Below are 72,089 nucleotides of genomic sequence, written 5' to 3'. Positions count from 1 at the left end.
AGACTATATATGGGTCATCCAATACTACTTATTAATGGAAGTTAGTATCAAACATTTTCCTGTGAGTTTATTGTCCAATTTCCTAAATAAAATATATATTTACCTGCTGGTAGAAGGTTATCAGAGTTGGGTCTAGCTGAGTCTCCTTCATTCTATTTCTTTTCCTACATCTGAATAAGGCAGATCCAACAAAAATATAGGATATGGGGAACGTGGAGATTGTCCTCTTCCTATTTATGGCTAGACTGTGGACAGAATGAATTTCCACATGTTGTATGACTCTCATGGTGCATTAATAAGCAGGTACCACATTGTAAATAGTCACAGCAATCCATCTATGAACTTGTCCAGTGACCAGTGTTACCTAACTGATATATATTTATCTATTTAAAATGCAATTATTATTGTTGTTGTTTCCTAAAGACAACGTTCTAGAAACAGCCTCAACCTCAAATATATTTTCTCATAATTAGTCCCAGTGAAACAGTTTTCCAGCCTTCATTCTTAAATGTAAAAGAAACATATTTTATATTAGGGAATATTGACAGTGAAAGTACAGAAACCCACAAGAGGCAAGGAAGGGAAAAAAAGCAAGAGGAACAGAACAAATGTCTGGTTTCCCACATAACATACATAAAAAGAGAGTGGGAGAGAGAGCTGTGCGGGGCAAATATATGAGAGAATTTTTTTTCCTTCAACATATTTCACGTTGCTCAGATTGGGAGGAGAAAGGAATATTCCAGAGAGAGAGAGAGAGAGACCTCTGAGACACAAAGAAAAAAGACAACAATTTCTCTCCAACAAAGTCAATCCTTTAAGACAATAATATTTTAAACACTACAATGGCAAAGAATATTCTCAGAAAAGTGACACTAGAGTATTTGTGGAGCCTGAGGGCAGAAAGCTAAACTGATGTGTCAGGGAGGCTGAAGGTGTTCGAGCTGCTTTTCTTCTGATTCACTTTATTTTGTTTTGGCATAGATAGTCTTTATTGTATTAAGATGCTAGATCAGGAGTAGCAAGCACAGATTTAATTTACTGATGGAAGAGGCAGACGGATCTTCATCTTTTTTTATTCGCAGTGCCAAAAGCTGATGAAGGTGCAGCTGCAGGGAAAAACTAATTTGCATATTTGTGGAGTGGGTAGGACTGTGGCTGCATTTGCACTGCAGAAGTAATCTGTTTTGACACCACTTTAACTGCCATGGCTCGATTCTATGGAATTCTGGGAGCTGTAGTTTATTGCTGCACCATAGTAGAGGTCTGCTGCCACACCAAATCTAAGGCGGGTTATAGACCGCCGCTTTGAGGCGGTCTGCCGCCGCTGCCGTTTGCTCCATGCAGGAGCCGCAGCAGCCACACCGCACGGCTCCCGCGCGGAGCAAAAATTGCGGCGCCTCTGTGATGTCGCAAGGCGCCGCTGGCACATTCGTGACGTCATAGGCGCCGCGACACGTCTGGACGCTATGCGTCCGATACGTAAACATGGCGGCCCCCATGTGGAAGGGGCGCCGCCATGTTGTACGTATGGAATACGTACTAGGATAGGGGGTGCGGAAGCACCGCCCCTTCCTAATCCTAATACGTATTCCATACGTATTTTTTGGCGGTCTGTAACCCACCAAAGTTCCAAGAATACTATAGCACTGAGCCATGTCAATTAAAGTGGTGTCAAATTGCTGCAGTGTGGATGCAGCCTGTCTCCCTGAGTCCATACCACTTTTAACTGTGGATAGAGGAAACTGCAGGTTTCAGTTCTTCAATTGTTTACAAGGGTTCTTGTTAACTTCTATTCGGGGAGAAGAATTTTTGGCAAATAATGGGGGGTCTTGCAAACTTTGAAAAATAGTGGGGGAAAGTGTTGCTAATGCATCTTTACTGGACTTCTCACATGCTGCTTGCAAGTGTAGCCCCTATGAACAAACTGATTTAAACTAATGGAGTTGCTGTCATCCCCCAGCCTGGAGCAGGAATTTAGGCTCCTCTTTTCTTGATAAGATAATGAAATTCCATTTCTTAGGTAATAGAATTTCAGTATATATGTGCAAGTTGAATGGAAGGACAAGCTCTTTGTTGTGGTCTTATGTGCTATGTTTGCATTGCATCTCATGGATTTATGATTTTACCAGTTGCAGCAACTGAACTTGAATGTATTTAAGCAAAGACCATCAGAACAATTTTGTATCACTTTAACAGAGAGCGACCGTGGCATAGTGGCTTTGAATGTTGGTTTAGGACTCTGGAGACCAGGTTCAATTCCCCACTCAGCCATGTAAACTCACTGGGTGACCTTGGGCAAGTCACATCTTCTCAGCCTCAAAGAACAGCAATAACAAAACTCCTCTGAACAAATGTTGCAAACACACACACACACACATCTTGATAGGTTCTCCTTAGGGTTGCCAGAAGATGGAGATGACTTGAAGGCACACAATAAAAACAACAATCACTTTAACTGCTATGTCCTAAGAAATTATGAGACTTGTAGTTTGGTTAGAGATATAACATTCTTATAGCTCCCTACTGGAACATTTTAAGGATTCTATAGGATGTGAGCTTAACAATAAAAGAGGTATGAAACTGTTGTGAAGATGTGGTGTTATGTGTGTTAGACTTTCTAAGGTACTGGTAGACAATATTCTTTTGATTTTTGAATTCTGTGTGGAAAGATAATTTGTGGGAGATTTCTAGAATCAGGTTCTGCAAAGTTGCTTTGCATGTGCACATATGCCAAGGAAGGCACACATAAACAGTAGTTTGAGATATTGTTGAGTTGTAAATACTTTCAAAGTGTTTGTAATATTCACTTAAAAGTTGACCAGACAAAACTCAAGAAAGTATTCTTGTTTCCGGTTTCCCTACATGTCTAGCAAAGTGATTCCACCCAACTAAAGATTGCATATTCACATGGGCGGGTCTATATTGGATGCCCCCAAAGTATTCCAACCCCAAATTCACCATCCCCCATTCACTTCTTACCTACTTTCTTTTTCTGTGAGTTTTTGGCCTTCAGATGATGGGTGACTGCCTTCAAAACAAATGCACCTTAGGAAGTTGACTGAAATCTATGAAAGCTCGTGCTGCCAACTTCTTTCTTTCAGTTACTCTCAAAGGTGCTACAAGATCTCTCTACGTACTGATTCCACACACTAACATGGCTATATCTTTGAATTCTGCCTTCCCACACTGTGACTATTCATCACATGATGCCACTGCTGAACTCAAACTGAGGTGGCCAGCCATGCTTTTAATGTTGGACAACTGATTCTGACCTCAGGGCAACACACACCTACCGTGTCAGTGACAGGTGGCTCAAAGAGACTGCCAGAGAAGGCAGCCACTGTTGTCACTGTGAAGAGAGCCTAAAACCCACAGCAAAAAGTGATTTAGTTAAATGTGGGCTTCAGAGAGGAAGCCCTATATTGGATATGGGAGTTATGAAGACAAGCCACACCTGATTTGGGGTTTTGGCTTCATGACATAGCAAATCCAAGGAAAATGCAGGGAAAATTGTCCAGTTAGAAAAGCCCCAAGAGAATAAAGGGAATGGTTCTGGATTGTCTCTACGAGGAGGTTATGAAGCTTTATAGCAGTTACAAAGAGTAACTAGATCATAAAGCAGCTTAGAATAAAAAGTAATGCTTACTCTCATGGCTTTGAATTGGCTCATATGTTGTCATGAAATATGATCACCTCAATCTGAGATCCTTCTGTCATTCTGATTTCTGTATGCTCCCAGGTGACCCAGTGGCCTAGTTTAAGTGTGTTTTAGAGTATATGGAATGCCATGTAGATAAGATTGTTTGGAGGTTTGTTTGTTTGGCAAGTGTTGAAGTGAAAAGAGAACTCATGTCATTTCTCAATGCCCTCTCCCCCTCTGCCCCTTCCCCTTCAAACCCCCCCCCCCCCAATGTTTGGAGTTCTTTGTTCCATTATTATCTGTATTCTCAATTTGTGGCTCCTCCAGACTACCCAGTAATTTAAGTCAATACTGAACTTTCTGTTTTAGGATTTCATGCTTTATAATGGTTGTTTCTGCTTCTTCATCCAATCATCTCCCAACTATATTGCAATATGGGGCCTGGTTTCTTGCTGGTTGTAGTGGAATTTAGTGTAATCTCAGATCTATACATTTATTTTCAGCTATTGTTTTCTCTTACTTAAGATATGGTTAAGCTGTGGTTTGGGTGTGGTTTCCTACTATCCTCCTGTCATATGCCCTCATATAGCCCTGTTCAGATTTTTCTTTTAAAAAAATGTTGCTGTAGTCATAGTGCTAAAGTGCTATACCATTTTAGCACTGTAAAAGAAAGCAAGGGAAGAAATGTTTAATTTTGCAGTTGGAAATGTAAGTAGTAGAAAAACACTGAGGTAAAAGTCACATCACCTGGACATACAGCAGGAGAAACCACTACAATGGATACAGATGTGTGACATCTACCCCAGCCTGTATCAGAAACTACCAAGATTTTTCTTTTTTTTGGGGGGGGACACCCTGGGTGGGTTATAAAAGTTGTGGCTAATACTGGACATGCACAAGAAAATACAGGGATAGGAAGAATGTCTTAAGTGTATTAACCCTTCCCCCTAATAACTACAGATGTAGTCTCCTTAAAATCCCTTGGGGCAATCTGGAGATGCCCTGGATTTATACTTTGTCCACCAACTACTCCTCTCATGCCATATTGTGGGAAACAACCTCATTGCTCTTCCATAGTCAAATTAAGAGTAATTTTGGAAGCCAGGAGAAGAGGTACTGTATCTTTGAAGCATGTTGTTTACTTGTCCTTTTCATCAGTTCAGGACATTCCATTCTTGATCCTTCTCAGTATCAAACAAATAGAACATTGAGAGAATGTAGAGAGAGAATAGAGAGAAATACCTGTCACTAGGAGAAAACAGAAACTGATTCTAACTTATGCTTAATGGCATGTAAATTTCCTCTGAAGATCTAAATTTCTGAAAAAAGTATTCTATTTTAAAGGTAAAACAATACAGAGAAATGCTTTCCTCTAGCTCTGTCTTTAAACTGTAATCTAACTCTGGGGAAACAATTAAGGCACTGAGAAGTCTCAAGGCATTTGTCTATCATTTTTATTGGGACATGAGAATTAAGAGAACATAATGAAAAACTTAATTACACTCACCTAATTATGAAAATTTAATAGAAATAGAAAGCACAGAAATAGGCAACTGCATAAGGCTAATAATGCTGCTGATAAACCATCAGAAACAAAGTCGAGGATGTTGGCAAGGGCCTCAGTAGGAGACCGGCTATCTTTAATCTCCTATCTACAAAAGGCAGCTAATAGGATGGACAATTTAACATGAACTAGAATTTACTTGAATATAAAATGTCTTTATATATTAACTAAAAATCAAAGAAATTAGAGAAATAGATAACGCAAGGAAGGCAATGATAAGGTAGCAAATTACTGTATTGCCAGAAAGGTTAAATGAGAATTCTGTCTTGCCTGTAATCATAAATGTAAGAGTTCAGTATGGTTTCGAAACTGTAATTTGCATATCTGTTTCATGACAGAGTCTGTCTTATCAAAAATGCAAATTTAGACACAGAAGAATTAAAACTCAAGAACATGAAGCTCTGGTCTGGTTATGAGTCAACACTGCTTTGATTTCTTATTGGTACCAGTATATTGAACTATGAGGAAAATATTTGATTGAACCACAGAAGGTAATTTATTAATTCATGCCAAAGTCATGCACTGTTAAGAACCCTTGATTGCAAGTACTGAAATGTTAGTCTAATATGGTTGCTGAAATCAACAGGCCTTTTGCATAAGTTGCTAGATCACACTTATACTGTAGCTTTCCCTAGTTCAGGGGTAGTGAACCCTTGAGATATTTTGGGGTTATGGCTGAAGAATCTCTGACTATCGCCCTTGAGAGGTGGAGTTCAAAAACTTCTGGAAGGCCACAGACAGAAAAAAAAATTCTCCTGAGATTACACACAGAAAATTTGCTCCTTTAATATTATACATGAAACTGCTACTCCTAAGATGCTGGTTGTCATTTGCAGTTTATATTACTTTTAAAGATGTGACTGGTTAATTGGGGTGTCATCTTAGTCAATAAAAAGTTAAATGAACCATTTGAGAAATTAATCAGATATGTGTTGCAGCCCTAATAATAGTACACATTATTTACATACTATTTTTTTTTTCAGTTGAAGCATTTCTTCATGAGAATAATAAGCCTGTAAAACTGTGATGGGCAAAATTCAGCCACATGCAGCCCTTCAGCCCTAGCTGCAGTCCCCCAGACCTGCACACTTTTTTTAGGGTGATTTTCAGGGGCTGAAAATCAGCAAAAGACCCCTCCCCCCAACCCACAGAAGCATCTGGGAAGTTGGTTTTGGGAGTACCTTTTGCCTGAAAACCATCCACAAAATATAATGGTATGCTATCCTCAACCCTTCAGAGTCCCCCAGTCCTCCCATCACCCAAAAAAAGCCCAGAAAAGAAATCAATAATCAACCCAAATTGTAGCTGGAGGTGATGTTATGTTGGTTTGGGGTGCATCTCAATGTCCAGGTCTGTCTTGCCAGACTGGTATGCATAACGCACATACACCTGCACATACAACTGCCATTGCCTACCCCTGCTATAAAAAAAACCCAGCAACATTTTACCCTTATTTCAGATAGAAGAATTGTAGTGGTTTTGCTTGAGAAATATTTAGTAAATGAGCTAAGGTTTGCATTTAGTACTAACTCATATTCTTTACCAGCACATGGATGCCAACATTACTGGTTCTGCAGCCACTGGAATGTCTGTTTCTAGATGTGTAGCTGCATACAGTGCAATCCTGATTCAAAGATGTGTTGGTCAGAGAAGGATTAGCTGCCTTGGACAGAAAAAAAAGTTTATCTTGTGCAAGCTGATGTTAGAGATCTTCTGACACAGCAGTGTGCTGGCAGAAGTGGTAGTTAGACTAAGGCCTGATACAGACAGCCAAAATAAAGCTGCTTCGAGTCACAGTGGAGGTATGGTATTTCAATGATGCATGCGTCCTAGGAGTCCAGAAGCCACACCAAAGCCACACTCCAGTCCTGAAGGGCTGGAGCATGGCTTTGGCGCAACTTCTGGACTCTTAGGACGCATGCATCATTAAAACACCATACCTCCACTGTGACTCGAAGCAGCTTTATTTTGGCTGTCTGTAACAGGCCTAAGATTTCCTGAGAGGAAGGAGACTCCGCCCTCCATAACTGCCATACGCCGGCCTGAGAGGGAGTTCACCAGGCAGGTCCTGTCAGGAAAAAGCAACATGGGATATATAGTCACAAGAAATATAATATGTATATGAATGTATCTGAAAGTAACATGACACAGCAAAAGCAATTGAAATGGCACATAGGTGTTGCATATAATGTAATTAGAAGTTCCTAAAAGCCAAGGACACATGTGGCAAGGACAAAGTGAAAAGGTGCAAATTGATATCACCTGAAAGTCATTGAGTGGACAGTAATGTATGATGCAATGTGAGGTAAAGATTGAGCCAAGTATGAAATGTCAATCATAATGTATGTACACGCCCAGGAGGTGGCAACTGTATAATGAATAGAGAGACAAATGTCTATATAAGCAATAATGTATGGCAATACTTTTTGTGGGTATTGAGGAGTATAGTAGTGTGGGTATTGAGGAGTATAGTAGTGTGGGTATTAAGGAGTATAGTAGTGTGAGTTTTGTGAGTAGTGAATTGTTTTGTGCATAGTGTATATATTAGAATAAAAGTAGATCTTTTTATAGAAGACTACTGTGTTGACTGGTGTCTTGAGAGCTGCACAAGAACCAGCAGACTCCAGAGAAGATTGGAAGACATCTTCAGCCAATTCTCAGAGCTGCTGGTCAAACTGGTTGTTCTTCCGCTGACCAAGGGGGTGAGAGTGAAAGCCAGGAGAAGAGCTGCAACTCCCAACATCCCTAACAGGTCCAGCTCCATCAGGGCCAGCCTGAAGGAAGGAGACTCCGCCCTCCATAACTGCCATCCGCCGGCCCGAGAGGGAGTTCACCAGGCAGGGCCAGCTCCATCAGGGCCAGCCTGAAGGAAGGAGACTCCGCCCTCCATAACTGCCATCTGCCGGCCCAAGAGGGAGTTCACCAGGCAGGTCCAGCTCCATCAGGGCCAGCCTGAAGGAAGGAGACTCCGCCCTCCATAACTGCCATCTGCCGGCCCGAGAGAGAGTTCACCAGGCAGGGCCAGCTCCATCAGGGCCAGCCTGAAGGAAGGAAACTCCGCCCTCCATAACTGCCATCCGCCAGCCCGAGAGGGAGTTCATCAGGCAGGTCCAGCTCCATCAGGGCTAGCCTGGAAGAAGGAAGACCCCTCCCTCCAATCCATGTGCCTTGGTCCAGACCTCAGAGGGAGAGAAGAACCACTGGACTTCATCTCCTTTCCCTCCATCATTCCCTTCTCCTTTTGTGTCGTGTCTTTTAGATTGTAAGCCTGAGGGCAGGGAACTGTCGGATTAAAAGTAATAGTTGTAAGCCGTCCTGAGAGCCATTAGGGCTGAAGGGCGGGATATAAATATCTTAATTAATTAATTAATTTGCCAGTAGAAGGACAAAAGGTGGGTGGGGAAAGAGACTGTAAGGGTGTAACGGCGGAGGATCTTCACTGAACAGTATACTCTGCGCAACTCCCAGACTATTCTTTCCCCAGAGCTACCTTGAATTCGTCCCATTATCTCTGCACTCTGAATCAGTGCTGGACAGCAGTCTACACACACATCTTGCTGCTCTACCTGCAACAGCTGGCGCAAGTCACTCCCAAGGTCAAAGGGAAGACACCTCATTGTGACATCAGAGAACTGATTTGTGCTAGCAGCAGCAGCATTAAACAGCACAGCAGGATGTGTGTGTAGCTCTAGAGTAGCTCCTGGAAAATCCAGAGCAAAGAGTAAATCTTTTTAATCTGATTTAAAGGGGAAATGGGCCAAATTCAGTTCAAAACTGGCCTCATGTCATGAAGACAGTCTATACTTGAGTTAGGGCTTTGGCCCTGTGTTAGGAAGACAGGGTGCTGTGAGGGTTGGGGAAACTGGTTCATTTGACCTGTGTAGACATGACCTGACTTACTCCAGATCCAAAATGTTCTCCATTCTAGGGAAACAGCTGGCACATGGGTCATGGGGAGGATGAAAATGGGAAAATAAACAAAAATATTTTTAATATTGTCAAAATACATGTTTCTGAAGTGTTTGAAACCTAGCAAGAATAATCCTGGAGGGAAGGACTTATTCAACCCAACATTTGCATGTGGCTTTTTGGGCAGAAAGCAACATTTTCTCTGTGTGTGTGTGAGGGGGATTATGCACAGAAAATACAGATTATGGGCAGAAAATGCTGTAAGGGCCTTATTCTGCACAAAATTTCACACATGATCATTTTGTACAGAAAACAACATTTTTGTGCAGGAAAGGGCATATTATTTTCTGAACAGAAAATGCTGAGGGGGGGTTATACAAAAGAAAATCTGCTTTCTGTGCAAAATAACCACATCCAAATTTAACAGAGGGTAAATCTGGTACTGCAAATAGTTAATGAAAACTATATAATTTACTAAGACTTCTCATAACAAGATGAAAATTGCTGCTTCTTTCTAGAAAAAAAATGGCAAAGAATTGCATTCCCAAGTGATGGTTATATAAAGTAATGTTCGGGCCAAAACAGACAGCCATAAAGGGGTTGCTCTACACCTCCCCTTTGAGCACAGGATCAGGGCTGTAGCAGCTGTATGCTGTCGTCCCAATCCGGTGTTCTTCTGGACTAAAAAGAAGTGGGAAAATGCCACTTTGTTGGGGGGCATAAAAAGGGCACCCTTGCCACCACGGTGCAGCTTTTTGTCATTTTGGCAGTGTGGCACATGTAAACATTGCACCACAAAAATGCCAAGAAACCGCCACAAATGTGGTCAGCCATGCAGTTTACCGGTAGCATGGGAGCAGAGTCAGAGTGTATGGCATCTAAATGCTACACTCAGACACCACCCCTAACCTGATGCTTACTGCCGGTCTGTTTTGCCCCTTCCTCTCCTAGGCTGGGACAAGTTTGAATTGAGCTGTTCTATTATTGGATCATTTGGCCCATAATGAATCAATGGGTATAATCTAGCTGGGACTAGCAGTTGGAGCCAACCTGGTGGAATGTCTATTGCATCTTATGTAGGTAAGGGACTGTGCAAACAGTTCTGAAGGGGCTGTTTCCAGCTGCCCCTTTTTCAGGCAGATCGAGGTCATGGCAACCACATGCCATGGTCTTTAGCTGGTCTTTCCAGGGCACAAAATAGAGCTGCAAAAGGTGGCTCCTCTTTGTGTCCTAGAAAGGGCACGATAGCTGCAGCACCACAGCTGTATGGCACTCCTTCGGTGCTGTGCTGTGCAGACACAGTGCTGGAGGAGTGCTGTGATGCTGCACGCCATCTGGTGTGACAAATGCCAGGGCATAGGTTGTGTAGATGCTACACCCTGACTTCGCCCCAAGGCTGGCCTAAGATGTTAGTCTGCACAGGGTCTATGTCATTCTATGCATAGCTGAGCCACTTTGCTACTTCAAGTAGAGCTGTGAAATGTAAAAGACATTTAGCCTTCTCTACCAGAAAGTTCTGGAGCCCCACCAAACTAGAATTCCCAGAATTCCATAGCATTGAGCCATGGTAGCTAAAGTGTATTGAACTGGATTATTTCTGCATGTGATGCAGTCTATGTGTTGTAAGATGAGCTGCTGATTTGGATTTGACGATCACAGCTTTGCCAGTGCATTTGTGTAACTGTTATGGAATTAATTCTCTGAAGTTATGAGCTGACTTGGATCACATATTGGTAGAAAAGTGAGATATAATGAAATCATTTAAAAAAATATGTTAACACAACCAGTATTGGACATCAACATCAACAGATTTAACAGTTGTCCCATCTCAGTAATACTTTATGTGTTTAGTACCTCATAGTATGGAGCTATACATTGTCTAAGTCTGATCCATTTAAAGGGGGAAATGACTGAATCTCTTGGGATTTAAATAGTATTGAAATGTAAAATATAAAGCAAAAATCTTAGAATACAAAATCTTTTTCTAGATGAACTTTAATGCAGGTGAGATCAGAATAAATGACCTTAAAATAGAAAAGAGTTTGAAGAAACAAAATTAATAAATGTCCAGGAAAGAATTGTATAAACAGTTATCATGACTAAGATGGTCTTTGCTGTGAACCCTTATCGCATAAAACAGTAATGAAGTATGACATTTAAATCCTTAGCCATTCTAAATGGTGACTCAGAAAATGGAACATTACTGATATCTTTGACAAGGCAAATGCATGAGATAAAAGGAGATGCTGAGTTCAGATAAAGCTATTTATTTTTACTGACCCCAGTCAATCTTGCTCTTGTTTTTAAAATATTTTATCCGACCAACAGGCTACAAGATATGACATTCATTAGATCTGTCAGAAGAAGCTGGTGGATAAATAGACAGCAAGGATTAGCAACAGTATATGAAAGGGAGACATGGTGATAGGGCTGCAACAAAATGAAGCACATTCTCTGAAAAACTGTCTTCCCCTCAAGTGGTTGAAATGAAAAGGAGACATGACATTTCTTTGCTGGGTTCCACCTTTCCAGGTGGTGCTTCAAATAAATGAATGGGATATAAAATAGTGATTATAAAGAAGTCCCCTGCTGACAATTGTTATTCCCAAGAACACAAGTTTAAAAATTACCATTCTTACCCACATTTACTTATTTTTTTCTTTTCTTTTTTAAAAAGAAATTCTTTTATGACTCCCCCCAACACTACTCTCAAAGTAGTAGCAGCTAAATAAGGTGGTTTTTTTCTTCTTCTAAGACTACTAAGTAAGCTTGAAAAATCTACTCATACCTAGAGGTAATTTTGGTGGGGGCAGAGCCAGACAGGTAAGATTAATGAAGTCTGGAATATTATCATTGTTAGGGATCACCAGTCACCACTATGCTATTTCCTAAACCAGCAATGTTCCTTTTTTAAAAGCAAGCTTTTATTCTTACTGCATGCAAATGAGTTCTTAGGAATCAGAGGTCACATACATAGGTCAATTCGCAGGAAGATGCCTCTGGCAGAATAGCAAGACTGAGATGCTTCATCAGGTAATAATTGATCAAGACAAGATGGAGCATTTCCATCAGTCCCAGGTGCTCCATCGTTCCCATGTGAATTTGGGCAAGGAAGATGAAGGAAAATAATGGGTACACAGAGGGTAAGTTGTAATGAAGCAAAATTGGTAAGATTGCACAATAGCATTAATGATCAGAGGGCACATATCTTAAGGTCCAACCTTAGTTCTGTCTTAGCTTTGCCTTAGCTCTCAGATGGAGTAGGAGCCAACATGATGTAGTCTGGTCTTAAACTGATAAGATTCTTTATTGTTGCGTTTCCTCAAAAAGAGCACTTTTTAAAGGGAAATATATTATTACACTACATAAAGACTGAGCCTCTCCTATCTGAAATTCTGAAATTTGAAATGCTCCATAATTGCTTGTGTCTTTGAGTCGGCACCATCTCCAATGGTGGCAGCACTCCTGGTCAGTCATTGAAGATTTTCACATGGGGACAAGATAGGGACGTAATCGCTCCCCCATCTTTATCCCATCCTTAACTCATCTGTGACTACGATGGCGCAAAAGGCTTTCAAATAGTAGTGCTGATCCTACCATTAACCTGTCATTAAAGTAGCACTGCATTAACGTGAACTTCCGTTAATGCAAAATGCCAGCCGATGCCACTTTAATTCTAGGTTAATGGTGGGATAATGATGGGATCTGCATGATGGAATCTACGTGGCTTCATCTGAATTACCTCATTACTCTCTCAGTGGAAAGTTTCCTCCACCTCCTCCCCCTTTGCCTGTGTATTGAGAGAGGAACTGTACTGGGCATGCTTTACTTAAGTGATAAGATGTTTTCCATTGGCTTGAATGGACATAGCCCTCATTAAATTAAATTTTGTCTGCTCAACAGCAAAATCCAACTTAACCAATAATTCCCAGCTCTTTAATTTTCCTGTCCCCAGCTTTCTGTTAGCAGACATAGGTCCAAATTATTCCATTGATGTGTCTTTTCTTCTTCTTTTTCCTTTGGACATTACATTCTTTACCTCTCTTGGGCAAAGACCAAAGGCTCTGAAAACCTACATGTTATCATCCTGTGTCCCCACATATTGCCCATTTAGTGGCTTGTTGAGAGCAGGGGGTGGCTGAGAAGACTGGTTATGTGACTGTAGACAAACAACACACAAGGAAGACATCCTTTGGGAATTCTTGAGTATTCTCTAGAAGTTCTGGCAAATGATATTATTATTATTATTATTATTATTATTATTATTATTATTATGCTCCTGGGTACATTGCCAGATGCTTCTCAGCCATCCCTCCTGCTCTACTGGCCACTAAATGCCCATGTGTGGGAGCATGTGGAGATGATAGTTCCACCATTGTGCAAATTCTTGGCCTAATATTTACAATGAAAATATTTTGCTAGTCATATTAGTTGTTTGAAATACTGAAATTGGAAGCTACAAATATTTCTTAAAATGCGGTTTACTGTCTCTCTTGCTCTGATCAGAGATTGTGGGGGAAGTGTGTGTGTGTGTGTGTGTGTGTGTGTAAGAGAGAGAGAGAGAAAGTGTGTGTGTGTGTGTGTGTGTGCATAAATACAATAAATACAATAAATATAAAACAAAACCTCTAAGGGACATAATAACAGGATACAACATACATTTTATTTTCACACTGGGGAAAAAATTAGAGTCACTTGACTGTGACTGAGTCCATATGGCAATGAGTCATGATATGGCAATGACTCATGTGGAGTCAATGTTGTTGCTTCTCCTTTACTCCTTGCACAGTTTAAAATATGGCTGCTGTTAAATATTAGTTGCTAACCAGGAGCATGGTGTTTTATCACTGTTGGACAATCTGCAGTTAATTAGAAGTGTCAGCAAGGACTGCATATAATGTGAGTTCTACCACCCTGCATTGTTTGGTTTGTTGTGGGACAATCACAGCAGTCTTTAAAAACTCACAACCTGTTCAAAATTTCTTATGTGGCACTTCACGCTCCCATCCTTCTTTTGATCTTGACCATGTGGAAAAGGCATCTTTTGTTTATTCAGCAAAAGAGAAGAGTCCAACTCCTTCTCTTCCCATGGCATCCTGGGAAAGTTCCTTATTCTATGAAGTTATGAAGGGAATGATTCGTGGTGTTCCATCCCCCCCCCCCCATCCCAAAAATACATGTAGACCAGGTGGTGTATTAATGAAGAGTAACCATGTATTAGACCAAGATTATGTGAAAGGAGACAAAACCATTCATGGATATTGTAACTTTCCATGTTTGCAAATTGGTCAGCTGAGCATAGCTGGGAGCTGGGATGCCACAGCGATGCAGTCACCCAGCGGCATCAACAACATTTTTAATGTGATAATTCCTGATTTCATTCCATAAGTGACTGTATCCTGGAAGGGATAAGTCATGCTTTTTTGGCCATGCAATAATCTCCTAAGACAGTTATCCCTATCCTCCTATTACTTTCCAGGTAGTATTATGAAAATGTGCATGCATAAAGAGTTATGGAGTAAAATAGAGTCTTGTGGAAAAGAGCAAAACATGTTTGACTAGTCACAAGGGTGACTAGAATATATATCTAATTAATAGATGTAGAAAGAAATGACTGTGCATGTATGATGAAAATAAACAATAGCTGTGGAACTTAATCAGAACTGTTCACTTCATTCCTTTTAAGAATGGTTTTGAACTGATCCTCAGTAGAACTGGAATTACTTAGTTATGAAATCAGAAATGACGTCCCTGTGTGTATATGTGAAACTTCAAAAAGGAGATCTGTTGACACACTAATACAGCTAGTATGTGAAAAATCATTTCTTTCATAAGCACTTCAAGCCTATCTCTATTTTTTTAAAGAAACGAAAATTGCATTTCCCATTTCTTCCCCCATTTTTTCAAATGTCCTTTGTTATGATTACTGTTATCTCACTGTTCTCTAACACTGACTGTTCTAGTTAATGTCTTCCTTTGTTGCATTTGTATTAATGTAGTGCTTTTTGAGGGAGGGGGTTATCCTATGGGAAACAGGGAGGAAAAACTGATTTGTCTTGCCCTCAATCAGCTAATCAGTACTCCTACACACAAAAGGCTTTGAGTAGACTTTATTTCCACAAATTTCCTTCAGCATTAATGTCAAGTGTAGCTGTTGGTGAATGGGTTCTTTCTTCCTTCCTTTTTCTCTTTCTTTCTTTCTTTCTTTTTCTGACAGTATGAAATCCCTAGTATTACCCTGGATAAAAACAACTATGAAACACACAAGAGGTACTGCAGTGTGCTTACAGCTTACTGTTTGAGCTATTCATTAGTTCAAATGCTGGAAGAAATCCTCCTCCTTGCCTTTATTTTTTTCAAGTGGCATTGTTTTCACATCAGTTTAGTGGTAGAAGATTTAGCTCCAAGTGGAATTGGTTTTGAATGAGTTGAGTAGCAAATGAAAGCAAATTAGAGATGATTCAGTCAAAGCCATTTTTAAGTGATTCAGAAAATCCCACAAAGCAATCTCCTCAAATATTTTACAGCATTAACCACAAATGAAATCATATTAATCAATAGATATTATTTCAAGAAATCTTATGCACTTAACCTTCACCCTCATATTTTTTTTAAAAAAATACATGCAATTAATGACTTCTATTGTTACTTCTGTATTTTAGCAGATAAAATGACCCATGTCTACAGAAGTGTATAATGAAAGGTATTCAACAATTCTCAAACTCTCAGAGCCAGAGAACACATATTCACAGGAGACAGAACATTTGTGATAAGTAACTGACAAACCTCATTTTGTGAACTATTAAAATATTACCATTGCTATTTCTACTGGGGGGAAATGACCTCATTGTGATCCCCCCATTAAGAAATGAGCATAAACCCTAAATAATACCAGCTAATTATATTTATTTGCAGGAATTCCTAACATTAAATATATTTTGAGGATGGGAATGAAAGGCCACACTTCATGCCTGTCTATCTGCATACAATCAGAGTATGTCACTTGGATGCTGCAGTGGTCCTTGGGAGCAAAGTTCTCACATGTGGTACATTATCTGCTGCTTTACTTACTTACTTATCTCCACCAGGAGAAGCGGGAAATATAAATAAAATGTATTATTATTATTATTATTATTATTATTATTATTATTATTATTTATTTACTGCAAAAATAAGGACAGGGCATGGCTTATTCTAATGTATGGTACTGGTGATCATTGGGTCTTTGGTTAAAAAAAGTCTGCTAGTTTTAAGCTCATCAAAAACTTGTCTCCCATTATATTTCATGTGGAAGTATAGTTGGACTACCACTGTCACCATATTGTAAACAAACTGGACTTTCTGTGATGTATCATACTGCCTGGACACTAAAATGTCTTTTTTCATCAGTGTTCATCATTGTTTAGATTATCAATGCTATGTATCACATACAAAGATGCTCAGCAATTATATTCCACATGTCCTAACAGGCAGCCAGCTTACCTGTGATTCTGTACAGTACTCTTATTCCCCTCTTCTTGAATCTCAAGTAATTTATGAGTGCACAAAATTTCTCATTGTTTGGATCTGGCAGAAGCTTGAGCTGAATACCAAGGCTTCTTGTTGTCCATGATATGCCTATGTCATGAGGAACAGACCAATGTATGTCTTCAGTACACGGATGCCAAGGCCTTCTATGCTTTATCTTTGTCAGGGTTCCTCTCATTCTATACCCTGAATACATATTATGCCTCTCTATTTATATCACAGATTTTACCATCAATAATGTTTTATGTCAGGACACAACTTTTGTATTTTTCTTTGGCCTGAAAGATCCCAAATGATGTCCCTGTCTGCTCTACAATGAACTGTTGAAAATAGTTTTTAAAAAAATCCCTGTACTTGGCAGGTGTAGGAACATGACAGTAATTCTTCACTACGTTTTATACATCCTTGGGGAAATTACCTTGTGCAAAGTCATCATATGTATTCAGGAGTTCTTCCCCAAAATAAGTACTTCTTAAGAATAATCCACTCTTTCATGTGTCAAAGGTATGAGCTTCAAGTATGCAAATGTATTGTACTTGTGGCTGTAGCACAGTGGTTTGTTCCTTGACATCTTCAGGCATGCATAGGAAATAATCAAGCTTGTCACTGCCAGTAAGGATCAGTACTAGGTTAAATGGACCGATTTGGTTTAGTATTAGACATTGCCCCTTCACATTGGGCATTTTTCTTCATATGTCTTATTATTATTATTATTTTGTTGTATAATTTTAAATGACACAGGTTTCTCATATAACTGGTGATAAACTGTCATACTTCAAGAAGGGTGATATCAAGAAGTATTTTATTCTCTTGGCTTGTTTTGTATAATATCAGTTCCAGTCTGATTAAGAGTTTGGAACAAATTGAAATCTTGCTTACTGTTTTATTTCTAATAAAATTTTTGTCCAATGCTGGGATTTGGATTTAATTTTAACTGTATTAACGCAACTTCCTTCTCTCTCTTTTTCTTCTCTTTCACTGACATTCTGTTTCCAATGCCTGTGAGCTTATTTATTTATTTTTTTATTTTAAGCAAATCCCATCCATGTGTTTCCATTATACTACAGGCTTTCCTCTCATAAGTCTCTTCTGACATTTTGTTTATGATGTTGCTGTTCATGAACATGCAACCTCTAGTCATGAATCTGGGAGTGCATATACTACATTATTTTTTATTTTATTTTATTTTTTGTATTCTGCAGAAGAGAGTCAAGATTGACTAGAAATCTATATTTCAAAATATTCTATCCTATTTATTTAAACGCCTTTGCACTAATAACAAAGAATGACACAGTAATAAACAGTTTACAAACAGTTTTTTGTGGGGGTTTTGTGGGGCTATGTGGCCATGTTCTAAAAGAGTTTATTCCTGATGTTTCACCTGCATCTGTGGCTGGCATCTTTCCTACCTTTCTCCTTACATAGGACCCAAAGTTGTTTATGAAATCCCTGTATTGAATACTAACATAGTGCAATGTATGTGGATCAGTGGTCTAGGCATATGGCTGACAATTTGTTCTGAGATTGCATTGCACAAAGTGCAAAAGCAATGATAGAGGCAATGTACATTTACATGTTGTGCCATGAAATTTAATTCTCTACTACATGCACAATGATCCTGCAGTTGCACCCAAACCAGCATCAACTACATACAAATATTGTGCATTGTCTAATCATCATTATCATCACCATCACCACCACAACCATCATTATCATTTCAACACCTGCATATGATGCCAGCCTTTCTCTATAGGACAGCTAATAGTAAAGTCAGCAGGCCTTATCCCACTCTTTGTGGGATTATATATTTGATGAAGATTTGATTCCTGCTGAAGGGTTTATGTAACATAGGTTCAGTTCCAGTGCTGATGAGCTATAGTCATGCTATCTTTAATGTGCCATTAACACATCCCAACATAGAATGACAAACTCAGTATGTACTGTTCTCTGTATCTGTCTGACAGAATATATTTTCTGTCTTGCTTCCAGTATACATAAAATTTCTTTTGCTGAATTATTTAAAACAGTGATTCCAGCTTGATACTTGACATGCATGAGAAAATACTGATTACTAACTACTGTAATTTCTTTCTAAAGAATCCTAACTAGACTGTCCTCACACCACTGTCCTCCGTGTGTCCGGGAAAGCAGCCAAAGGCTGATAAGGCAGCTAGTTCCCAAACAAACAACCCTCTCCCAGCACAGCAAAGTCAGTCCTAGAGAGATGCAGTAGCTTTACCAAAAGGGATTACCAAGAGAATTGTCAGACAGTCCGAAGTTCAGGGCAACAGATAGGCAGGTCGATGAAGCAGTCCAAGGTCAAGGTTTCCGGGTATTCAAGACAAGAAGCCAAGGAGCCAGAGACAGAGTCTTTCCTCTAAAAGAGTCAGATATCCACTGGCAAAGAACCACACATGCTCCAGGTGTTTATAAAGGCAAGGAGCTGGCCTTCAGCTGTGCCTGATTGCGAAGACGCTTCTGATAAAGCCTCCGAGATCTTTGAAGGCCCTCTCTTTCTGCTCGACGCTCATTGAAGGTAGGCACACTGCCCAGATCCTCCTCCATGTCCACAGCCTCGGCACCAGGCAAACTTGACTGCTGAACCTCTGGAGGGGCCACAGACTCTGCTCCAGCAGAACTAGGGCCAGCCTCTGGCTCCTCCATTACAGGTTCAAGCCCCTGGGGCTCTGGCTCCTCCGTTATAGGTTCAGATCCCAGAGGCTCTAGCTCATCCTCTGAGTCCTCCAAGCCATCTTCCAGGCTGGGCATGACACCGTGTGATATGAGAGTAGGTCTAAATTATTTAGAACATTTGGAGGGTTTTCCAGACAAGAAATACAACTCTTTATTCTGTACACCTTATAATACTTTACTTTTTAGGAACCTTTGTTCTAAGGAAAAGGATAAGAAGCATCCCTTTATGTATGTACCATATGTATAGGCTCTCTATATACAAAGAAGGGAAGAAAGAGAAAGTCACAAATCATTTTTGCATCACAGAGTTCCACAAGGTGGCTAATATCAAGTAAAAAACAACATGCTTATTAAAAGCTATTTTAGGAATTGCAAGAAACAAAGTTCCATGATCTGAAAGGAAGATCAGTCATGTTTTGTTTTTAATGTTGTATTGTGTTAGAGTTAGTATTTGCTTCTATTTGTTTACATTTGTTTGGCATTCTGTGCTGTGCTTCTTTTTGTATTGCTTTTGAGCTATTTTTGTGTATGTTTTAATATTTAATAAACTTTATTTTAAAAAAAACCCAAAAGCTATTTTAAAAGAACAAACAGCAGCAAAAACATTAGAATGTGGAATGGCACCTAGCAAGTGATGTTTGACACTGTCTGTAGTACCTGGTGATGCTTGGGTGAATCATTAACTGTTGTAAATGGTCATTCATTTTCAAGTGCTCTGGAAAACAACTGCCCAATTCATTGGGTCCTGAAATATTCTTCACATTACACATCAGTCCCACTTGTTCTTTAGAGACATGCTTCTTCCAATTGACTGGCTATTATATATGCTTTTTTTTAAAGAAGAGAGATGCCCCAAAACCTTCTCCCAATGGATTTTTTGTAAGACAAAATGATTGTCAAATCATCCCAAATATGCATGTCACATTTGATGAATAACCATCCAGCCATTTATGTATAATGTACACAGAGACAAAAACTTAGTTTTATTTATTTAGTTGAAGTAAAGAAAATTTAAAATAAATTTGGCTTTGGAAGTGTCCTATTGTCTTTTCTTACAGGACATCTCCCTTTCGTGTGGTAACAGATGTGTAATGGGAAGGTCACAGCAGCACAAATTGAAGACCCCCCCCACCACAATCTTCATTACCAGAGTAGGGGGTGGTTTTGGCATATCTGTGAGAAAGGGGAAAAGAGTTAAGAGTTCAGGATTTCTTCTCACTTTGGCTGCATCTGCCCTGCAGAAAAAATGCAGATTAACACTGCTTTAACTGCCATGGCTCAATGCTATGAATTATGGAATGTATAGTTTTGTGAAATATTTAGCCTTTTCTGCCCGAGAGCTCTGGTGCCATAAAAACTACAAATCCCAGGATTCCATAGTATTGAACCATGGCAGTTAAAGCAATTATTTCTGTAGTGCAGATACAGTTTCTGTCAGACTCATTCCACCTTTGAGTCTGGCCTGCCCAGCCCTGAGAGGTTACCTGAGGGATATGTGGAAGTATCTCTACCCCTGCTTTAGGAACTTGTGTCTAAATGCAAGCAGAATTTTTGCATTGAAAAAAATGTTAGAAGTCTGTACTGTCAAGTTCTCTGTGTGACTTTTAAAGACAAGCCTTGCATGCATTACAATGGGAGTAAAATTGTCAACATAGCCTACATAATTATAAAAATGAAAAAAAAACCAATTATATAAATATCAGATTAAATCACATTTCAGGTTGTATGAAACAATCTAACAGTTATGAAAAAAAATGTGCTGCTCCTTGATACTGCAAGGTGCTGAGGTACACTTTCCAGGAAATCATCTTGGCCATCTCCTCTCCAACCCACATCATAACAAGTAGCATGGCTCAGCAAACAGGAATAGTCAAAGCAGGGAAATACTGAAATGACTGATGCCTCAGCATTTGATGGATAGCTTCACAACAGGACTACTCCTTTGTAACTTTTCCTATCATACTGTTAGGTTCTGTTCAGTTTCTACCTGTCCTCCTTGTATTAGGCAGTTGGATTTATAATCCTGTTAACCAAGAAAAAACAAAGAAAAAAGCAAAACATCTGGTACAAATGTCTTTTTCAGCTCTGCTTAAGTAATTACTTTCTTTCTCTTTTAATTCTTGATTGCAGTTCTCTCTCATTCATTCTCTTTCACACTCTCTTTCTCCCTTTCCCTATTTGTAAATGTCCCTTTCCTGCTCAGTCTCTTTTTCTTATCCTTTTTCTTTCTCCTCTCCACAGTTCATACCTATACTTTTTCCTTGTCTTCATCTTACCTCACATTACTCCTGGCTAAACATCTTCCCCTTTCCTTTCTCTCCCTTGCTCTCTCTTTTTCTTCCCACTCTCGGCATCTAGTTTCTTCCCCCCTCTCTAGTTCTGTACACCTGAATTGTTTACTTTCTCTTATACTTGCCTTATATTTTTTCTTCCTATATTTTCTTCTCCCTCCTTCTTCCCTCTTATTGTCTTTTATTCTGTTTCTCCTTCTTTCCCATTTCTCCTAGCTACAGTCATTATTTATTTCTGTTTTTGTACCCATCTCTCCAACTTATCACAAAATTTGAGATTTATTTCTTAATATTAAATCGTTAATACTCAAGGAAACTTTAACTGAGACCAGAAGATTCTCTTTGTCTAACAAAGAGGTAGCAAGTGTTAAGTTCAGAATACTCCATATAATGCTATGTCTGTGAGAGACAGCTGGTTGAAATATTTCTGTCTATATAGGAGATATTACTTTTTGCCTTTTTTGCCATACCTGGTTTGGTATCATATATATAATGTATGTTGGACTCTAAATATAGGAATGAAGTACAGTGGTTCTATCCATGGATATAAAAGAAGCTGGGAGGCTGTCATTTCTTTGCTGGGATAATGTGAATAGCACACTTTAGCCTACTCTTGTTGCTTTGCAAACCAACAATAAAAACTTGTTCTTGTTTTAATCCTCTAACTCTTGTTTAGACATTCGGTATTTACTGAAAAAGAGGGAATATTTGCCTTTGCAAACCTTGAAACCATGTTATATATGTTATATTCTTATTAGATTCTTATTTTTAAAGTTGTAAGCCTCATTAAGTTCACTAGGTCTTGTTTTTGAGTAGACATATGTAGATAGAATTGTCCTGATAGTCTGTATTGCCCTCTATCATCTCCCTTCTCCTCCACCACTTGTGATTACTAGTGTATTATTATGACTGTCATGATTATTATATTGGTAGTGAGAGGAGTCCACAAGTGGGAAGGGAAGGGGAAAAAGGTGGCCAGTAAGGATCATTTGTAAATGGGATTGAATAATTTAAAATAAAATCTGGAAAAAATTACTTGCTGGGTTCATCCAAATACAATACTTGAAAAACATTTCAAGCTGGTAAACTCTGGGAATTTGTGAACAAAATAGAGTATAGAAAACATACTTTGGCTGGATCACAACACCTATATGTTGTTAAAATCTTCGCTTGGTTGGAATGGATTCAAGATCATGACTTAGGCGCGTTATAGACGGGCCTTTAATACGCCCCCATCACGTGCTAGGGGTTGGCCGAGGACCTAGTGTCCATACCAGCCTCATCCGTAGCACGTGACGGAGGCGTAAAGATGGCGGCGCCCTATACACATGGGCGCTGCCATCTTTATGTGCTGGACGAGTTGCGTCCGTGCGTGTCGCCCCAGAAATGGCGCTGCAAATGCGCCCCTTGCACTTTGCGGTGCCTCTTCTGGGGCCTGAGAAGGAGCGTGATTTCCGCGCTCCTTCTCAGCAGCGTCCGGGAGCCGCGCCGTTTAAAGGCTGCGGCTCCTGGATGGTGCAAGCAGCGGCGGCAGCAGACCTCTGCAATCCGGCAGTCTGTAACACGCCTTAGTCACAATTTTGACACTATTGCCATGATTACAATTGACCAGATACTTTAATAGATATCAGCTGCATGGAGGAGGAGGAGGGCCATTAGGTTGACAATCAGAGCACAATTGAATAACATTTCCATCAGAGTGGGAGTCAGGTCAGGAGAAGTTATGCTTGTTAAGTACTTAGGGGCTTGACAGACTGGCAGTTTATGCCAGCCTGCATGTGCTTTAGGGCTGCATTAGGGCTGAACGTTCACATGCTCCAAGCCCTTGTTCCACCGCCTGTGGGCATGATGACATAAGGGTGGCACCGTGCCCAGTGGGTTCTTTTTGGTTCTTCCGGAGGCTGCGGTATCTGGCTCCCACAGCCTCCATCCGGGCCTCAAAGAACGGTGTTGAGCCACCCGTCTGTAGAGTCTCTTAGTTAATTATAAGTGATACAAGATTCCAGTTTGTATATCCCTGTACAAACAATGTGATGAAGGTTTTGTCACTGCAGCAGCTTGGGATGATGGCATAAGTAACAGAAAATCAGAGAAAGAGATATAGGGAGAGATGATGTGAGTGATTTTAAATGTTTACACTCTCACACGCCTTGATCTGGAATTGTCAGAGGAAGGAGAAGACACACAATTGAGATTTTCAGGCCAGCGCTTAAGCACTGGTAAAAGACAACTAAATCGTTTAGGAAGTGTATGTGTGTGTGTGTGAAAGCCTGATGGGCTTCCTAAATGTCAGGGAATCGTCAGCTCCCCTTCAGAATCCCTGAATCGTTCGGGGAGAGACAATTTCCTCTGAACAGAAACTTTGCATTCAGAGGAAATTACCTCTCCCCGAATGACTCAGGGATGCCGGAGGGGAGCCAATGATTTCCCTGATGTTTAGGAAGTGTATCAGGCTTTCACACACATGTGCTTCCTAAACATTTTAGCTGTGTTTTACCTGCGCTTATATGCTGGCCTGAAAATCTTCAGTGTTACCAAGCAGAAGAAGAAACTGTGGCAAATGAAGTTACAGCCTTTAGTGGTCTGAATGTTGCACAGGGTTTCCTTTATGTGCTGAAAGTTACACAGTTTCCAGAAAAGACTGTACAGTTCCCAGAAGAAGCTCCATAATCTCAGAAAACAGTTTTCTAGGCAAGCTGCACAGCTTTTGTAGGAAAGCTTCCCCGTCATTATTGGGCAGGGGGAATTCTCAAATGTTCTGAAGCTACTGGATTTCTTGTTCTCAGCATCCATCAGGACTTGTATAAATCAGGATTTCCTAAGGAATACCAAGACTAATGTTCTGCTATGGAACTGCAGCCAAGATTGGATGGTATATGCTTGTGTTTGTATGTGAATGCCAACATGAGGAAGAGTGATATGAAGCAGTATCAATGGTCATTTAACATAATTGTTAAACTTTATTCCGTAATTCTTCATAGAAAAATTAGAAGTATGTTTTATAAAAGGCAAAAAAAAAAAAGTTGATTGGAGCTTAAACATCATCTTTGCTGTACTATTTAGGACTACATTGCTATGATATGTATATGCTGCATATCTTGGAAAGAGCAAGAAAGATTTTTTTTTTTGTAACAAGTAATGCAGAACATTGTTATACCAAACACTTTAAGGTGTTCTAAAGATTCTTGTATGCTAATAGGCCATGCTAAATTGCTGTCACATTAAAAAAACAACAGTGGATTCCCCACTGTGTGGCTGGATGAACACTGTGGGGTGACTGTGGAATCTCTAGCAATACATTCTATACAATTACTATATGGCATGCTGCTACAGGGAATTGTGATATAACAGATAGTAATTTGTATTAATAAATTTACTATTTGTGATGCTCCACTATTGTGCTTTTTACAGGCCTCCTGTTGTGAATTCTAGCAATTGTCACACATTATTTTCCATATATCTTCCTACAGCACCATACATTCATATTACGGCCAACAGCTGAAGCAATATTCTGCTTACTGAATATAATATATGTGTTTGTATTTAAATCAGGGCTTAGAAAAATTGGGCCACATCTCTGAGAAATTCCCAGGCATGACACTGGCCATATTGGTTAGGACGCTCTGGGAGTTCTTCAAAAATACATAATAATTGGCATTCTTTTCAGTAGTTATGAGATCACAGTCTGGATTTATGATCTCATAATTGCTGAGAATTCCCTTTTATTGTCATTAACAACCAAACATCTTCTCAAAAACCTGCCCTTTCAATCTGACGGTACTCCTACCAAAAGATCAAGGCACTGCTGCTTGGACTCCTGGGAAATGACACATGCAAGGCTCTCCCAGGCTGCCTCTGCATGCCAGAAACCATCCAGTTTGACCATGCTTTAATAGCCATGGCTCAATGCAATGGAATTATGGGAGTTGTAGTTTTGCGAGCCATTTCGCCTTCTCTGTCATAGAGCTCTGGTGCCACAGCAAACTACAATTCCCAGAATTCTATAGCACTGAGCCACAACAGTTAAAATGATATCAAACTGTATTATATCTGCAATGGGGATGCAGCACAAATCACAGGATGCACTGAGAGAATCAACTGCAACAGGGCCCTGATGTTTCCACATGTTTCTGCAAATGTGATGAAATCTACTGAAGTACAACATTAATTTTAACCATAACATAAATTAATTCAGCCCAGATATGTAGTTATAGTAGGGGCAAAGTGAGAGGCTCCTGCTGCAATAATAATTCTGGCCACTCCTAATGAAATTTTTCTTCATTCCCATATTTCTAGGATTGCAATAAAAAGTTCAATAGAGCATTTAGAAATACAATTAGGCTCAAAGAAGAGGAACAGTCAAAGTAACCAAGGGAATGGGAACACAAAAAGAAGAGTTCTAGGTATGAATAATTTTCCATTTCTCACTCTGTTATGCTAGGAATGTGGAGAATGGATGGAAATTTCATGTCAGTGGCCAGAATTTTTATTTGGAGGACCAATGCCCTCATTTTCCCACCCTATAGCTATATCTCTGACCAAGCCAATGTTAGCATTTGACAGTAGATGAAATCAAATAAGACTAGATCATTCTAATCCAAGGAAGCTCTCTTTGACATATAAACCATTGTGCCTTACAACATTCACTACAGAATCACATACACACACAAACTTCCACCAGAAAATAACAAAAAGCCAAACATTCCTACTTAGCCAAAAGTAACCAGCAAAGCCTCTACAGAATAAAGCGAGCTGAGTAAGTGCTGGTGAGCAACAGGTTCAAGGAGAGAGACAAGATTTAAAACTTACTCCACTCTACCCTGCCCGCCCCAAAAAAGGACTCTGCATGCAAGCAGTAATTTGGCCCACATTATGACTCTTTCCTCCCTGCCAGAAACATTTTGCACATTTTAGCTCAGGTCCAGACTATTCGGCAGATGATATCTCCTGTATGAACCACCCAGGCTCTGAAATCTTCAGGAGAGGCTCTTCTCTCAGTCTCACCACCATCACAAGCCTGGTTGGTGGGGACATGAGATAGAAGCTTCTTGGTGACTACCTCTGCACTCTCAGACTCCTTTCCCAGGCAGATCAGAATCCCCCCCCCCCCACGTTGTTGTTCTTCTGCTGGCAGGTTACGATCTTCCTATTCAGACACGTGTTCAAAACAGAAAGGTTTCAAAGAACATCTGGGAGGTGTTGTATTATTTTAAAGTGTGTGGTTTTTAAGTGCTTTTATCTTTTTTAATTGTATTCTGTTTTTAAACAAATAATCTGTTTTAATATTGTGATAGTTTAATTACATTTTAATTGAAACATTTGAAGGTTTTTAACTGTATTGTTTTAGACTGTAAGCCTCTTTGAATCTCAGTTTTGGGGGGAAAGCAGGGTACAATTTATTTATTTATTTATTTATTTATTTATTTATTTATTTATTTATTTATTTTGGCAGTTCAAGCAGGCAAATGGTTGTTTTTATAGACCCAGTAGAAGTTGTCCTGCACTCTGAAATCACCAGAACAGGCTCTTCTCTCTGTCTCACCACCATTGCAAGCATGGCTAGTGGAGACATGAGAAAAGGCATTCTCAGTGTCTGCCTCTAGACCAGTGGTTCCCAACCTGTGGGTCGGGACCCCTTTGGGGGTCGAATGACCCTTTCATGGGGGTCGCCTAAGACCATTGGAAAACACCTATTTAATTACAGTTATAAAGTAGCAACTAAAATAATTTCATAGGTTTGGGTCACCACAACATGAGGAACTGTATTAAAGGGTCGCGGCATTAGGAACATTGGGAACCACTGCTCTAGACTCTGGAACTCCTTATCCAGGGAGGTCAAAATGGCCTCTTCCTTGCTGGCCTTCTGGCAGCAGGCTAAAGCCTATTTATTCAGACATGGTTTTAAACAGATTTTTTTAAAAGAACCAAAAAGTGGGGTGCATGTGGGTGTAATGTTTTAACAACTATTTTAACGAGCTTTTAATATTGCATTTATTATTTTATTGTGTGATTTGCTTTAAATGTAATAGTTTAATTCTATAGTGCACCCTTTCCTTACACGGGGATCCGTTCCGGATCCCGCCCCCCATGTAAGGGAAAAACGCATATGCTTGAGCCCCATTTAAAGTAATGGGACTCGTGCATGCAGTGTGCTGTGGGTGCACACCCCATTACTTCTTCTGGGGTGCAAGAGCAGTTTTTCCGACGCACCTTCCAGCGTATTCTGGAAGCCACATATGGTGTGCCCACCTATAACACGGGCGAGCTGTATTTTAATGTTTACTTTTTGTATATTTTAATTGCATTGTCCTTTTAAATTGTGAATTACTTTGAGTACCAATTTTGGGAGGGAAGTGGGATGATGATGATGACGACGACGACGATGATGATGATGATGATGATGATGTTTTACTTTAACTCTTTGTTTAAAATTTAATCTATGTCCACCCTCCAATAATGTACTTATTGCTACAACTTTCATCTGGGCATCAAACAGGATAGGAAAATAGCAGCAAAGTTAGCAGATTTAAGATTTAACTTGTTTACATTATGCATGCTGTCCTTTATTTTAGAAATGCCATACTAGAAACCTTTCTTATCTACCTAGAGGTGTAATTATAACTGTTGCTCCACATGACAATAATATTTGTAACGCCAATCCCTATAACAGAAACTAAGGTGTGTTGTTTAAGCCTTGTTGAGAAATATAACCATCAGAAATCAATCTTATTCAGTAAAGTGTGATTATAGGTCTGTTCCCTCTGACATCATTCTATTTGGACAATGCAGTTCACTTCTCCTGGCTGGGATTAGGCAGCCTGGATGCCAATCCAGTGTTCACAGTCCAATCCATGTGCAAAAGGGCCTTAGCAAAACAACAACAACAACAACAACAACAACAAACATAACCATCTGCAGTAACCCCCAGCAGACAGGATGGTCGAACACAACTCTACATTCTTTTCCCATTGCCACTACTGAGAGGATTCCTGTTGTCATGTTCGATGTAGAAATGGGGTGCCTGGCCATATGAGTGCAACCAGGCATCCTGTTTCCATGTTGGTAGTGGCAATGGTGGAGCAAGGTAAGGGGCATGGGGTGGTAGTGAATCGATAGTGCAGCAGCAGGTGAGCATGCAAACACATGCCTGTCCCTGCACCAGCCCAGGGGCCAACTCAGGTTAGGACCCAAGTGAGGATAGCACAGGATTGGCCCATGATAGCCTGGCCCATCTCCTCAGCCTCTTATTCCTCAGAATGTGTGCACGGGATTGTTGCATTTTGAAAACTGCAGGGTTATTCTTAATCATTAGCACAGTACTCATAGGAGATTATCGCATATCGTTCTCAGAACGTTCTGTGTCGTAACGTGATGAGAACGTTCCTGGAACGGATATTACCGCATTAGCAAACTAGAACGTGATCAGAACGCATTTTACCGCACAGCGCTTGCTTTTTCTTGAAACCGTTCCCAGAACATATTCCACCGAGGTCCATTCAAGCCGAGAGAAATCCATTTTCTCATTCCTCCGTCTCCTGATTGGCTGAAAGAATGACAGGCAGGGAGGCAGGCAGGCAGGCAGGCGAGCGACTGCAGTGAGGGAAGGTGTGTGTGTGAGAGAGAGGGGGGGAAAGAAGGAGGGAGGGAAGCGAGGGAAGAAGGAGGAGCTCCATGCTGGTCTCTTCAAGCCGAAGGAAAGCAAGTTGCCAGGGAGGGGACTGGGCCAAGGGCAGAGCCCCGGCAGCCATAGCAGCTCTTTAAACCGGTTAGAAAAGAAGAGTCCTCTGCTGTCATCCCAATTCCCCTTTTTGGCATCTTGTCACCCTTTTGCCTCCTGTGTGTGTGCGAATGTAATGTGTACCTTCATAGAATCATAGAATCATAGAGTTGGAAGAGACCACAAGGGCCATCCAGTCCAACCCCCTGCCATGCAGGAAATCACAATCAAAGCATCCCCGACAGATGGCCATCCAGCCTCCGTTTGAAGACCTCCAAGGAAGGAGACTCCACTACAGTCTGGGTGAGTTTGTTCCACTGTCGAACAGCCTTTACTGTCAGGAAGTTCCTCCTAATGTTGAGGTGGAACCTCTTTTCCTGGAGCTTGCATCCATTGCTCCGGGTCCTAGTCTCTGGAGCAGCAGAAAACAAGCTTGCTCCCTCCTCAATATGACATCCCTTCAAATATTTAAACAGGGCTATCATATCACCTCTTAATCTTCTCTTCTCCAGGCTAAACATCCCCAGCTCCCTAAGTCATTCCTTGTAGGGCATGGTTTCCAGACCTTTCACCATTTTAGTCGCCCTCCTTTGGACACATGGCTCCAGTTTCTCAATGTCCTTTTTGAATTGTGGTGCCCAGAACTGGACACAATATTCCAGGTGGGGCCTGTGAGCTTCCCTCCCCGCTTTAATTCTTGTCTGGCTCTTTGCTATGGAATTCTGGGAGTTGTTTGCTTGCTTTTTGTGGTGCTCCAAACAGAGGAGCTTTTGTGGGTTCCTTCCTGGAGGGAAGGAAGAGAAGGTCCTGGGCATCCCTGCCATCCCTGCCTCCTGCAGGCTGCCAGCACAGGAGCCCCGCTGGACATGACACCAGAGCCCCCCCCCCCCAGAAGCAGCCAGACCCTCTCCCTCTTACTCTCTGCCCTGGCCCCGTTTCCCTCTCTCTTTCTCTCTCTTTCCCTCCTTTCCTCTTCTCTCCCTGTCCCAACTTTCCTCCCTTCCCTCCCTCCTTCTTCCCCCCCGCCACACCTTCCCTCACTGCAGTCGCTCGCCTGCCTGCCTGCCTGCCTCCCTGCCTGTCATTCTTTCAGTCAATCAGGAGACGGAGGAATGAGAGAACGGATTTGAGAACGGATAAGAATACCACACAGACCTCTGTTGGAACGTTCTCATCACGTTACAGCTCCCTGGGAACACATTCAATCCGTCCCCTCCTGGAACACATGTAGAACACATTTAGAACATTCTCAGAACCCGATTGGAACACATACGTGCGGTATTCTTAAATGTGTTCCGTTCTCATCACATTCTGAGCATGTTCTCAGAACGCAGTGTGGTATTCTTCATAGTGTTGTAGAACAGTGGCGATGAAGAATGTTGTGATTGTCCAACTGCCTTGTCTTAATTTTTAAACTTAAGGAGAGGATTGTGTGATACACACAGATCCAAACAGTTCTTACTGAGGTTGCTTATATTTAGTTGTGGTTACATTCGGCAAGAGAGAATTCTGAAATCTTGGCAAGTCTAGTGTTTTAAAGTAGTCCCCTCCCGTATACTCCAGCATGCAGGCTTCTCCTGCATCATAATCTGGATTCCAAGAACATATAGCCTTTTTAATGTTCTCTGTATAAGCAACATAATTCATCAGGCCAACAGAATTTATAAAACTATAACCTGATAATCAATGATCCAAAATGACACTCCTACATCATACTGAAGGGAAGTCAATATAGAAACATCTGCACAGAGTAACTCTGCTACTCAGTTCCAGTCACTTTTTATTACTGGGACAATGTTTGAATCTTTGCATTGTATAAAGCAGTTTTTGATCTTTGCAACTTCCCTGTGATAAACCTTATCCCTCTATCTGCCCCAGCACTACACATTCACCATAAATCACAAACAGCAAAACAACAGAGACTGGCACTTTAAAGATCAATATACCAAGGTTTAAGTGTTGTTACAGAACTGTTTAAGCTTGGCTCCTGTGGTTAATGATATCATCTGAATCCCTCAATTGATTAAGAACATGGTAATTCATTCCTCCCTTCTCATTACCCTACAGATAATGACCATAGATTTGATTATTGTGGATTACAAACAATATGCTCAAACTTTTCATGTGTACATAAAAAGGGCAGTTGAAAAAAGCATTCTGAATATAAATAAGGTGTGAAAGGATGCTCTGTATAACAGAAAATATTTTATTTATAAGTTTTGGCATTTTCAGTAAAAACAACAACAACCACCGCTTCACGAATGAAGCATGGAAAATAATGGAAAAAACAGATGGTTCTCTTTACTATTTATATAATTCATTTTCATTGGAGCAAAATGCAAAACTTTGACATGTTTCCTGTGGGAAAATGTCTCTTATTTAATAGCAAGCAGGAGTTCTACTTATCCTTTTCCCCATATCCTTACCTCCCACAATGGTGACTTCTTTTATCTCACATATCTCTTCCCAGCTATACATGTGGGAGTCTTTATTCCATGGTTTACTACCTGTTATGAAAACTTATAACAGACCTCCCAGTAGAAATGAGAAGAACCCTTGAGAGCTTTATTGAATAGCTTATTTAAAAAACAAAAACAAAATCAATAGCCACATTCCTCATAAATTTAGTGCATCACAATATTAATAATAGTAATAGTAATAATAATTGTTATTGATTTCATTCACGCTTTGCCTTTTTCTCATTAACTATTTCAGGAAGAATGGATTATTACACCATGTTATTTTATGTATAGAACAATAAAGGCTCTGAATTATCTCAAGGGGCTGTAATAGAGAAGGAGGGTTCAAGTTGCTTCAGAGGGTAGGAGCAGGTCTTGTAGTTTTAAATTACAGGAGTATTGATTTTGATTAAACATTAGAAGGAACGTCTTGGCAGTAAGAGCAGTTTGGTAGTGGAAACAGTTGCTTAGAGAGTGGTGGGGTCTGCTTCTCTGGACATTGTCCCAAGGAGGCTGGCTTGCTACCTGACTGGAATGCTTTAGCTGGAAATCCAGCTAAAAGAGGAGGTGGGATTCAGTGGCCCATGAGGCCCCTCCAACTCTGTTTCTATTATTCTATTGCTCTTCACTGGTTTGTAGGAAGTTCACCAATAGAAATATTTTTTAAAAAATCTCAAAATTGCCTAGACTAATTGAGACTTTCTGTCTTTGCGTGGTGAGACATACTCTGAGGTTCCTTCAGCCCCTTCAGAAGACCTCACTTACAATGAGATACTCAAGTTTGCTCGTTTTTCATTGTGACATCTGAGCCAAAAACATTTGCTTATAGCTAAGTGCAAAAAAATGTTTTCTTGTTCACTACGTGTGGATGAATCAAATAAATATTTACATCTCTACACACCAAACTGAAAAGATTTTCCATCCATCGGTGATGGCATTCTATTCCTCACATAATATTTTAGTATCACAGTGCTCCTGTTATTTTGTTAAAGCTTCAATGACAGGTATTGCCAGTCACTAATAATACATTTTCAGAACAGAAAACTCAGAAGAAAGCATTATTCTTATATGATACCAATTCTTGGCCTCACATTCTGGCATCTGTCAATCATTTGTCTATATGGCATTCATATGTTACTTATCACGGTAGTATCTAAGTACTGTACAAAGATTAAAAACATGGTAAGAACTGACAGAGGCAGTGAGTTCTACATCCAGCTCAGCATGAATAGGACCCTTACTGGGAGACTGATACCAGACATCACACAGAACCCTCATTTTAATCCTACTCTTCTGAGCATCCCGTCATGCTTTTTCCAGCTCTAGTACTTAGACAATACTGTCATCAAAAATTGTCTTTTTCAGCACAATAATGACAAATGAATGTTTACCCATGATTGGAATGTCTTTGGGATATGGGTTCTACATTTTTACAGAAAGGGGTGTGTTTCTTGCTCCCTCTTTTTAAAGAAATTATCTGTTTGGCAATTACATTGCATACATCTGTATGTAGAATAATTTGAAATTTACTTATTTTTCTGCCCAGAAACAAAACTAAAGATTGACAAAGCCTGTAATCTAGGTAATGGTTCTCTCTGGTTATGTGGGGGAGGGAATGAGTCACAAAAACAGAGCAACCTTTGGTTCACACTACTTGATTTGATAGGACATTCTGGAAAACTAATGAATATTCAAATTTTGAAAGAAAAAAGGACAGTGTCTCCTCTGAGGCAAAAGTGATTAGGCAGAGTGATAAAAGATTCAAGGAGACTGAAAAGTTAAGAGAGAAAGAGGCCAAAAATAAGAGGGGATAAAGAAACTCAACCTGAAAAGAGACCTGGCACTGGAAGAATATGCCCATTCTGTTACCTCACTGATTTGAGCGAGATTCTTCTTCCAAGATGACTTAGATGAATCCCCTGTGACTCTCTGATACTGTTATGGGATCAGGCTAGGACAAATCACAAGGTCAACAGCCTGGGTTTAAGGTCTCCTACTGGGATGCCTAGCTTGCCTACATTCCTATATACAAGGGACACTCAAACTGTAGTAGCCTCATCCTCCATAATTTGTCTAATCTTCTTTAGAAGCTATCCAAGTTGCAGTCATTAACAATATTACATGTATTACTGAATCCATTATGTTAACTATATGAAGACATAGCACATTTTCTCTCTCCTGGATATCCTGCTGTTTATCTTCTTTGGGTGGCCCAGGTTTCTTTTCATGGCCAATCACTGTCTGCTCACACACCACCACCATATAGCAGAAGGTCTCAGTGTGCATTACTTGACTCTTATTCAGAACCACATTTGACATTATATTGCCTAGTTCCCCAGATTGTCCAGATCATTAAACTCTTAACTCCAGATAATTTATAAACATTTTAAACACATTGGTCCCATACATCTTCACATTGTGAGAGCAACACATTTTTTAAAAGAAAACTCTCCTTCCTTCATCCCTGAATCATATGTTTATTGACACTCTTAATAATCCATAAAAGGTTAATGAAACAGGACTTTGCAGAAGCCACATCCATTCTTTCTAGCAAGAATTGTCCTTCTATATGCTTGATCATTTTATTTGTAACAACATGTTTTGCTAATTTACACAGACATGAATTTAACTGCCTTGTATGTTAGTGAATTCCATACGGATTCCTTTTAAAATATTAAAAAAGCAACACTTTGTTTAAGTATGGTGTGGATCCAGTGACTTTTAGGGAATTACTATTTCTCAGCCTATGGGGTTGTTGTGCCTTCAGCTCCTTGGAAGAAGGTTGAGATACAAGCTTAATTGTAATATGCAACATTTACACCAAGGGCCACTTTGAACTTAACTTTTATCAGGGTCGCAAGAAAGAGCCAGTTTTCCTTTATAAACACTATGTCTTTCCCCTCTCCTCTGTTTCATCTTTGGTAACAGTGAGAACTGGCAAAACATTTCAGAAAAATGTTACATGACAGTGGAAATTATCCTAGTTCTATCTTTCTAATGTTCCCAATTTTTTAAAAGACAAAGTATAGGGGAATGACACTGGGGAATTGGGAAGAGAAGGTTGAATGCATGATATATCTTATCTTTATCATGCTGGTGAATATACTGGGCTCGTAGCCATCAATTCCTCTTTTCTTTTCTTTTCTTTTTTTTATCTAGGCCCGTATACAACCTTGGCTACTGTTCTGAAACATCCACCATTACCTCGCATTGTGACTTAATCCTTCTCTTGAGACATCAGTGCTAAAGGTCAAATTTCTCCTCTGTTGCTGCACTGCTGAATAGAGTAACAAACTAAATGGAAAATATTAAGTGAAAGGTTGACATAATGTGAAATATTTCAGGGTCAGTACAGAATAGATGAACTTATTCCTTAAAATGAGCCACTTTGAAATGCATCTGTCAGAGTGATATGTAACACTATAGCTCTCATATGCTTATTGAGACAGTTAGGGGTGTAAAATGAACCTTGATTAACATTTACCAAATATAGTGTTCTCCAATTAAACTGCTATTATGTTATATAAAGAGTGGATTAACAATGTAATAGATAAAATCATGTGCTTTAGGAATGTATTCTGAATAAAAGCTTTTAAAAAAGAGCAGCATATATTTTACAAATAGCACTTTTTATCTCAGGTTGGGGGCTAACATGAGGTTAAACAGACTTCTAAGCATTTTCTGTTTCTGTCCAAATCAACATTTTGCCACCTGCCCACCAAAAAATATTCAGGTGGAGGAAAATGTGAAAATATCTAGGCCAATGTTGCCATCCAAATTTTCCCCATATAAGCTTTGGATGTATTTTCTAAGGATTTTCTTTTGCAATCTCCCTATGCAGCAAGTATTGAACCTTCAGAACACATTACAATATCCTGTCTTCTGCTCTTCACTGACCATACACAGGGTAGAAAATTTAAAGACCATTTGCCACATAAAGAACATATTGGTGGCTTCAGGCTGCAGGATTGATCACTGGTTTGTGGAAACTATTCCTTGACAGCCATTTGCCTGATCAAAATTATACTCTCCTAGGATGGTATTCTCCTCCACAAGATATTTTAAAAAAACAGGTTCTAGTCCTGTTGCTGATACATATTGCAGTCACACTCCTCTGCCTGTGATGAAAACACTTCTCTGATATCCAAGCATTCACTTGATAGGAAAGGGTTCGCCATATGTATAATTCTTTCAGGATAGAAGACAAGAAGTCCCAACAGGCCTCTGATTCACACGTAGTGTGCATCAACACTGTAGAAATAATGGAGTTTGACACTGCTTTAACTTCCAAGGCTCCACCCTACAGAATCTTGTGATCTGACGTTTTTGTGAGGCACCAGCATTCTTTGACAGAAAAGGAGAAATACCTTGTAAAACTACAGATCCCAGGATTCCATAGGATGATGCTATAGCACTTTAAGCAGTGTCAAACTGCATTATTTCTAGAGTGTGAATGCACCAGTAACTTGCATGACCACATGACCACATCTAAACAGCCCTTTCCCATGATTGTCATGCATGGACATAAAGGAAGCAGTTCCATATCAGGAAAAATCTGTGGAGAAAACAATCCCTCTATTTCCCTTTCTCCCCTCCATTCCCTCTCTCACTTGGGACCATCATTCAGCTGGAAGCTCACACTACCCAAATATGTTACTATGATTCTTCTTTAATTTGAATGGAAACATCCTATAGAATCCTGGAATTTTCAGTTTAAGGATGGGTATTTGGTGTTGCCAGCTACAGAGTTCCAGTGCCTCACCAAACTACACAACCCAGATTTCCATGCGATTTCCCTGCAATTTAAGTGGAATCATAGCAATATAATTGTGTAGTATGAAAGAGTCCCTCCTCTTGTCCTACATTAAAAGATTTTAAAAAGTTGCAAAAAAGTATCCTAGAAATTAAGATACTATATAGCCCTGCCCTAAAAATAAATTTAATTGATATTTCTCAGAATGTTGACACTTGACTTCTGGATACACTCCAGTGACCTTGTCCTACAAAACTTTTCTTCAGCTTGTCCAACAAAAGCGCCTCCCCCCACTCACCACATAATTCTATTAATCAGTTTACTTCAGAAAAACAGTTTGTTTCCACAGGCCAGCTTATTGCAAAAAGGTACCTCTTTCATACACACAAAACATCAACATTAAATGTAGAAAAGGGAACATTTGTTTAGAGAAATAATATCATGCACTTTGCATTTTGGCATTATGAATTCTTCAAGGCAACACGATTTTTCTACATATATATTGTTACACAAGTAAATACCATAAATAAAGATTACAGTAGTTTATTAAAAACATATACTTTAAAATACCAAAACAGGGGGGGGGGGGGACCTTCCCCATATGGCAAAATGAGGAATAGTGTCGACCATAACAAGTTCCTCAATATATTTTCCCATTGCTACCCTCAATTTTATATATACTAGTGCTGTTTGTCATTTTGTAAACATACATATGTATATGATTAAAGTTATACAACCATTACACGTACACTTAAGAGAGATGAAGAACATATAAAAAGTATGTAAGCAGAACTTAGCAGAACCCAGAGGTTCATTACTAGAACAGCTAAGGCAGTCAGATAATGCCGTTCCCATTCATTCTACTTCAGTGTCCACTTTTATAAAATGAGAGTCTCACTTAGAGCTTTATCTGGATTTCCTAGCCAAACACTTCAGAAACACCTGAAACATTGAGCAACCCCTAAAGAAGCACATGTCTACTCTTGAACAGAGACCTTTTGATTTTCTTTCTCCATCAGCTCTCAGCAATGGCAGCTCTTGTCTAATATCATTTTAAGTACACCCTCCTTCTGATGTACCAGATCAAAAGTAGTAGAGAAATGAATACAATACATAAATTATCCAATATAATATAAAGGCAGCAGTGATGTCTCTGCATACTGGGTCATTCGTACTACAAGAAACAGCCATGAAATTAGCAATAATGAGCATGAATAGCAGGCTTGTTAGGTGTTGCTGCTGCTGCTGCATTACTTCATGCAATGAAGCGTTTCCTGCCTTCATTGTAAATCTCAAAGGATTTTATTGTGTTCTCTGTGATTAGTGGATATAGGTATGAGTCTACATCCTCAGCTGCTTTAATACTGAGCACTTCTTCATTTGTTACATGGGTGTTAATTCATAGCCCTGAGTCCAGCGGAGGAATCTGTCTTCACTTTTCAAAAAATAATCTGCATTTTGGAGGAATTCCAAAAAATTCCAGAAAATAGCATAAGCCTGTAGCAATGAATGATAAAAAGTGATGTGCCAGCATAAGAATTAATTGATTTATTATGGTGCAATTGTATGTAGGTCACAACATACATTATCAGATTTAAGAAGATGACTGGCAATGTGGTGAATTAATCTTTATTTATTTACTCATGTTCAGATGTTAGGCGTGGGAGGAACTAAAACTAGGCAGCAAAAAAGCAAACCCCAAACAATTTCCTAGATAAAGTGAAATATTAAATATGAATGCTACCTATACATATTATGGAATACTGAATATGGATTTTAAGTATGAATACCATTTCAAAGTAAATGGGAGGCTGTTACCATGTGTGTGTGGCTTCGTGTGTGTATGTTGTGAAATAAACATTTACAGTCTTTATTCAAAACCAAAGAAGTGAATTCAGCTTTATAAATGAATCTGCATTTGACAGACTCTCTAACCAAGCAGTGTCCTTTCACCATGTGTTTCAATGCAGAAGTGCCCAGAACTGGACTTTCCTGTATGTGCATCTGTAATATATGCTTGCAAAGGAGATCTTGCATTTCCCCACATAGGGAGGTGGATTGCCGGAGAAGGGGGCAGCATTTGTCCCCACATCCTAGGCAGGCAATGTGTGTGTGAGAATGTGTGTGTGCCTTCATGTCACCTATTGACCTATGGTAACCACATGAACTTCATAGGGTTTTTCTTACACAAGGAATACTCACAGGTGGTTTTGCCAATTCTTGCTTCTGAAATATAGCCTACAGCACCCAGTATTTGTTGGCAGTCTGCCATCCAAGTACCAACCAGAGTTAACCCACCTTAGTTGCCCAAATGAGATGAGATCTGGTGCCTTTAGGCTATTTAGGCAGGATATACTGTAGCATACCAAAACTGCAATTGAAATGACTAGTTTTCTTGCAGGGGCTGGGGGCTGTAAATAAGGCTAAACTGGCACTCCATTAATGTTATTTCAAAAATTTGTAGATTTAAAAAAGCCTTTCCAAAACAGTATAGTACTTGCGGGGACTTTGGGGAAGGTGAGGGGTCAAAAATTCCTCCAAGAAGATCATGAGCTGCAGATCATAAGCCAGTTATTCCATACTTGGCATAGATCATGTGTTCCTCAGATATCCCCCTTTGTAAATGTGTGAATACTGATGTGTACATCAGTCAAAGACAGAAATTGACCATTTGTCTTTTCTATAATGATGTTGAGTAGGAATACAAAATCATTCAGACTGATGACAAACACATCTGGAGTTATTATATTGGAAAAAGACTTACATATACGAATAGCTGTAGTAGATGAAATTTCATTTTACTGTCCATTCTAGCATAAAACAGATAACAGAGCACCCTTCTTTTACGCAGGGATCGGTTCCAGACCCAACCCACCCCCCACGTATGAGAAAAAACGTGTATACTCGAGCCCCATTCACCTGTGAATTAAGAGGTTGCAGGGCAAGTAACAAAGAGAAACTGGTCAGCAGCAGATTATACTTCTTTGGTCCAAGTGTCTTTGTTCCCCATGATTCTAAAATCATAAAGCTGATAGCAGAAAAAATAACTTTCCATTTGGTCAACATGTATTAAAAATACAGGATATTTTGGTGGGGGGGGACTACGAGAAAGAAAGAAAATATGCACACACACAAAATGTAATAATTAATAATAATAATAATAATAATAATAATACATTTATTTATTTATTTATAGCCCACGTTTTCATGGGGAATCAAGGCAGGTTACAACATATAAAAACAATGTGTTACATATCAAATCCAATTAAAATTTATTCCCTTCCCAATCTTCCATCCCAAATTATAAAACAAAATTAAATAAGTTACAATATAAAATGTTATAATGATAAAATCAACAGAGTTGGGGAAAAGAGGAATGGACTCTATAGTAGGAGGGAGAAGATGCTATTGTGCTCAGAGAGGGGAGGCTAATTTGGAAAGATCTGTCTTCTACCGTGTCTTGCCTATAAACAAGGACACCTTAGATTTGGAAATGCTTAGAATATGCCTTTCCAAGCCAGTCTGCTGCCCTCACTTTTTTGACTCATCACTCCTATTTGTAACTATTTGTAAGGTGTCAGGTCTCAATATTGGCAGAAAGATTATATACTTTTCCTACCTGCAGGTACTTGAAAGAGGAAGGCCAATTTATTTTTAACATATATTATTACTGAAACATCCTAAGAGATGGTCCGCATGGGGTTATCTGTGTTTCCTCTGGCCTGACATCAACTAGATTAGATGATACAGGCCAAAACCCCTGAGACAGGATTAGGCCTGAACCTGGAAAACCACATGTAGATCCAGAGGATCCAGCCTGACCCCAAAGTAGATAGCCTTTACTCTGGAGTAAAATACCTCTGATTTTGCATGGCTTTTTCAAGAAACTCCTTGGCAAAACCTGGGTGTTTGCAACCCCCTCCTCCAGGCTCCTTAACTTGCCAGCTGTCACCATTCCTCTGGAGTTTCCCATCACCGTATCTAATGTGGAAATGGAGCACCTGGCTATGTGGGTGCAACCAGGAACCCAATTTCTACATCAGATAAAGCAATGCTGGGGTCTCTGAGTGAAGGCAACACAGGCCAAGGTAAGGATCATGTACCTGTCCTGGTCCTGGCTTGATGTGGTGATGGGTATATGACACTGCCCATCTGCTCAGACCCTTAAATGTGAAAATTCTTAGAAGCACAATGCCTACATAGAGCTGCTTATTCTCAAGTTCATAGTATATATTGCAGGCATTCTTTATTATTCCTGAGAAGACTCAATGACAATGGCTGTCTTAATACAGTTGGCCCTTCCTATTCACAGATTCTTTATCCACAGATTCAACCATCCATGGCTTGAAAATATATATTTTTTAAAACAAATGATATAAATTCCAGAAAGTAAACCTTGATTTTGCCATTTTATATAATGGACACCATTTCACTATGCCATTATATTTAATGTGACTTGACCATCCACAGATTGTGGTGTCCAAGAGTGGTCCTGGAATCAAACCCCAGTGGATACCAAGGGCCCACTGTATATCTTGGTGCTTGATCATCTAGTGCACTTCTGGTTCATAATTCCTGAGGGTTCTTAAGTATAACTTGGTGAGTCAATCTTGCCAGATCACCTTGGAGCAGAGGATCAGCTGCCTCAGCCAAGTCTTAGGGAGTTCAATCCCCCCATTATCCCTGTTCCAGGGTCTATGTCTATATCTCATACTTCCATGAATATTACAGTGGAAATTTCTGCTGAGTTCTGGAATTAATCTTGTCTGTTTGGAACCAATGTACAATATTGTTCCTGAACTGTAGTATCATAATTTTACAATTTTAAAATGTATTTTTGCTGGCTATTCTACAAATTAATAACTGGATGCTCTTAGAAAGGCAGATATCATTACAATTTTCTACTGAGGCATCATGGGGATACAATTCATTAGCTGAATTAGCTAGAATTTCTAGAGAATTTAACCTTGGAACAGGTAAAAATTAAAATGGTTGGTAATTAAAGTCTAATTATTATTAACTACCACTTTGACTACCAGATGCTTTGAGCCAGGTTGAAAGTATGACATTGCCAAAGAAATGGAAGAACTTAAATACAACTTTTTCCAGTGAAGGTAGGTACCAAGACACATTATTACTTGATGTGCTTTCCACAACACCTTAAAAAAACAGATAGATAGATAGATAGATAGATAGATAGATAGATAGATAGAGATAGACACTGCCAAAGTACTAATTTTATCTCTTCCACTTCTTTTCTCCAACTACTGCTTAAAACCCTTTGGCAAATTTTAAATAACTCTGGGCTTGATATCTTATCTATCCTTGTAAAATGATGACCTAATGCTTTGTTAAACTCACTTTACACATTTTAAAAAGATAGGTAGCTCCTTCTCTAATATCTTATGTATATTTGTATAGCTTATGACACCTTTCTCCCAGCACGAGACAAGGCATTTTAGAAATGGCTAAAACAAGATAAGCTATAAACCTTATAATAAAAAGGGTAAAACACATTAAATAAATTATCATGGTAAGTCACAATTAGATTTTTTTTTAAATTAAATAAAATCATTTAACAACACAATAATAAAATTAAAAGTACAGCTCCCCATCCCCAATCAATCAATCAATCAATCAATCAATCAATCAATCATTAAACACCTGTTGGAATAAAAAGGACTCAAGAGACAAACAGCCTCTAAAGGCTAGGAGCCACCATTGAGGATGTATCCACACTGTAGGATTAAACCAGTTTGAAACCACTGTAACTGTAATGGCTCAATCTTGTGGAATCCTGGGATTTGTAGTTTGGTGAGATATTCAACCTGGTTTATCAGACAGTTCAGGTGCCTCACCAAACTGCAAATCCCAGGGTTCTGTAGGACAGTCATGGCATCTAAGGTGGTGCCAAACTGCTTTAATTCTACAGTTTGGATATACCCCGAGAGGACTTTCTTCCATATCCCCATCAGATAGGCCTGTGTGGTGATGATGCATCTGAAGCATTTACCTGAAGTGGATTTGAACCTTTTATGACATAAAAATCTTATAATTTCATTGCTATAAATCCAACAGACACATCAGCATAGATTCTGAAGTATTTTTATAAGTAAAGTAATGTAAACTTACTCTGTAAAGTCATGTATTTTATAGAAACTTTTTGAGAACACTCATATAATTCTCAATCTTTGTTTAATATGCAAGCTACATGGGCTCATTAACAGAGCTCCAAAAACTATCAAATTACACCTTTACTAAACAATCCCCTTGTCCGTTTCTCCCTTTCAGTATTTGAAGGAACAGCGGAGAAAAGAGGAGTACTGGGTCTCCAAAGCTTTACTTTTAATTAGTCAAAAGAGCATCTTTTCTGTTGCAATGTTATGGGCTATCATCATGGCAATTTTATTAAATAAATTACATCTTGGTTATTTCCCATGATAAATCTGTGGTATTTTAGAATGTTGCAGCATTTGTTATCCACTTCACCATATTTCACTATGGAGAAAAACTTTACAATTCCTTATAGAATTAGCCAACTTTTAACAAATACTTTGCATAATTCATTGATACAGTCTTCCAACTTTATTTTGTACTGCATATTTTTCTCTCCATGATAATACTTAAACTATTTAAACCATGGATGGGTAACCTTAGCTATTCTAAGGGCTACTTTCCATATTGTGGGCCTGGTAGCTGTACTTTTTGGCATATTTCTAATTTTTAAATTTTAGAAAACCCTCAAAATGCAGAAAAAATAACCCCATGTAGTTAAAATTTACAAAAATATTAAAAACGGATGTAATATAACCTGTATTAGTAGTGAGAATAATATTCAAAAATATTCAAAGAAAATGTCAAAAATGTGTTTCTTGACTGTCAAAAAATACTCATGAGAAACATCCTGGACTGATCAGGAACTTCACAGTTGGTATTTATTCTGTGCAAAAATTCCCCATGGTTGTTTAGTACACATATCAGCATTTTCTGTGCAAAATACTGCACAAAACAGTCTGTTTTCTGTACAAAATGATCACTAACTTGAAATGATGAGACCAGACACAAATGTGGGTTGAAATAGGGCCACTTTATTTAAGGTATTAACTATTTATAACTGTTTTTGAATACTTGCAAACTTGAGGGGAGCAATCTGATGTTGGAGCAGCTGTGGCAGGTGGTCTATCCCTCAGGCCACCTCCTCAGCTTCCCCTGGGAGAAACACCTAAGCTCCGAGGATAACCCAATGACTGGGTTGCTCCCCAGCCAGCTCGCATCTCGAATGCCAGCCTGAGATTTCCACAGTCAACTCGCCAGACTTGACTGAGGATTATATCCCAGGTCAGCCCCAAGGAAGGTCTCTTTTCCTCTCTCCTTACTCACAAGACCAAAGAAGAAAGTCTAAGAGGCCTAACCTTCACCCCACATGGGTACCATAGGTGTTCACCAGACTATTGCATTTCCCCCCATAACTGCCAGTGACCGCCTATTTAAGTCCACACCTGAGCCAATTTTCTATGCCAAGAACAACAGTGTGAGGTAGGCAAAAATCCCGCGGAAAAAGGGGGAAATTCCTACCTGGCCCATAAAGCGACCACCAAAGCCACACTGAAGTCGAGGCAGGAGGGCGGGACAACAATTCTTGGAAGAGGGAGAAGGGAGGGTAAAGCAGGCTTAAATAGCCTTAGCCCCACCCCTAACTATTTATCCGATCTGGTGCCATGCGCCATGTCCAATCAAGTTACTGGTCTCTATTCAAATAGACCAGTAAACTCCCATCCCAGGCATATAGCCTGGGAAGGTGGAATATGTTTAAGTATTGTACAAAAGAAGTCCTGAATTGTAACTAGCCTTTTTTTTTAAAAGCAGTTTTTGAAGACATTTGAAGACATAATTTTGTAAAGACCCTGAAAGAAAAATTACTAAGGCCTCATCTGCACTGCAGAAATAATGCAGTTTGATACCACTTTAACAGCCATGGCTCCATGCTATGGAATTCTCAGGTCTGTGGTTTGTTATGGTACCAGAGATCTCTGCAAAAGAAGACTAAATATCTCACAAAATTACAAATCCAAGGATTCTGTAGCATGGAACAATGGCAGTTAAAGTGGTGTCAAACTGTATTATTTTGGCAGTGCAGTTAAGACCCAAGACTATTGTTTCTTTTCTTTAGGGGAAAATTAGTGAAGCATGACATCCTTGTTATGTAAATATGTAAATAAATACAGGTTTGTTTTTTTAAAAAAAAAGCAATATAACTTGTTTAAAATAGGTCAATACATTAGAATACTTGCTTAACATCATGGCTCATTAACTTCTGCAAAGCTTTCTTGAATGCACAGATTTGTTGTGGTTGTGTTCCTTCAAGCCATTTCTGATTTATGGTGACCCTAAGGCAAATCTATCACTGGGTTTCTTGGCAAAATTTGTTCAGAGGTGAGTTGCCTTTGTTTTCTTCTGAGGTTGAGAGAATGTGACTTGTCCAAGATCACCCAGTGGGTTCCCATGGCTGAGGATGATTCAAACCCTGGTTTCCCAGAGTATTAGTCCAACAATGAAACCACTACCCTATGTTGGTTCTCATGTATAATCTTGGGTAGCATAACATCCCACATTCAACTGTTGTTTTGTTTTTCCAGTTCATATTTGCATCCACTCAATTGCTAATGTTATATTTTTAGTTTCATTTTATGGCTTTCTATGTGGAAGATTTTTACTTTCCTGACTTGCTGAGTTCTTTCTTACAAGTGTTCTTCAGAAGAATTCTAGCCCCCGACAAAATGCACCCCCTGAAACACTCTGGTCTGACTATTTTCTTGAGAAGTTTCTGAGCTCCATTGCCAAGGAAGCTTCTTTCAGCCCAGCTACATGAAATAATGAAAAGAAGGCATTTGAAATGTTCTTACCCAGAAGTATGGAAAAAAGCTTTGTGAAGGTACTAAAACATAAGTTATAGGTTTACATACATGTGGCCATTCATGTAAGAAAGGTTAGGTGAGAAATCTCCTTTTTGGACAAGGCAGTCAAATATTCAAATATGAAAAGAGTTGTTTGCACAACAAGAAGAGAATCTATACTATATTGTACTATACTATACTATACTATACTATACTAAATTTAATGTGTCTGTCTGTCTGCCTGCCTACTATGCTGCATTATGCTATGCTATGCTATGCTATGCTATGCTATGCTATGCTATGCTATGCTATGCTATGCTACGCTCTAGTGGCTGGGTGGTAGTCTGCCTCCAAGACATTTTTTACTTATGGCAACCCTAAGGTGAACCTATCATAGGGTTTTCTGGGCAAGTTTTATCAGAGGGACTTTGCCATTGCCATCCTCTGAGGCTAAGAGAGTGTGACTTGCCCAAGCTCACTGAGTGACTTTTTATACTCAAGTGGGAAATTGAAGCCTGACCTCCAGAATCATATTCTAGCACTCAGACCACTGGCTCTCACTCTAGTGGCTACTGTTGAGCAACACTGGAATGTAGGCATTTGCCACAGGACTCATCTTGGATGTTTTAATGTTTAATGTTCAACTACAACCCAGAGTAGATTCACCACCCTACTGCTTCTACTTTTGTTGTTGTTACTTCAACCTATGGCAACTCTATGAATGAGAAACCACCAAGTCACCCTATCATTACACACATGTTAAAACTGATAGCATTGTCACAAGGATTCACATCAACAGAATCCTGCTCTCAAAAATTTCTCCTGCCACCACTGTAAAAATTGTTTGATGATTAAAAAAAAAATAGTCGACAAACTTCTTTCTGCTCCATATCATTCCAGTTGTAGTATATGTGCTGCCAAAGGCAGCACGACAAACATGTTTCTCAAGCATGAAGAAACTCTGACAAGGAAAATCCTGGATTGATGAGCACCTCCATAGTTTAAGACTTATTCTGTGCAAAATTTGCACTTTTCGTATAGAAAACAGCATTTTCTGGGTATAAAATATTTTTGTATTTTGTTGTTTTTGTTGTTTTGTATAAAATAGGGATCCCTGGTGGTTAAATGTTGGTACTGCAGCCATTCACAGCCACAAGAGTGTGAGTTCAATTCCAAGGGCTTCAAAGTCCACTCAGCCTTGCATTCTTCTGTAGGTTGGTAAAGCTAGCTTGGCGGCAATTAACTTACACATTGTAAACCACTTAGGGAGTGCTTAAGCAGTACAGAAATGTATTTGCTATTGCTATTGTGCAGACAGAAAATGATTACTTATAAAATTGTGTTTCTTATGAACAGAATGCCAATAGTCTTTAAAAGTGGCACAGTTTTTGAAGACTTTATCAAAATGAAGAAAATTACTAGAATTGTTAATTGTTCAGTTCAAGAATATAATTAGTGAAGAAGTATTAGTTATAGAGTTACATCTCCCTATGGCCATCTTGAGTCTATCCCTCTGAAACATGGTCTTTCTCTTTGCCTTTTGCCTTCTAGCTTGTCAAGTATTATTGCCTTTTCTAGTTATTCATGCCTACTCATGATGAGTCCAAAGTATGACAGCTGCACATTAGTCATCTTGGCTTCTAAGGAGAGGTCAGGCTTGATTTGCTCTAGGACACTTTTTTTAGGAGTCTGTAGTAAAAACTCTTCTCCAGCATCACAACAACAACAACAATAAACAACTATCCTGCCTTCCTTCCAGTATAGCAACTCAAGGTGGCAAATGAGTTGATTTTATCCCCACCCTATAGCAATGTACAATTAGACCAACAGTTGTTTTATACATCTTGAAACTCTGTTCTATTCCTTTTAAAAAAAAATACCTACCTTTAACTGACTCTGTGTCCTTCACTCTCACTTCATTTTTAAAGAAAAATGAATAAGTAAATCCCTATATTTTTCTTCACCCATTTGCTTGACTGCCTTTAGTTCTTCTTCTGAAAATAATAATGTAGAGATGAGAAAAGGAAAAAGAGAGAGAAAACTTAAATTGGGGTTTCCTGCTGATGCAAAGAGTACAACACAAAGGTTGCATTCCTGTAAACAGGACCTTAGATCATGCAGATCAAACACAGAGTTGAAGAGGAGATGTTAAACCATTTAATTCAACATTGTACACTTCTGATCTGTTAAAAGAGACATATTTGAGTTAGATCTGAAAAGGAGAGGTTTTGTGGTCTTTTTCTCTGACTGATGTAGCCATTTGAGGCTGAATGCATATTAGTTGTTTCATGCATTTGATTTTTCTTTAAAAAAAGTTTGAACAACTAAAACATGTAACTTTTTTGTTCAGGGCAGGCAGTACAGGTAGAATTTGTTTTTGTAGAATTACCAATATTTTGTTTTAATTTACATCTTAAAAATATAGTAGAAGAGTTGTTTACAAGCATTTTGATCCTGCCACTTTGATGAAAATTAAAATCACTCCAGCAAAAAGCCTCCCATATTTGTTATGAAAATTTGGGAAGTCTAATATTAAACTTTATAAGTTGGATCTAAGGTAAACTAATTGAATTTAGATACAGTTGCTTTGAGTGTAATCAAAGTCAAGTCATAGTTAACTGGTCCCATTGATTACAATGGAACTTCAATTCAGCTAACCCAATCTGGATTGTTACTGTCTGCCTTTGAACATTTTTATACATTTTTGCATTTATAAAACATTTCTATACATGTTTAGCAAGTGGACATGGCAAAGGCATGTTCATGTGTGTACACACACACACAAATACTACACGTAGCTTAATGGGGAGAGCACCAAGCACACCGACAAAGGTTTAGCTTAATCCATATGCATATTTATTTATTTTCTACAGCATTACAAGAAAATAGCATCATCTCCTCAGATGCCAAGATTGATAAAGAGATCAATCACAGATTAGCAAAGGCATATAGTTACATGAGGGAATGCTTCTCCCTTCACAATCCGCCCCACACTCTCAGAATAACTGGGAAGAAATCACTAGACTACGTAAATACCAGGCTAGTGACCACTTCCCACTGAGCATTTTCCACCATGGCCCCCAAGTTGTGGAATGATTTGCCGGAAGAGATCCGTCTCATTACTACCTTGGATGCTTTCAAGAAGGCACTGAAGACAGATCTCTTCTGGCGAGCCTACCCACCAAACCTGCTGTAAAATTCTCACCTGTCAGTATTGTATGTTTTTTACGGAGAGTCTATTGTATTGATAGTAATGTATATTTTATATGCTATGTATTTAATATTGTTGAAATATGTTTTTATTGTTGAAATTTGCTGACTGCTGTAATCCCACCTCGATCCACAGGGAGAGGCAGGAAAACGAAATAAATTTTTATTATTATTATATTATTATTATATAGTGCATTCGGAAGTCTTCACAAAAGAGTCTGGAGTAACACTTGAGGCGAAGCACAAAAATCACTGTGTATAGTGCCATTGTACTGTCTATTCTCCTTTATGGGTCTGAATGATGGGTCACCTATCGCCAACAACTATGACTCCTCAAACGCTTTCATCAGCGCTGTTTACGCACAATTCTAAATATACACTGGACTGACTATGTGACAAATGTTGCTGTGCTTAAGCAAGCAGGGATCACCAGCACTGAGCCCATGCTATTGAGGACACAGCTGCGCTGGGCAGGACACGTTTCTAGGATGAAGGACCATCGCCTCCCAAAAATAGTATTCTACGGTGAACTCATCACAGGTCAGCATAAGAGGGGCACTCCAAAGAAGAGATACAAGGACTCCCTGAAACAACATCACAGGCTCGGCCAAATTGATCAACAACAATGGTCCGCCCTGGCCTCGCATCAGGAAGCATGGAGACGCACTATCCATGATGCTTCAGCCTTTTTTGAAAGCTTATGCTGAACAAGTCTTGAAGAGAAACGACAATGCAGAAAGAACCACAACTCGGAAACATCACCCAAGGAGACTTTCTGCTGTGCTTTCTGCAACTGGGCTTGTTTATCTCAGATTGGCCTTTTTAGTCATCAGCACACTTGTAGAAAGTGTGGGATGAGTCCTTCCTGAATCTTCGTTCATGAAGAAAAGCCAGAGAATGAAGCCAGAGACAAGAAAATAAATTAGAATTTGTGCTACAAGAGAGGGAAGACAAAGGAGTTCATTTCCTAATTGTTCCCAGTTAGGTTTTGGATAGGCCTGGCTTGACATTCCATGAAAGCCTACCCAAATGTCCTTGGCTCTTACCTTGTCTTAGAGATGTAAACCATACTTTATTTCATTCTTGCATACCAGAGTGTAGAACGGAAAACATTTTCTCACCACTGGGTGAAAAAAGTTCTTGTAGATTTCTTGATGATTTCTTACATTCAAGATTTTATTGGGAGAGGGGATTTTTGCACAAACACACATGCACACACACAAAGATTCTAAATAAAAGGAGAGTTATTTTGTTCACATTGCTGTGCTTTGTGCACAGTGCCATGCTATAGGCACACCCCTGACCTATACACTTCTGAAGGGTCATGAAGGGATTTTTTTTTCCTGCTTTCTCATGAACTTCCAGTTTATTTCCTGATTGAACAAAGACCTTCCTAGACTTAAAACACTATTGAGTGGGTCCATAGGGATATTTTCCCTTTTTTAAAATGTAAATTTTGGTGAGGAATGCTTAGGACTCACTGGGGCCTCATATATTTTATTAGGATTCTATGGGCTACAGTATCTTCACCTCAACTGTAGATGGGGCCCTTTCAACTGGAGCTATTTCCTACAAGAGCTTTAGATTGGTCAGATATAGGTTAACTCATTTGTTGCTTGACAAAAATGTGGCAGTATCTGCATATATCTAAAATTCTCCTACTTTATATACCTGAGGGCAACCGCTATTAATTGAATTAGAGTGGACAGCACATGGGTTATAAATTTTAAGTGTCATTAATTTTGAAAAGCTTAAAAGTACACCGAGTGATAAAAGCTCAGACATTACCATAAGGAACCTTTAACTTCTAATTTCAATATGCTGTATTCCTGAACAATGGGCCCTAGAGACAAAGTGCCAGAGTAAGCACGCAGGAATAACGTATGAAAGCCAAAATGTCTGAACTTATCAATAATAGCATCAAACTCATTACTTCTGTCTCCTTAATGCTATGGTTGCAATTCTGTATAAATCAGGCCACTTAAGTTCTAATGCAGTCAATTTATCTTATAAGGACAATAAGCAGAATAAACTCAATTTGCCCATATCGCTAGAATACTAATAAATATTTGTAAATGCAATTTTTAATAGACAACAGTACAGAGGTAGGTAATTTCCTTCTCATTCCACGTATTCTCCTAAGAATTTTAAAGTGCAGGTGTTTAGAAGATAACATAGCTTCAGATGTTCCTTGTTTCATTTTTTTTCAAGATGCTCTCTCCTGGGGAAACAAACTTTCAAAGTATTTTTGTAAAACTAGCACTATCAAAAATATCACTTATGTGTTATGTAGGACATTTTTCCCACTTCACATACTCACTTTTGTTTGTTTTAGTAAGCAAAGCCCTTTCTTTCCATTTCAGTCTTCTCTATAATCTTGAACAAGGCCCATCAAAGAGAGTTCTGTTTTGAAGGCAATCCCTCTGTGTACAAGACAACGAGAAAGTTAGAGACTTTCTCTGGGGATACGAATGGAGGTTCTTAAGTGGCACTTCAATAGTCCCTCAATTCTTCATTTGTGTCTCTTCTCCCCCCTGCCCCCAAATATGTCTCAGCGAATGCAAATGTTTTTATAAAAAATATGCCCTAGAATAGTTACAGCTTGGAAATTGATTCCTTTCTTTTTGAACAACCAGCATATCTCTTTGAAAAAGTGGCACTAAGTTTCACTGGGCAAAGGGACTTTTGCAGAGTGTGAAGAGTAATTGGTTTATTAGGAAGAATAAATATAATGACATGCTGAAGCCATCCATAACTGAGCAGTGGTTGGATAATGCTCTGGGACCAAGAGCATTTTACCGTTGCTCAATTACAGAGTTTTACTTACTGACTGCCAGCTGTTTTTTTTTTTAAAGGAATATTCCACAAACACAGTATCAGGTTTTTGAAAGTGTTTCCTCTGAACACTTTTGCCAGTATTCAAAAACTATGAGCCATAAAACCCAACTGCCCTATCCTTTCACATTGTAAATTAAGATCATTGGGAGATCAAGATTCTCTTACATTTTTTATGGAGTTGGGGGGGGGGGGGGGGAGGAGGCTTAACCTGAAGCTGGGTGAGACCATCTCAGAAGCTGCACCAAAGAAAACTACATCTAGAAGACCAAAATACACGCTTTTACATGGAGGAGTCTTGGAGTTAAGGCAGTGTGAATAACCTTGAACTTCTAAAATTGGTGGAGAAAGGAAGGAGAAACTGTGGAAATTTCAGAATGCAGAGGAAGAAGTTCTAGCAATGTGCAGGGTAGGAGGTTCATTGGGGGAAATACTATAGCGGTTCACTCTTTTTTTAAAAAAGCAGCCATGGTATACCCTCTTCTGAAGATGAACTCTCTTGATTCAGAAGTTTATGAGAACTACCATCCTATTGAAATTACCTTGCCACCTCTGGTGGAAGATGTTTTAAGCATGTGGTAGCAGAAATTCTTGGGACTTGAACTTCCAACTTTCTGATCTTCTGATCATCAAAACTGGCATCTTAATCACCAAGCCACTGCATTACAGAATGCATTACTGTAGTGTAATTGAGAGTTACTAGTGCATCAACTACTATTCCAAGACTATCTCTGTCCAGAAAGGATTATAGTTTGCACACCAGTAAAAGCTGATATTAAGTGCTATGTGCTACTGAGACTACTTGGGCCGCCTCTGACAAGATGTAATCAAGGCATGTGTCATTGTAGCCAGATCTGATGCATTCTCCCCCTGTCCTCTCCGTGATTAGTCCAGATGACACAATCCCCAATTCTCATACAAACTGTCCAAATGATGTACCAAACCTGTGGTATACCACCCTTGACATGGATTCTGAAAGGTCACCTTTTGCTCTGGATCACCCCTTTGGAACAGGCAACTGTTCACAATGTGTCCTGCTGTGCCACCTGCTGCCACTGGCATGAATCACTCCATCTGACATCAAAATGAGGCAATCTGCCTTGTGACTGAGGTTGAGTGCCCTGTTCGTGGCCTCAGAGTGCACAGCTTGGTAGATGAAAGAAATGCTATGGATATAGTATATCTTGATTTCAGTAAGACCTTTGACAAGGTTCCCCATTACCATGGCGTTCAATCTAAGAAATAATAGCATAATACATATACAGTGGACCCTTGCTATACGTTGGGGTTTGGTTCCAAGATCCCCCGTGGATAACAACATCCGTGGATGCTCAAGACCCATTAAATATAATAGCATGGCAAAATGGTGTCCCTTATAAAAAATGGAAAATCAAGGTTTGATATTTAATATTTATACTTTTTTGGAACATTTTAAAAACGTGGATGCTTGAATCTGCGTGTAAAAAATTTGTGTATAAGAAGGGCTGACTGTACATAATACATAACAATCCAGGAAAGGGTACAATAAAGTAAAGCAGGCAACAAATTACAAACATCAAATAACAAATAATAGTCACACAATGTCTGGGAACACTTCTCTGAACAGGATGGTCTTCAGCTCAGTTTTGAAACTGGTTAAAGAAGTGATGACCCATGTTTGTGGGGGAAGGAGGTTCCAGGAGTGAGGGGCAGCAAGTGAAAAAGGACTAATTCAGGATGGGGCAGTGAAAATCCTAGGCTGAGACAGCAGACCTTGACTACTAGAACAGAGGGCACGAGTAGGAATGTGAGGAGAAAGAAGGTTAGATAAATAAGGAGGGGCCAGCCCCTGCAGGGCTTTAAAAATCAATAGCAAAAGCTTATACTAAATATGGAAGGGGAAGGGGAGCCAGTGAAGGGATGATAATAGAGGAGAAACATGTTCAAAGCGGCGAGCAGATGTAATAATGCATGTAGCTGAATGCTGGAGAAAAATTAAAGGACGGAGGTGAGAGAGAGGAAGCCCTGTCAGGAGGGTACAATAATCTAGTTGTGAGATGACCACAGCATGGACCAAAGTCTTGGCAGTAGAGGCCAAAAGAAATGAACGGATTTTAGCAATATTGTAGAGGAAGAATCTACAGACTTTGGCTGTGACCTGGATCTGGGGGATATATGACAGAGAAGAATCAAAAATGAAACCAAGACCGGTCAAACAGAGATGTCGTCAACAGAAACAGAAAAGGAATATTGAAGGGTGGACTTAGGTGGGAAGACAAGAAGCTCCATCTTGGATATGTAGAGCTTCAAACGCCGATGGTGCATCCACTGAGAGACAGCTGTAAGACAAGATGAAACTTGCCGTTAAAGCCCCGGAGAAAGGTCAGGGGTGGAAAGATACAGCTGAGTGTCATCAGCATACAGATGATAGAAAAAACCAAAAGAGCTGATAAGATTTCCTAGGGAGAATGTGTAGAGAGAAAACAAAAGAGGACCCAAAACAGAGCCCTGAGGAACTTCAACAGATAAAGGAACAGAGGACGAGGTCTGACCACCTGTGACCACTGCAAAAGATTTATCTGACAAATAAGATCTAAACCAGTCAAGAACAGAGTCAGAGAACCCAAGGTCAGAAAGTATGTCAACTAAAAGACCATGATCAACAGTGTCAAAGGCCTCAGACAAATCAAGAAGAATGATTCTAGGGTTCTCAAGCGCAGCTTTAGGGGCAGGATATTCTAGGCTGTTCTGGCCTGTGAAGACATGCCACAAAGTGCTACTAACAAAAAAGTTCTGATTTGTGGCACATGCAACATAGTTTCTATTGAGGATCTCCAGTTCTAGACAGGTTCGTATGGGAGGAAGTAGCCTTTTTGATATCCTGAGTCCAAACTGTTTATATTTGTATAGGTTAAAACTATCAGCAGTGCAGAAGCCAGCGGAGGCTCAGGATCTGAACAGAACCAACATCTAACTGGTCTGGTCTGGATGTGCCTCAATTTCTATAATAACTATTTGAGTGTTGTGACTTTCTTAGGAGTCCTGTTAGCACAAGCTTTTTTATTTTTTCAAAGCAATTCTTTACCACAAGTACAAGATCTTTCTTGTCAGATCATTGCCAATTCATATATCATTAGCTCATATGTGGTACTATAATGTTTCATCTCCAGTGTAAATCAGCTTACACTTACTGCAGCTGCTGTTTCATTATACATTCTCTAGTATGGTTAAATCTCTTTTTAGCTCTTTGCGGTGATTTTTATTCATTTGCCTCAATAACTTGGTGTCATTCTTGACAATAACTTGGTGTCATTCTGTTTTCCTCTAATTTCTGATTGATTATAAGATCTGTTCATTTGTCATATAAAAATAATAAAATGTAGTACATTTCTCCAGTACTCCAGCATGACATGGGAAGCAAAAACACACCTTCCTTTCCCACTGAAGGTACATGAATCTTTATTTCACATCATTTTGTGTATTTTATGCACATCTATTCCACCCATAGAATATTCTTATCATACTTCTGTCTTCCTAACTCCCCAGAATGTATAAAACTGGAATATGTAGTCAAAATAAATTCAATGAAAGAACTGCATTTGATTTTGCATGTATGACTCGTAGATATTACAGCCATTTGCAGATAAAAGAGGATGCCAAGAGGGCAAATATGATGGTCAGATAGGTATGTAGGAAGAGTGTTATGTTGTATCACACTAGGGATGGAAAACCTATTCAAAAACATTCCCCAAAATGTTGAAAAATGTGAGTACAAAACAAAAGACTATAAGGGTTGCTAGTGGTATCACACCATGTTGGACATTGGAAGGAGATTTTACAGTCAGACCACAGAGATCCTTAACATGCCTTGGAATACTCTAACTCTAGAAATTCTAGAGTTTCTAGTATGCAATGATTTCTTATACATGTAGATAATTCTAAATCTATAGAGTTGGTTAAAATTTTAAATAAGTAACTCAGGGGGGATATACATTAGCTGATGAACTGTTGCAGTTAAACTAAGAGACGAAGTAGACAGGAAAAGCCATGGGCTTTTGGCCAGATTTGTCTACTAGGCTAACTGTACTAGTTATAGCTGGGCTGATGTCTTAACAGAGACGTTGATTTTCAAAGATGGTTGGCATCTAAAAGATCATTTGAGTGGATATAACGTGTGGTGAAACATGCCCACCTTGCCCTTTCAAGGCTGTGCCTGCTGTGGAAGTAAATTCTATTGAAAGTAGATATGAAAGCAAATGCTATTGAAATTCAATTGAAAAGCCTTTAGCAGCAGGCATATCGGACATGCAACTATCTTGCTTGCCTGGTGACCTCACCCTTTCGCAAAAAGGTCTATACTTAGCATGTGAGAGATGTTCAGTTTAGAAGGCTTTTGAACATAAAGTTATAACAATGTGTACTCAAACACTTATCATTCCTCCCTGTCATGCACATACATTTCTGTTTTGCATTGCTAGCCAACCTGTACAAGAGTATAAACCAATTAAATAATATTTACTGTATACATTTGATAAGAAATGAAGTTGGCATTCTGGAAACATAGGCCCTTTGCGGCGTCACAGTGACGTGCTAGGGTTGTCTTGGGGCGGCGCGTGCACATGCCCTGCAACCCTAGCACGTGACAAGGACATTGCAGCTGCGCAGCACCATCCATACGGCGCGCACAGCTATGATGTCGCAGCAGCACAGAGTCCAAACAGCGCTGCGTAGCTGCGATGCCATCATGTCATCTCTGGTGGTTTGTGGAAGCGCAACTGCGCTGCAAAAAGGAACCGCTTCCATGCACTCCTTTCTTGCTGCACAGCAGCAGTGCCCAATTTGGTTGTTGCGGCGCTGCTGTGGAACAAGGAGAGGCGCCTCCCTGGTGCCTCTTTTTGGTGTTCTATACCGCGCCATACATACACTTTTGTGACTATATTGGGAAATGTCCCTCCTCAAGATTGAGTCTTTAGTTTATTCTGTGCTGAATTACTAGGCTGAATTGTACAGCAAACACAGTGGTGGTTTGATGGTTCCTACATCAGTGGGATAGAGAATTCACCCTGAGTTGGGGTCTCTCCTTTAAAGAGCTATCTAAGGTTCTGAGCCATAAACCTCTGCTTACATATAAGTATTTGTGGCACAATTTTTGTTTTTAGATCTTTCAAGTTATGATTGTATCTTGTGCTATATGTATGTCAAATTTCAGCTTTCTGCATGCCCTGGAAGTGACCTTACCATTCTGGGCAGTATGTCAGATTTTTCTAGTTATCACTGTGCCTTGGGCAAAGATGAAGACTGGGGGTATTGGTTTTGGTTTCACAAATGTATCCAATTTGTGGTCTAAATTCTGCTGAAATTTGCGCCTATATCATCTTGAGCGTGACAGTGAACATCTTCCTACTCATTTCCTATAATTGCAAGCAAGTGAAAACATATCATTAAAATTTGTACCTTTGAGAAAGTGTGGGCATAACATGCTTTACTCAATGGGGAACTGGGGTGAAAATGAATAAATAAGGAAAATGGTATACCTAAATATGCAATGGCTTTCTCTGTAGGAAGAAAAAATTACAAAGATTTGCCAAGGAAGGAAGGAAGGAAGAGAGGGGGAATATGGAGCTGGGATAAATGGAACAGTAACTGTGCAGATTTCTTCCTAAATATGTACAGTTTGGGCAGATATAATTCTTTTCTTTTCCTTTTTCCTTTTTTTACAAATTTATAAGTAGTGAACAGAATCATAAAATTCTGAGAAGCAAGGATTGCAGTATATGGCCATATTCTAGTTCATCTTTAAATTCTGCAGTCGTTGATTTTTTTAAAAAATAGAAAATGTGGACCTGACCAATTTCTTCTAAATTTATATCTATAAGTATATACCTATATACAAACAGACTTTCTTCCCCAGTTTTTAGGTTCTGAATTATAAATGTTTCCCTTACCTCTCTTTAGAATATGCATATGTCTTGCACTACTGAGCATCAAATTTCAGCTACTTTGTGTCCCCTGCTTTTTCAGAGAAGTGTATAAATTTCAGAGTTTCTCTCTTTTTAAGTCTTTTTATTAATTTTTTTTACAATTTTACAATATAACTCTAAAACTACAGAGATTAAGACAAGTAAGATAATAATAAGAAAATCAAGGTCTGAATCGCAGCTCAGCCATTAAAACCCACTGAGTGACCTCAGACAAATCATATTTCCTCAACATAAGAGGAAGGCAATGACAACCTTCTCTAATAAATCTTGTCATGAAAACCCTATGATAAGTTGTTGTTGACTTGTAGGCACATAACAACAAATAACAATAATTGATAATTAAATGTAAAAGCTCTAGCATCCCTGAGAGCAAGTTAATGTGTGTGAGAGAGTCACCCAAATATTACTATGTTATAATTGTGGTATTTTAATCATCAGTCATATAAAGAAAATAGGATTCATCTGAAAAATATTCCATGTTTTGCAGATTAAGAATAAACACTATTATAAATTCAGCAATGCCTTCATAAATCATTGGGCTAAGTTCTCTCACCAATGTTGAAAATGCCTGCTAACCTCTTAGATGATGAAGTACTTCTTTTATAGTAAGAACCAATGATGCTTCTGATCAAAAATCAAGCCACTCCAAAGAACAGAGCACGCTTCACCATGTGTGCCATGTGCAAAAATCCCCAATGTCAAAGGGTATTGTTAGTACGGGTAAGTGTGCTCCTGTAAAACTGACAATAAGCATCTGATGCAACTTGTTTGAAGGTGAAGTCGTGCCTCTTTTCTCACCAGTTAACTATTAAAACTCAGTGATGTATTGGTTAAAGGAGAGAGAATATTTCATTTTCCCCAAAACAAAAACAAAAACAGACTCGTGCCTACGAAGCACAATGTCATATATACTGTTAGTGCCGCTCTTTAATTATGCCAGAGAAAAAGAGTACTGTGTGCTATAGAAATAGAAGGGCATATTCTTGCTGGCTACTAAGGTTGCATCCACAGTCTGTCAGGGCTTTAATTGCCATGGTTTAGTGCTATGGTATTCAGGCATTTGTAGCCTTTTGAGGCATTTAGCCTTTTCTTTCAGAGCACATTGGTGCCCCAACAAATTAGAATGACCAGGATTCCATAGGATGCTATGGACAGATAAAGCAGTGTCAGACTGGATTGTTTCGGGATTAGTTTTCTGAGGCATTTAGGCTTCCCTGTCAGAGAGGTCTGGTGCCCCAACAAACTACAAATCCCAGGATTCCATAGCATAGAGCCATGGCAATTAAAGCAGTGTCAAACTTTTTATTTCTGCACTGTAGATACCAAAAACGTCTGTTAAAATCTGTGGATGCCTAGTGCTGACTATCTATACTTTCAGAGCTCTCTAATGGATAAAGGATATTGGGAAGTTACTTTTCTAAAAAAATAATAATTGTTTAATCAATACATGGACACACACCAAGCATCATATTGCCTTTATTTTGATACTATTTAATTATTTTTATTTAATATCATTTCAAAAAGAAAATGTAAAATGTAAAATGTAAAAAGTATGACCTACATTGTGAAGAAAATAACCCCAAAATGTCCCATGAATTTTACCTCATTATTACCTACTTAGTTTAATTATATTATTTAAGGAAAGATTATTTATTTTAAAAAGATGCACTATGAAAAGTTACGTTAATTAGCCACATTTTCTATCAGGGTTGTTACACCATAACAATGTAATCTGGAATAAAACACCATCAGTCTTTTTGTTGTTATAATAATAATAATTGTTATGTTAGATAGTATAAACTTGTAAAGTCCTACTGTGCTAATGCACATGCTTCCATATCTTCAGAATTCTATTATTTTGTGGTTAAATAACTCAATTTCTTGATCCACTTCCCTCAAGAACAAAACCTTTTTCTGCATGTTACACAAATCATAACCTGAAGAATGTGTTTGACAAGCATATATTGAAATGTCGTTGTTGATGAAAACCTATTCGCTAAGATTAAATTTTAAACAATCTCATTTTTTTATCCTGATGTAGCACAGTTTATAGATCAACAAAAGAAAATGATTCTTGTTTAGACTGAAGATGGTTTAAATATTACATGTTCCAAATATATGGTTGCTTTATGCTTTATAACTTTATCCTCACAGAAATGCAGTAGTTTTGTTGCTTGAGGATTCCATATTTCAGAAAGCATAAAGAGAGAGAGTTTATATACCAGCCTGGTCTCACATTCGTATCAAATTCTGAGACAGGTGAACTTACATAATTCATACCATCCTTATAGATATCCAGTGTATGAAAGGAGTTCTAGCTTTAGAGTGTGGAAGAAATGGAAAACAGAACCAAGCCAAACATGATCGATAGAATTCCTCCCAAAATTCCATTGCCCCCACTTCTAGTGTGAATCCAAATAAATCTAAGTGAAGTCCTAGTATTATGCAGAAAATGTCAGAATTCCTCAGTCAGTTGAGGTACTGTATTATTCTTTTCTCTCTGCACATACTGAAATGAATTCTTGGTGGCTTCTGTATTACTCCCACAAAATGCTAATTTCACTGTAAAGATTCTAAACCTCTAAACATAATTCAAAAGTTATATAACCGTGTGCATTCTCCATTTATTAGAACAGCCAAAGCCTATACTATAATAAGGCAATGACATTTTCAAGCTGTGGGAAGTGAGGAAATTATATCAGAACAAATGAGGATTAAGTGTCCCTAAATTACTATCTAACCTTCTCAAATGCACACTTAGCATGAAGTTAGCCTCTTGAATGCTCATCTCACACTCTTTTTTATTTCAGAAGCAATTCCTTAGACCGTGAAGACTAGATCAAATGCTCACAGCCCAGTTCACAAAGCAGGTAACACAGAATACCTGGGCTGATGTTCATTTTAACTTACAGTGCTATGTATACTTCCTACCAATGAAGTTTTTGTAACTGAGAAACAGGTCCAACAAAAGTCACTAACTGATTTTGGCTACTACAGAACAAGTAGTGACTTGAATCAGTCTATGTAAAAAGAAGAAAAAAACTTATGGAGAAGAGAAACTCTAATCTTTAAACTCTAAAATGTTAGTGACAGTGGTAGCATACACCTCCCTCTAAAAAATTACACCCATCAAGGAGATTTAAAGGGTACACCACATGCTTTGGATGTAGAAGGTCTCATGTTCATTTCTTCATATCACCACTGAAAATAGCTTTATGTAAGGGGGGCTTAAAAAGTTCTATGTCTGCATCCTTGGTGAGCTACCAGTCAGAGTGGGAAATATTGAGCTGGATGGACAAAATGGCTAGAGTCAGTAATAAGCAGCTTCACATATTCAAAGTGTCTTCTTACTACAGACATTCAAGAAGCACCACTGAGCTATGACCTAGTTAGGGAGCATCTTCTGGCACAGAACTGTCAGGTTCTGTACAGATAATATGTTGGGAAATGCTGATGTATGGTCACCCACTATGTTTCCTTCTACTGGCAAAGTGAATCAAGCATCACGAGTCTACTGATCTGTTTCTTTCCTAACACACAATTAAACTTAAGATTTATCACAGGAGCTTTATTTGGTTTGTAGATTAAACAGCTAATCTCTCTCTCTCTCTCTCACACACACACACACACACACACACACACACCAGCTGAAATAACTTCAAAAGCTGAATGTAGCTTTTGGCAGCATTTTGACATATGTCAATGTCATTCTATACCTAAATCCTATGATGGAAGGAGATGTAAACTGAGTATGGCAAAAGATTATGGTGGTAGATGCCAAAGTAGCTGGATGGTCCCTATTTGAATGATGTTTCACCAGAGCATTGTAAACATTATAAACAAATACCAGCCAGAAAATGAGTGGATAAAAATTATTGGCAAAGTAATATTATTACAGCCAAAACTAAACCAGGTGAAGAGTGTGGTGTAGAAATAGATTTGCTCTATTAAGCATAATTGAATGGGACCCAGAGGAATTATGGTCAGAAGCCAGGACATACTGAAGGAAGAATGCAAGAAGACATATTCAGAGGCTAAAAAGAAAGATGGATAACAAAGAAAATGCTTCAAGTAGTAAAGGAAAAAAAGAAGCAAAACAAAAGAGAGATAGGAACAAATCAGAACCATGAATGCAACTGTTCAATGACTGGTGCACAAGGATAAAGAGGACTGTTATAATAATGAGTGCAGAGAAATAGAAGACAGTAACAAAATAGGAAGAATGAGAGATCTCTTCCACAAGATAAGAGAACTCAAAGGGCAGTTCAAACCAAAGACCAGTATGCTCTATGAGAAAGAAACATACTACAAGACCAAGAAGAAATAAAAAGACATTGGATGGAATGCATGGAAGAGCTATGTGAAAGGGATACAAAAATGAATGACTCATCGAATGAAGAAGCACACAATGATGAACTCCAGATTCTAGAGAATGATGTGGAAGCTGTGATAAGTGAAACTAGGAAACATAATCAGGAACAGCTGATATTCCAATTGAACTGATACAATCTACACAATCAGTATCAACTCCAATATTAACTAAAATATGTCAACAAATATGGAAAACAAAATGGTGACCAACATACTGGAAATATTCAATATTTCCATTCACATAAAAGGAGACACAAAAGAGTGCAGTAACTACAGGACCTTCCCATTAACTTCCCACATAAACAAAATTATGCTTAAAATTATGCAACGTAGTCTTTAATCACATATGTAGAGAGGTGCAAGAGGTTCAGGAAAGGAAAAGGCACTATGGACCACATAGCAAACACAATGATGGCTAATGGAGTGCAACAAAGAATTCAAAAATAAATAAATAAATAAATAAATAAATAAATAAATAAATAAATCAGCATGTGCCTTATAGTACAACATTTAATTGCATAGATCACAAAAAAAAAAGCTATGGAACACTCTTAAAGACATGGGAATGCTACTACATTTGATAGGTTTGATAAGAAACCTGTACTTAAAAAGAAGAGGCAACTGCCAGAACAGAATATGGAGAAACAGAATGGTTCCCAGTTGGCAAGGGGTTCAGGCAAGGCTGCATATTATCACCCTACTTGTTCAAGTTGTATTCATAAAATACGATACAAAAAGCTGGTTTAGACTCAGAAGAAGGAGGAGTAAATATAGGAGGAAGGAACATCAACCATCTCAGATATGCAGATGACATCTTGAATAGTACTAGTAGAAAATGTTATGGACTTGGAACAATTACTAAGGAAGGTCAAGGAGGAATATACAAAGGCAGGCTTGTTTCTGAGCATAAAGAAAACAAAAATAATGACCATGAAGGATCTACATAAATTCAACCTATATAATGAGGAAATCAAAATAGTTAAAGATTTCCCATACCTTGGATCAAACAAGGTATCGGAATGGTGACTGCAATCAAGAAATAATAAGAAGAATAACAACGGGAAGGGCAGCCATGAAAAAAAAAACCTATACAAAATCCTAAAAAGTAAAGATATACAATTGAGAACTAAAGTTAGAATCCTCCAATCCATTGTATTCCTCATCACCATGTACAGAGGTACGAGCCAGACAGTGAAGAAAGCAGATTTAAAGAAAATTAACTCAATTGAGATATGGTGTTGAAAATACCATGGATGGCCAAAAACACAAACAAATGGGTCCTTGGACAGATCAAGACTAAAGAGGGGAAAAATAGACAAAACTTAGGCTGCCATACTTTGGTCACATCATGAGAATGCATGATTCACTAGAAAAGACAACAGTTCTAGGGAAGGTAAGCAGAGCAGTGGAGGATAGAGGGTCTTGGAAATCTCTCACCCACAGGGTGCCATGAATCCAGGTTAATTCAAGGGCAGCTAACAACAACAAACTCAATATCAATATCATGAATGTATTTATTTTGCACAACATCCAGAAAATATTCAGGAAAATGAAATATGAATACTAAAACCTGGTATTGATGGAGCCACTGGGCAGACTTATTTCCCAACAGCCAATCCTGGTTCAGGCTGGCTGTAGGAGAGGGGCTGCTGTGGCAAAAGTGGTTATAAAAGGAAGGTGTGAGTGATGGTTAACAGTCAGTTGAGAGTCAATTGATGTTCAGTGCAGAGTTTCCTTGGTGGAAATCATAGTTTTGTTGAAATAGAAAGGGTTTAAAGATAGAAGACAAATAGTTAAGAGGCAGAAGGAAACAGTTGGGTTTTAGAAGTCTTCACTGAAAAGAAACTGAATAGGGAAGTGCTTGCAATTGTTGATGTATTATAACTATTGTAACCATACCATCTGTGGGGCTCGACAAACCGCCCCGAAAGGGTGGGCTGGAGCCACCCGTTTTTACTCCTGAGGGACACCGCAGCAGCCAAACCGTTCAGCCTCCCTTCGCACCAAAAAGAACATGCTAAAAGCAGGTTCTTTTTGGTGCACGCGGCAGACACCATGAGTGAGCCATTGGCGCACTGTTGTGCGTCAATGACTCAAGTGTGGTGCTGTGACAGGCAGACGCTGTGCCATGCTGGTGTCATGATGGCGGCCTCTATGTGGACAGGACCGCACCATGATTATGCCGCTGCTGCATGATAGGGCTCGAGAGCATGCGGTCGCTCTGCAATCCCGAGCCCTAAAATTGGCCCCAGACTGCTGCTTTCTGGCAGTCTGTACCGGGCCTGTGAAACTATACAGTACACCCGCATCTTACGTGAGTGCCTCTTACGCAGCTTTCAGCATACACGGAAGCTATGCTGGAAGGAGTAGTGCTGTGTGCCAGAAGAAGCAATGGTGGAAACAGACGTGGCATGGGTGCTGTGCTCCAACGCATTTTTTCCCTTACGGGGGGGGGGGGGGGTCCAGAATGAATCCCCCATGTAAGGGGAGGGCAGACTATACTAAATAAGCTACAGTCTTGCTACACGTTTGTAAATAAAGTTGAATTTTGTTTGTTTCAAAAAACACTTCTGGGTTAATTCATAACAATAAAAGTGCAGGAAACACGCTACCAAAGTTTTAAAAAGTATAAGAGAAAGACACTGGGGGCCTTAGCTCTTAAACATTTTGGGAAAGTGTTGAGCCAGTGTCAGTCACAAGAAGTCTTCAGATGTTCCTGAGGTAAAAGAGTGGCCTTGAGGCATAGACAGGAGAAGCCTTGTGACAATCATGAATGTATTTGTATTGTTGAGTACCCAGAAAATATTCAGGAAAATGAAATGTGAACACTAAAACGAGTATTAAGCATACATAAAATGTATGAATAGTTCTCAGCTGACCATACTATTTCAGAATTTGTAGGAGTCTGGTTTAAGCAGTAGCTGCGAAAGCAGAATATTTTAGAAAGGATTTGGAAAGTGTTTCTTCATCCCTTAGAGACCAATAAGTTAAGTATTTAGTGGAAAAGCACACTTTGTATTAAATTGGATAACAGTTTAATAGAGTTAAATCCTTTGTACAGAGGAATGAGAGCAAACAGCCTAACTGGAACAATTCTGATTATGTAATATGGTTTTAGTAGCTCATATTTTCAAACAAATTATTTTATACTAGCTTCATTGTAGTCCATGCCTAATCAAGATAGTCATTTGATTATTTCATTCTGTGAGAAATCACAGTCACTCCTAGCTCTGGAATATTTCCCCCCAGACAAAACCAATAAATACCCTATGAAATATACTAGGTGAACAGAATTGCAGAGTTGGAAAACTTCAGTCTTACCGATCATTTTCTGTAAGAGCAGGACATCTTGCAACAGCAGTGGTAGCAACTGCCCTGAGAATGATTTTCAAAACATAATATTTGAGAAGAAGTAATCTTTAAAAGCAACAGCAGCAAAAATGTGTTCCTAAAAAAAGTAGATCAATCAAATCCTGCTGTGAAATAATTTTATTTTGTCCACTTGTTATCATCTGGGGCCTCTCCCTGATTTCTCAGCTATATTCCTGGTATGATTTCCCTGCATGACACCTTGACGTCTGTTCCAGTTTATTTATTTAGATTTTATTCATAGAGATAAGCTGTAGCTCCTTGAGACAGACCATCTCATTTCCCAGGACACCCCACAGACACCAGCAATTATGCCAAAATGCAAAATAATTTGTTTTCCAGTCAAGGATAAACAATATCTTACTTTTGATAGATTTATATATATATATTTGGTATTTTGTTTTGTTTTCTTAAATGCAGGTGGTCTGGGATACCTAAAAGAAAGGAAGGAAGGAAGGAAGGAAGGAAGGAAGGAAGGAAGGAGTGAGTACTGGAACCACTTTGGGTTAACATTGTTACACCCTCCTCAAATGCTATGTTGTCCAATAATACCTAAGTGTAAAGTATAAAATCCCATCTCTGCAGCAAACAGTTGTATGCAGCCACAACATTATCCTCATGTCCCCGGGAATAAATAAACAGGAATCCAGCTTTGCCACTGGGATTCCATTTGTTTTTTTATGCTCTTTGGTTGCTGAACTATCATCTATCTCATTTAACTTTTCATCCTAGCCAGGGTTACAGGTGTTTGGCATCACTAGACTCTCATCATCACCATGTTGTTTGATCTATCAAATGCTGGAGATGTCATATGGGAAACCTGACAATCATGAACAATGAAACATGCTTGATAATAACTGGTCCAAATCCTCAGGTTGTTCCAAATCCTCACTGGGGCCTACATCCAAAGTCACTAACATACCAAATCTTTCTTCTCTCTGTTCCATAATTAAATATGGTTCTTTAGGCTATGGGAACACTAAACACACTCAGTAGATGGAAGGTGAAAAAGATTTATTAAATGGCAGGCAAAATTTACAATTGTTAGAGTAAAGTCTGTACTTAAAGCAAGTCCCACAGATCAGTTTGCAGTTTCCATTTGGGAGCACAGAGAAACAACAGTGGAAATACTACAGAATGATGATGTAGAGCACCTTTCTGGCCCTTCTGGTCTGTGCCAAACTCCTCTAAGACAATTCTGCAAAGCCTTCCAGGAATTATGGAAACTTTTCTGCCCACAGTCAATCTCTCCCATTCACTGTTGGAGCCATACCTCTAATTAATTACATCTAATCTGTGCATCTAAAAAAAAAAGATTAATAATAATTGCTCTCATAACTGCCTATATTTGTGCATAACAGGCTAGAGATACATCTTAACAGATGCTTGGTATGGGTTCATCTTGATATTCCAAAGCATTGTCATTATGTGTCTTCAAATCATTTCTGACTTATGGAAACCCTATCATGGGGTTTTCTTGGCAGGTTTCTTCAGAATATAGTTGTCATTGCCATCCACTGAGGCTGAGAGAGTGTGACTTGACCAAGGTCATCCAGTGGGTTTTCATGGCTGAGCAGGGATTCAAACCTAGTCTCCAAACTCATAAGCCAAGGCTCAAATCACTATGCCATGCTGTCTTTCTGTATCAAGCATGTTATTAGTGATAAACATAATCAGAAGCCAATGTTATGCATATTTAAGTTCAAAAGATTACACAAACTTAGCATTAGCTAAAGCTGCAGAGGTTTCTGGGACAAACTGGCCAAGATGTTTAGCATGAAGGAAAAATTAACACTTGTCATCCTAATTCTGGTCTTCTGGTCATTTTCACTACATCCTGTCCCTCCCCTTGCAACCCTCTGTGCTATATAAAAGCTGGCTCAGAAGGATTTCCATGCATTTTAGAACTATTTGGTTTTTCATCTCTACAAAAATAATCCATCTAGTCCCTTACTGTTTATATTGACTGGTAGCAGCCATCAGGCTTTCAGGCAGAATTTTTCCAACTTTTGTATAGAGATTCTGGAGTGGTTTTGCACAAACAAACCCTATTGTGTGTAAAATTATTCCATTTACCTCCAAAAATAAAATAGGGGGTTAGCAAACAAATATCTCTCTCTCTCTCTCTCTCTCTCTCTCTCTCATGTCCTGAACTGGGCGGGGGGGGGGGGGGAGTCTCATGACTACTGATCATTTTCTGGACAGAATGTCTCAGGTGTATCAAGCACCCTCTCTCATGTAGCACAAAGGGCAAAAACAAAATTATGTTGTTGTCTTACATCTTTAGTCTGAATGTCTGTGCTCCATTTCCTATGGGCATTCGTAAAGACTGTATTGGGAAATATTCAAAATAGATAATTTCTATAGTACCACCGGTAGAACACTTTAATATACAAACAAAATATGCTTTTATGTAGTTGATGTCAATGCTTTTGTCTATGGTGCATATTTTATTCATTAATACTATCACTTTAGGTCTGAGGAGACCTTCCTTTGATTTATAGTTGCAACCTTCTGTCCCAACCCTGGGTTAGCCTTTGAGCTATTAGTTTTTCATTTTTAGCCTTGGGCCAGCTGTGTCTAACCTTTTTGTCTTGCATCAGTGGTAGTCAGCCTTTTGTAGTTTACAGCAATCATGTAGCAATGACCTTATACTCTTTCCTCACCTATCTCCTTGAATGTTCAAACTCACATCTAGACTGGCAGCTTACTGTACAGATTCTTGGTTTTGCTGTCCAAATTTTCAGCAGACACCAGTTCTGCTTCAGCAGTCTCTGGCCTTTGCTTTCTAATATTGCACTGGAGTCCAAATTACTCAGATAGCAATCTCTGAAGGCCATTTATTGGGATCCATTGTTCATCCTGTTCCCATATTGCAGTATTATGATCTTTACATGAAACTGTGACAATTCTCAAAAGAAATCTCTTTCTCTCGTTTACTTCTGGCCTCTATTTATAGCTTTTTAAAGGAAGCGAAAGATGAAGGAAACCTGATTTTATTTTTATTTATTTTTTTAAAAAACCTAAATAAATATAATATACCTGAAGAGAAAGGAAGAAAATTTGATTTTGTCCACATATCCATTTTATACCAACCTGTCCATATGGAATAGAAGCATTTTATTACTTTCAAATATTATTTGTTGCAGGTTCAGGTTTATTTTTTTTACTTCATAAAAATGCATTGATTCAAACAAAAGAGGAATGCTCATTTCCTGATGGATTAATATCCTACATTTCTATCTGTGTAATATACAGTGAATGTGAAGCCTTATCAAACAATATACATGTAAAAGAGTGGAAACAAACAAAGCACTTGCTTTCTTTTGTAGACTGCACAGACAGATAACAGTGAACACCTGAAAGTTCAAATTAGGCCCTGAGAAAACAACAAAAAAAATCTTTAATATAGCCAACACAGACAAATGCCAAATACTAATTCAATCCATATTTTCAGCAAGCCAAGTACTTCACAATGACCGGGCTTTAGTCAATCTAACATTGATCACCCAGGGGCTCAGACAGAGAGGTCTGCCATCAATTCCTGCCACCTGCACCCATCTTGTTCTACACAGTTGTGTGGCTAGCCACCATAGGAAATGGGATGCTGGGCTAGATTTGGTCCAAACCAGCAGATCTGCTCTTCTTGAAGGGCCATAATATGCATTGCAATGCAGAAGTTTCCAGCACTTGCCCATGCAAATAAAATATGATTCCTAGAATGTGGCCCAAAATCATTTGAAGCACACACACGTGTGGCCAACACACCAACGTTTGTTGGCCAGACATTCCTAAGGCAACAGGTTTGAAACCTATTGTATGCTAACTTGGTCCAGCTGACACTACTGTCAAATACTAAATGACTTTGAATATCAACTGCAAGATACTACTGCAAGTATAACTGAGTGACAATATTGTTGTTGTTTTTTTTTAAATGAGTAAAAGTAGACTGGATCAGAATCTAAGTTAGAATCAACATCCAAAAAGGAGACTTTTAAGATTCTAACCCCATGTTTAGAAGCATCTGTGTTTCAAAGCTCTTGGGTTTAGTTTTCATTATTTAAAATAAACTATTCACAAAAGATGCTGAGCATGCAATCTGGTTAATCCCCAATGGAAGCAAATTCCATAGAAACTCTGAATACATTTTAGTGTACCCTGACCTTGATCACACATTGAGGGGTACAGATGGTAAGTTCTGAAGGACAATATTACATCAGTCTTAATTATCTTTCTTTCCCCACTTAAAGTCCTTGAAGGGCAGGGAAGTCTGCTTCCATCAATCTGATTGCATACTGCTAAATTTGGATCCAACCTATACCAAGTATATCAAGGTGAACTATATACCTCCACAAAAGTGGCTGTATGCACTTAAATCTGAATCTAGCCCTTGAAAAATATTAAAATCTGCAACATAATAATCATTTTACATAGTAATATAATCTCATGAAAATTGACTTAAAATCATTGAAATTACTTGTAACAAATTAAAATACAACCCATAACTGCTACTCATAAAGACCATACAATCAGCCCAACCATGTTTCTAATGTACACATATAAAAAATCAAAAAAGCAAAGCTTGACTTTGCCATTTTAAATAAGGGACACCATTTTACTACACCATACCTAAGAATCCACAGCAGTTACCAAGGGCCCACTGTACCTAGTGATTAATTATCAAAAAATATATTAGTTTTCTTCCTGAAATCATGTAACTAAAAATACTTTGTAACCCATTTCCATTATGTTCCAGATTTTAACCAATCATGTAGTGTGTGTGTGTGTGTGTGTGTGCGCATACATACTAGTTATTATAGATAACCTTTTTTAATGTTGAGAGGTTGCCCAGGAGTGACTGATGTCATTTTAAGTTTGTTTGTTTGTTTTTCTTTTAGATTGGCACATGTCATTTGAACTAACTGACAACTTTTGAGGTTATATGTTCTCCAGGCAATTTAGATCAGATTTCTTTTTTAAAAAATACATCAAAGTTATAAGAGCTCAGAAAAGTTTGAATGAGGATTTCTGGAACTAACACCTAAAAATGTAGTTATTTCAAAATCTTATAACCATGTATTAAATACACTGTATACAGAGGACTCTAGATATACGCGATGCATTCACAGCATTTACTTATCCGCCCACTGTACTAGTAACTAATTTCTAAAATATGTTCAGTTACTTGTTCAAAACTTAACAGCACTTGAACCATATTACTAAATGAAGCTGGATGATTAGGCTTATTCATAATGAGAATCTCATTAAACCTGGCCTGTTATATATACATACTTAATCAGAGTCACTTGATGCAATTTTTAAAAATGCACTATAATGATGAACTTGATCATGCAAATTCATTACCAATAAAGGCGTATTCTGCACTATTACAACTTTTGCTGTTTCTGCCACTGCTACTGCTTGATGTTTTTGCTTTTGGGGTGGGAATCACATGGCCCTCCAAGTATTGTCGGACAGTAGTCTTCACCTCTGGCAATGCTGGCTGAAGTTGGTGGGATTTACAATCCAACAATATTTCAAGAGCTGCAAGCTTTTCATTCCTGTGCTTCTATTATGTTCAACACCAGTACCATAGTATAAAATTAGAAGGTATCTAATTTCACATAATACTTTGAGGGGTGCGGCAAAGGAACGCTAGATGCCTTTATGCATAGAAGAAGCCACATATTCACTTCTTTTGTGCTACATGGAGAGTGGCTGCCCAAGAAGAGCCTTCCTTGAACACACAGAACTATAGGCATGGCTCTTTGGATCTAGGCCACCACACTGGGCTGTTTTTCCAACAAGTCACTGCAATAAACATGTTCTAAGAAGGGGCATACAAAATATCCAAAATTTAAAAGAACAGAAGTCCAGTTTTCAGTTATCCAAATTTACCATGTGCCTGAAAATATTTTTAAATGGATGAAAAATATGTTTCTCATCAAGGATCAAAAAACCTTTTATGAAAATAATCCTAGAATGATGAGAATTACAATTCAGGAGTTATTATATGCAAAATTAATAGTCTATGGTCTATTTATCCAGAAAACATCAGTTTTCTGTACAAAAATAATGTTATTTCATTCACAGAAAATGCTGTTTTCTGCACAAAAATACTATGTGCAAATTTTGTTCAGAAGAAGTTCTTCAAACTTACAAACAAATAAAAAAAATAAGATCTTCAAAAATGCAGTTTTTGAATGGTTACATGACAATTCAGAAAAAGTCAAGTTATGTCATGAACCAAAACATGTTTGCAAGTGTTTAGTCAACTGATGCCTGGCTGTCAGTATGATCAATTTGTTATTTAAGTAAGCTCAGGGATACTGTATTCATTCTACCTAGCAAAAGAGAATCAATGGCATTTCAAATATGATGTGTAGTCGAGTCAGGGTTCTTGTGGTTCTTTTACCCCAGGACTTCTTTTTCCCCCATTTTATATCAGGAATTATAACATCATATGCCATTTTCCCTGGATTCCTCTGTTCCCTCTGAATTCATCTGCAATCTCTAAAGTAGCTGATTTAAGAGGAAGTTTATGTCAGCTCCCATGATCATTTCACCTCTAAGGACCAATTCATGCTTTCAAACTGTTGTGCTGAAAGTATGAATTATATGGATTTCTGCAAAATAATTTGATTTACCATACATCCATCTTGTAACCCAACACACTGTTACTGCATCATTGCAATGCTGTTATGAATTGGGATGGCATGTAGTAACCTCTTCTAAATTTTCTTCAGCACAATTGAAGTTTTCAGGGCTCCTATACCTTTATTTAAAGATTTCCTTATTTACATTCTCCACGACCTATTTCTGGCTTTTTATTGATCAATAATGAAGAACTAGTGAGGAAATGATCTTTGTATAGCCTCTCTTGGGCAGCTACCCAA

The sequence above is a fragment of the Sceloporus occidentalis genome, unplaced genomic scaffold (assembly GCF_023333645.1).
Source record: "Sceloporus occidentalis isolate IW3139 unplaced genomic scaffold, rSceOcc1.0.p SCAF_2, whole genome shotgun sequence".
Taxonomy (NCBI): Eukaryota; Metazoa; Chordata; class Lepidosauria; order Squamata; family Phrynosomatidae; genus Sceloporus; species Sceloporus occidentalis.
This window is presented reverse-complemented; position numbering follows the sequence as displayed.